Below are 71,020 nucleotides of genomic sequence, written 5' to 3' on the forward strand. Positions count from 1 at the left end.
GCAGCACTGAATTCGGTGAAGGACTGATTAATGGCCACCCAGGGCCATCTGATACAAGAGAAAGAAAGACTTGCATTTATAGAGCGCATTGCACAACCTCAAGATGTCCCAACGCACTTTACAGCCGAAGAAGATATTTTTGGGGTGTAGTCGCTGTTGTGCCACAGAAAACGCAGCAGCCAATTTGTGCACAGCAAGCTCCCACAAACAGCAATAATGTCCAGATCATCTCTTATTTTTAGTGCAAACTATCGCCCCCATCTCCAATCTCCCTTTCCTCTCCCAAGTCCTTGAACGTGTTGTCGCCTCCCGAATCCGTGCGCATCTTTCCCGCAACTCCGCGTTTGTCTTGTCTCCAATGGACGGCCCCTCCGACGGTGCGGCGCTCCCTCAGCCCTGCCCCTCCGACAGTGCGGCGCTCCCTCAGCCCTGCCCCTCCGACAGCGCGGCGCTCCCTCAGCCCTGCCCCTCCGACAGTGCGGCGCTCCCTCAGCCCTGCCCCTCCGACAGCGCGGCGCTCCCTCAGCCCTGCCCCTCCGACAGTGCGGCGCTCCCTCAGCCCTGCCCCTCCGACAGTGCGGCGCTCCCTCAGCCCTGCCCCTCCGACAGTGCGGCGCTCCCTCAGCCCTGCCCCTCCGACAGTGCGGCGCTCCCTCAGCCCTGCCCCGAAGTATCAGCCTGGGTTATGTGCTGAATCCCTGGAGTGGGGCTTGAACCCACGACCTTGGAGGCGAGAGTGCTGCCCACTGAGCCACTGCTGAGTGCTGAGTGCGCCTGGTTGCCTGCGGTCGGCGTCACCAGCGGTCTGGAGCAGATTCAGACGATGCCAGCAGTCCCCTGTCCCAGACAGATTTCTCACCCCCCTCCCTCTTTATTCACAGACCTCCCAAGCACCGGAGCCTCGCTCAGCGTTGCAGCCGGGAAAAAGGCCGAGCCTGTGGTCCTGGAAGATGCTGACGCCGACTTGGAAAAACGTCTGAAAAATCTTCGTAAAGACTGAGGGAGGCGAATCTTTTTCTCTTCTTTTTTTGTTTTGTGCTTTTTAAATTTTTAAAGTAGTGGGGAAATAATACAAGACCGTACGGAGAGATGGTGATTTAGTTATCTGTTTCCTTTTTTGTTGTTTAATGGAATGATTGGCGAATTATACGGCTGGCTCGGGAGTGAGAATGCGTGGAAATTCCTCTGTCCAATGGGCACAGCGCACCATGGCAGGAGGCACTAACCTAAAAAGGAGCAAAGCTGAGCGAGAGAGAGAATCTCCTGTTGCCGGCAGAGAGAATCAGGAGCTTGTTAGCGGGCAGGTTTTATCCTGCCTCGTAGCTTTGCCTTCCTGCCCTGTATTAATACCCACCACATTGAGAGAGCGAGAGCACGGTTTCTGGACAGCAAAATGTTGCTGTAAGGAAGGCGTTGAAAGCCCACTTGCGATGCTGGGTAAATCGGGAAGGCAGTGATGCTTTTTTTTTTAATCCTGCGTGGTGCGGAGAAGTTGCCCTCCCGCGAGGCACTGGATGAATGCCCAAAGCGGGGGAACCGGTATTCCTCTGATGCCCTTTGGAGATTGTGTCCCTGCAGAATTATTGCCCCACTCTCTAACCCTGCTTCACCCACTTGGTCTTGACTGCCCTGTGCGCTGACGCCACAGGGGATTGATTGGTGTTAAATAGAAGAGCGACTGACTGGCCACACACAAGGAAGAGCAAGAACCGATCCCGGGCTGTGTGTTAGATCCGGGGGTCCTGTGTTGCCTCGTCCGTGTTGCTCATTTATGCACGTCAAAAATGTTATTGTGAGGTGACTGAATTTGACAGCAGAATTAAAAAATCTCGTGCGCACTTCCTGTCTGCTTATTCCGTTGTAATGGAACTGCTGTGTAAACTTGTCACGGTGCAATCGCACCCTCCCTCCACAGCACCACCAGTGGTGGGATGGTATAATTACAACGTGACACGTTTACATAGAAAATTCACATTATAAAAGTGGATATCGGAATTAATGACAGTATGAGGATAAATTATATGACTTTAAATGTGGCCTGGTTATGTCTCCTGTATCCTGCTCTAATTATTACCCCCCACTCTAACCCCGCTTCACCCACTTGGTCTTGACTCCCCAGTGCGCTGACACCACAGGGGATTGATTGGTGTTAATTAGAAGAGTGACTGACCGGCCATACACAAGGAAGAGTAAGAACCGATCCCGCGCTGTGCAGTTAGATCCGAGCGTCTTGTGTTGCCTCGTCCCGAAATGCCGTGTTGTCATTTGTGCCAGGCATACACTTCCCGGCCCCCCCCCCGTGTTCGTTCGTGACTTGCTTCAAACACGACGCCATCCCGAGGGTGCTCGCAGCCAATCTGGGTTTCCCCGGCCCTCGGCAGCCGAACGTCTCTGGGATCGGCGGGGCCGGTGGTGGGGGCAGCAGCAGCGATTAGCCGGGACACTGTGCGATCGGAAGGTGTGCAGGAGAGAAGTGGGGCCGGCACCAGCCTTGCCGTATCGAAGGTTCGCGCTCACCGGTGGCCCTTCCCACGCCACCTGATCTCCCGCGCTATGTCCCAGCGACACTGCATCGCGCTGTGTCTCATTCGTTCTCGAGCCTCGGCCAGTTTACCGTGAAAACACAGACCGGGGGTTTGGGATGGGCAGGGTGTAAAATGTACTATTTTATAAGAACGTAAGAAATAGGAGCAGGAGTCGGCCATACGGCCCCTCGAGCCTGCTCCGCCATTCAATAAGATCATGGCTGATCCGATCATGGACTCAGCTCCACTTCCCCGCCCGCTCCCCATAATTCCTTATTCCCTTATCGTTTTAAGAAACTGTCTTTCATCTAACTCTTACTATCCTGACACTAAAATGAACCGGTTTGGCGGAGGGCTGCTTGTTGTACCCCGGACGCTTGGCAATGGACCCCACACTGTGCACCGTACTGTGTTTTTGGAGAGCTCGGATTGTAAAGTATTAATGGGCGGTCGAGGGAGAGCGGCAGAGTGCTGCTGGGATCTGCACAGCAGAGCGCTTGACCGCGCCAGCTTCTGTGTCGGCCCAGACTGGCGGCACTGCGCCAGTAACCAGCGTCTCGACAACACGCCAGGAGGTCGCCCGCGTGCGCGCCGATGGGCCGTGTACGTTTACAGAGCTCGCGGCAATGCACGGAAGCTCAGCGGCCTCCGGCATAACCCTGCATTTCTTTCTTGAAACTAAAAATGAAAGCTCGCAAAATGCCTTCTGCACAAGCGGCTGTGATGCTGCGCTGCCTGTGAGATTCTCCAACTCCGGCTCCAGAGAAAGGGCCTCCCAGACTCTGCGCTGCATCTAATCTGCCGTCCGCGGGAGCAGGGATTCAGGGCAAGGTGCAGCCAGCACTACATTATTTTTTTTGTGGACGCTTTGATGTTGGGGAAGGCTGTTATTTTTTGACTGTCTGTCTATGCACAATCATCCTTTCCTGTCACAATAAATTATACACCGTTTGGTTATTTTTTGAGATTTTACTGGAGTCCTGCGTCTCACTCTGGATGGTCCCTATTCCTCTGGGTCTTTTGCAGGAAGTGGGGGAGGGGGAGGGGCCCCAACACAGGCCGCCCAGGGAGGGGCAGCTGCTATTCTCCTGCACCACCCCCACCCCCCAACCACCGCCTCTCTCCCCTTCCCCACCCTACTCTGAAGATAGTGCTATAGTGAGAAGATGGGTAATGGGTTTGACTGATCATCATCATAGGCAGTCCCTCAGAGTCGAGGAAGACTTGCTTCCGCTCTTGGCATGTGTTCTTAGGTGGCTGTTCGAGACGAGAGCCACAGTCATAGGTGGGACAGAGAGTCGTTGAGGGAAAGGGTGGGTGGGGAGTCTGGCTTGCCGCACGCTCCTTCCGCTGCCTGCGCTTGGTTTCTGCATGCTCTCGGCGACGAGACTCGAGGTGCTCAGCGCCCTCCCGAATGCACTTCCTCCACTTAGGGCGGTCTTTGGCCAGGGACTCCCAGGTGTCGGTGGGGATGTCGCACTTTATCAGGGAGGCTTTGAGGGTGTCCTTGTAACATTTCCTCTGCCCACCTTTGGCTCGTTTGCCGTGGACGAGTTCCGAGTAGAGCGCTTGCTTTGGGAGTCTCGTGTCTGGCACGCGGACAATGTGGCCCTGCCCAGCGGAGCTGATCGAGTGTGGTCAGTGCTTCAATGCTGGGGATGTTGGCCTGGACAAGAACGCTAATGTTGGTGCGTCTGTCCTCCCAGGGGATTTGTAGGATCTTGCGGAGACATCATTGGTGGTATTTCTCCAGCAACTTGAGGTGTCTACTGTACATAGCGAAAAGATGGCTAACTGGCTGTGGGGATGTGGCAAGGTGGTGAGTCGGGGGGTGAGGGAGGTGGGGGGGTGTTGATCTTGGTCCTTCCCTGGCCCCAAGAATACCTGTTTGTGTTCTATCTCTTGAGCAATCCTTGGTGTGACAGGTTCTCATTCCAGAATTAAACAGCATTTTAATAATTTTATTATATTTAAAAAATATTTATCCAAGCAACGTTGGTTCAAAACACAAACTGAAGATTGGCACCAGGTCGTTGAGCCCTGGGGCCCGAGCTGGTACCGATTGGCTGTGACTTCATCAGAGGTTCACCGAAGGCTGCCGATTGGTCGGTCCCCACAGTAGATCTCCCTGTTGCTGATTGGCTGAATCTTCAGTGGCGACAGTGGGTCCGCTCGAGCGTGCTATTCGGCCAGGAGGAGGTCCCAAACGGTGGGGGGGTCGGATGGTAGGAGAGCAGCTCTCCTGACTCGGGTGCTTGCTGGCCTCTTGTGAGGTCGCCGGGACGTCCCGTTTTAGGGAAGGGAGGGAATTCTGGTGGGAAAACTTCCACATTCTGATTTTTTTTCTCCTTTCAGTATCGTCCTCACTGCTCCCCCGTTCAGCTTGGGAGTCTTGGGGCACAGGGATCTCGATGGAGGTCTGATACTCGAGGTGATTGTGACTGATTGAATCTTGCTCCCCCAGGGCACAGCGATGCCTCGTGTTAAAAGCCAGCTGCACCACACGGTGACACTTTATCTCCAGTGGTTTAGAGTTAGTGGCCTCCTAAATACCGCACTTAATGACTTGACGAGGAAGAAAGACTTGCATTTATATAGCGGCTACCGGACGTCTCTAGGCGCTTTACAGCCAATGAAGTACTTTTGGAGTGTAGTCACTGTTGTAATGTGGGAAACGCAGCAGCCAATTTGCGCACAGCAAGCTCCCACACACAGCAATGTGATAATGACCAGATAATCTGTTTTAGTGATGTTGATTGAGGGATAAATATTGGCCCCAGAACACCAGGGAGAGCTCCCCTGCTGTTTGAAATGGTGGCCTTGGGATCTTTTACATCCACCTGAGAGAGCAGACAAAAGAAGGCCCCTCCGACAGTGCGGCGCTCCCTCAGCACTGCACTGGAGTGTCAGCGTAGATTTGTTTTGTGCTCAAGTCCCTGGGACTTGAACCCATAACCTTCTGACTCCGAGACGAGAGTGCTGCCCACTGAGCCACGGCTGCGAGGGGAGGGGAGGTGAGGTGAGGTGAGGAGCAGAGAGCTGTGTGGATCAGGGGAGTCATTGAGTTCTACTGTGTGTCAATTGACGGGCATGCGAGCCTCAACTGCTGTCTCATTCGCTCCCAACTCCTACTTCGAAACGGAAATCCCAAATCATATGTTAACGTTCTCGTGATTCTTTGAAAGTGAATTGGATTTTATCACAAGTGAGCCTTCACTGAACATCAACCATGGCTGACATTTTGAGTTGGGACAGGGACAAAGAAACACTTGCCTTTTGATGGCGTTGTACAACATCTCCGGAACATGACACGTGATGGAGGTATGGTAACCTGGATTTATATGTAGTTAATGTAGTAAAATTTACCAAGCCTCTTAACAGAGGTAAAAATGGACACCAAATGGTAGAACATAAGAAATAGGAGCAGGAGTCGGCCATTCAGCCCCTCGAGCCTGCTCCGCCATTCAATAAGATCACGGCTGATCTTCGACCTCAACTCCACTTTCCTGCCCGATCTCCATATCCCTTGATTCCCTTAATATCCAAAAATCAATCGATCTCTGTCTTGAATATACTCAAAGACTGAGCCTCCACAGCTCTCTGGGGCAGAGAATTCCAAAGATTCACCCCCCTCTGAGTGAAGAAATTTCTCCTCATCTCAGTCCTAAATGGCCGAGCCCTTATCCTGAGACTGTGACCCCTGGTTCTAGACCCCCCAGCCCGGGGGAAACACCCTCCCTGCATCTACCCTGTCAAGCCCTGTAAGAATTGTGTATGTTTCAATGAGATCACCTCTCATTCTTCTAAACTCCAGATAATATAGGCCCAGTCTACTCAATCTCTCCTCATAGGACAATCCCCCCCATCCCAGGAATCAGTCTGGTGAGCCTTCGTTGCACTCCCTCAATGGCAAGTATATCCTTCCTTAGGTAAGGAGACCAGAACTGTGCACAATACTCCAGGTGTGGTCTCACCAGGGCCCAATATAATTGCAGTTGAAGATGAAGAAGTAACCAAAGGTAGTGTTGAAGGAGGAGGAATATTTTGGAGGGAAGGTGAATGTTCCAGAGTGTGGGGTTGAGATACCTCAAGGCTGTGCCACTAAAAGTCGGGTGGGAAATCTGTAGGGAGGTGGTATCAGAGGAGCGGAGGGTAGTAAGCATAGGGTTGGGGACGGGGAGATAATGGAGGTTGGTGCAGATGAGGGATAATGCAGTGGGTGCACCTAAAAGCAATGAATTCATCCTGCGATATGGGAACCTTTTAGAAAATTGCCCAAAAATTGGCTCCTTGCTGAACAGGAATTGGCTTCACCTCCTGCGGCAAAAAACTGGAGGGAAATTTCTGATAAATGCTGAAATCGCGGCGATAGGTTTCACTGCCGAGGTATGAGCTTGGCTTGGTCGGTAGCCCGACCGGCTCTGAATCAAGTACACAAGCTGGGCAGATGTGCCATTGAAGGAGGAGGACATCAGATCAAGTTTAGGAGATCCCCTGGCACTGATGGAAAAAGAGCAGGTTAAGAACATCGGAAATAGGAGCAGGAGTCGGTCACCTGGCCCCTCGAGCCTGCTCCGCCATGTAATAAGATCATGGCTGATCTGATCATGGACTCGGCTCCACATCCCTGCCCGCTCCCCATAACCCGTCACTCCCTTATCGCTCAAAAATCTGTCCATCTCCGCCTTAAATTATATTCAGTGACCCAGCCTCCACAGCTCTCTGGGGCAGAGAATTCCACAGATTTGCAACCCTCAGAAAGAAGAAATTCCTCCAATTCCGTCAATATTTCCAACTAACCCCATCACAAACCGATTAACTGGTCGATTATTTCAGTGCTTAACTGTTTGCCTAAATAACGACTCTACTTTTAAAGTAATTAATGGGAACATTTAAGGGATGTGACATGGCTATATATAAATGCAAGTCTTTCTATAATGAACAGTGGTAAAGGTTTAAAAAAAAAGACTTGCATTTATATAGCGCCTTTCACGACCACCGGCCATCGCAAAACAGTAAAAGGGAATATTATTTGAATGGGGAGAAATTACAACATGCTGCGGTGCAGAGGGACCTGGGGGTCCTTGTGCATGAAACTCAAAAAGTTAGTTTGCAGGTGCAGCAGGTAATCAGGAAGGCGAATGGAATGTTGGCCTTCATTGCGAGAGGGATGGAGCACAAAAGCAGGGAGGTCCTGCTGCAACTGTACAGGGTATTGGTGAGGCCGCACCTGGAGTACTGTGTGCAGTTTTGGTCACCTTACTTAAGGAAGGATATACTGGCTTTGGAGGGGGTACAGAGACGATTCACTAGGCTGATTCCGGAGATGAGGGGGTTACCTTATGATGATAGATTGAGCAGACTGGGTCTTTACTCCTTGGAGTTCAGAAGGATGAGTGGGGATCTTATAGAAACATTTAAAATAATGAAAGGGATAGACAAGATCGAGGCAGAGAGGTTGTGTCCACTGGTCGGGGGAGACTAGAACTAGGGGGCACAGCCTCAAAATACGGGGGAGCCAATTTAAAACCGAGTTGAGAAGGAATTTCTTCTCCCAGAGGGTTGTGAATCTGGAATTCTCTGCCCAAGGAAGCAGTTGAGGCTAGCTCATTGAATGTATTCAAGTCACAGATAGATAGATTTTTAACCAATAAGGGAATTGAGGGTTACGGGGAGCGGGCGGGTAAGTGGAGCTGAGTCCACGGCTAGATCAGCCATGATCTTGTTGAATGGCGGAGCAGGCTCGAGGGGCTAGATGGCCTACTCCTGTTCCTAATTCTTATGTTCTTATGTTCAAAGCTTTACAGCCAATGAAGTACTTTTGGAGTGTGGTCACTGTTGTAACGTGGGAAACACGGCAGCCAATTTGCGCACAGCAAGCTCCCACAAACAGCAATGTGATAATCTGCTGATTGAAGGATAAATAAATATTGGACCTCTGCTTGCACTTATCGTCAAGGGTCAACATCATGTGCCATGTTTTAGAAGGGCATCACATGATGGAACATTGCATGCCTGCACGGGTCTTTCGGATGAGATGTTAAACCGAGACCCCGTCTGCTCTCGCAGGTGGACGTAAAAGATCCCACGGCACTATTTTGAAGAAGAGCAGGGGAGTTATCCCTGGTGTCCTGGGGCCAATATTTATCCCTCAATCAACATAACAAAAAAAAACCCCAGATGATTTGGTCATTATCACATTGCTGTTTGTGGGAGCTTGCTGTGCACAAATTGGCTGCCGCGTTTCCTACATTATCACAGTGACTACACTCCAAAAGTACTTCATTGGCTGTAAAGCGCTTTGTGACGTGCGATGGTCGTGAAAGGCATTATATAAATGCAAATCTTTCTTTCTAGTGTCCCTCCGACGAAAGGCTACTATAAGTGACAAGTGAGGGGAGGGGGAGGGGGAAGATCGATCCTCCACGGCTGCGGGTTAAGCCACATAGCTCACGGTCCTTTTACACAACATGTGCTCACCACAACAAAACCAGAACGAGACATTCTCGGTGAGACCGTGCCGCCTACGTTTATGAAGATTTGTGAGTGAGCGGGAGATACGGGAAGGAAAGGAGCAATTCTGGGAGGAGGAGCGGACATCCCGGAGAAGCGGGTACCTGCAGACAGAGAGAGAGAGAGAGAGATGTTAATTGAGCAGTGCGCATCCCACTCGGAATTAAGAGGGGAAACCGAACGATGCAACAGGACAGGGACGAGTGTTCCAGCCCTGGTACCCAAGTTCAGAGAGAATTGGATATTGCACTGGGAAGGCTGCAGAGGAGATTTACCAGGATGTTGCCAGGACTGGAGAATTTTAGCTATGAGGAAAGATTGCATAGGCTGGGGGTTTTTTTTGGAACAGAGGAGGCTGAGGGAGACCTTATTGAGGTGTATAAAATTATGAGGGGCCTGGATCATCATCATAGGCAGTCCCTCGGAATCGGGGAAGACTTGCTTCCACTCTATAAATGAGTCCTTAGGTGGCAACAGTCCAATACGAGAGCCACAGTCCCTGTCACAGGTGGGACAGACAGTGGTTGAAGGAAAGGGTGGGTGGGACTGGTTTGCCGCACGCTCCTTCTGTTGCCTGCGCTTGGTTTCTGCACGCTCTCGGCGATGAGACGATGGGGCCTGGATAGAGAGGATAGAAAGGACCTATTTCCCTTAGCAGCTGGGTCAACAACCAGGGGGCATAGATTTAACATAATTGGGGGGAGGTTTAGAGGGGATTTGAGGGGAAATTTCTTCACCCAGAGGGTGGTGGGGGTCTGGAACTCACTGCCTGAAAGGGTGGTAGAGGCAGAAACCCTCACCACATTTAAAAAGTACTTGGATGTGCACTTGAAGTGCCGTAACCTACAGGGCTACGGACCGAGAGCTGGAAAGTGGGATTAGGCTGGAAAGTGGGATTAGGCTGGGTAGCTTTTTGTCGGCCGGCACGGACACGATGGGCCGAAATGGCCTCCTTCCGCGCTGTAAATTTCTGTGATTTTTTTTTTTCTATGAAATCCAGTCAAGGGGATCAAAGCGTTCTCTGTTGTCTGTCAGAGGCCTGTGTGAATTGGTTATTGTTTAGTGGGCACAGCCTACAGAACAAAATTGCCCTCAACGTGGCATAAAATGAAGGCTGGTTGGAAGCAGATTCAATAATAACTTTCAAAAGGGAATTGGTTATTACACGGGATATACGGCCCAGAAACAGGCCTTCGGCCCAACCAGTCCATGCCGGCGTTTATGCTCCACTCGAGCCTCCTCCCGTCTTTCCTCATCTAAATCTATCAGCATAGCCCTCTATTCCCTTCTCCCTCATATCCTTGTCCAGCCTCCCCTTAAATACATCGATACTATTCGCCTCAACCCCTCCCTGTGGCAGCGAGTTCCACATTCTCACCACTCTCTGGGTAAAGAAGTTTCTCCTGAATTCCCCATTGGATTTCTTGGTGACTATCTTATATTGATGGCCTCTAGTTATGCTCTTCCCCACAAGTGGAAACACTCTCTCTGTATCCACTCTATCAAAACCTTTCATCATTATAAACACCTCTATCAGGTCACCCCTCAGGATTTTTACCTGAAGGAGGGCGGGAGCGGAATTGCAGAGCGATGGGGAAAAGATCAGGGAAGTGGGACTAATTGGGCAGCTCTTGCATAAAGGCGGCACAGACACGATGGGCCGAACGGCCCCAGCCTGTGCGGTGTCACGCTGTGACAATTGGCCATGTCACTCGGCCAGGCCTGGGAAAGGTTGGTGTCAGAAATGGGAAAATGCCGTGATGATACACTAGAGGGCGCACCTCGCAGGTAGGAGTTGGGGAGATGGGAATTACCCAGAAGCACTGGCCCAGATACTACAGGTTAAATAAGAGGGAGAGACAAGAAAATTAATGGCAAAGTGAGAGAGTTTGGAGGCTAGAGGTGGCAGAAGGTTCGCTTATTAGATTTTTAAAAACATTCGATCCTGGGATTTGGGCGTCGCTGGCAAGGCCGGTATTTATTGCCCATCCCTAATTGCCCCTTGAGAAGGTGGTGGTGAGCCACCTTCTTGAACCGCTGCAGTCCGTGTGGTGAAGGTGCTCCCACAGTGCTGTTAGGGAGGGAGTTCCAGGATTGTGACCCAGCGACGATGAAGGAACGGCCGATACATTTCCAAATCTGACGGGATTGGACAGGTTAGATGCAGGAAGAATGTTCCCGATGTTGGGGAAGTCCAGAACCAGGGGTCGCAGTCTAAGGATAAGGGGCAAGCCATTTAGGACCGAGATGAGGAGAAACTTCTTCACTCTCAGAATTGTGAACCTGTGGAATTCTCTACCACAGAAAGTTGTTGAGGCCAGTTCGTTAGATATATTCAAAAGGGAGTTGGATGTGGCCCTTACGGCTAAAGGGATCAAGGGGTATGGAGAGAAAGCAGGAATGGGGTACGGAAGTTGCATGATCAGCCATGATCATATTGAATGGCGGTGCAGGTTCGAAGGGCTGAATGGCCTACTCCTGCACCTATTTTCTGTTTCTATGTCGGGATGGTGTGTGACTGGGAGGGGAACGTGGAGGTGGTGGTGTTCCCATGCGCCTGCTGCCCTTGTCCTTCTAGGCGGTAGAGGTCGCGGGTTTTGGGAGGTGCTGTCGAAGAAGCCTTGTCAAGATTTCTACTGTATCCTGACCCAGTGTGTGTGAGAGAGGGGTGGAAAGATTGGAGAGAAAGAATTTGTTGCTGTGGCTACCAGGAGTCAGGAAGAAATTGCTCCAATGATAACACGGAGGAGGGGAGAGGGGGGATCAGTGACTCAATGCAGCACCATTTGGCAGCAAAATTGGATTGAACCACAGTCGGATTATCCTGATGGAGACCAGCAAACTCCGCAAAGAAACAGGCTTGCCAACAATGTCCCCTTTAAATCTTATTTTGGGCGCGTGATCCCTTTAAGGGGCTCATTCAAAATACCGCACAGTCACGGTTTTTCCAGTTTCAAAAGCCGGTGAGCTGGCTCCGTGGGAGCTGCGGAATGCTGCGCAGCTGTGCAACTTAAAGAGGTTTTAGTCGCCAACCCTCCAGGTTTGCCCTGGAGTGTCCAGGAATCGAAGATTAATCTCTCAGACACTGTAACCCGGGAGAAACATCATACAGGCATTAATTCCTTCGAACACTTTTGTTTATTCATTCTGAAAATATTGAAGACGGGGAGGGGGGGTGCTGTTCTACTGGGTGAGGTGGTTGAAGGCAGGTCATGTGATGAAACCTCCAGGAATATGCCCACCCAGAGTTGGCAACGCTGTTCCCCCTATTGACCAAACCTCACAACTACACCCTGAAAGTTGACAAAATTGAGTGGGAAAGGTTAACCAATTCCTTGACAATTGGGGGCAGGAAATGAGCATCTATTTTAAAAAATTTATTCCTTCATGGAATGTGGCAAGGCCAGCATTTATTGCCCATTGAGAAGGTGGTAGTGAGCTGCCTTCTTGAACCGCTGCAGTCCATGTGGTGAAGGTGCTCCCACACAGCGCTGACTTTGTCATAGTGGTTTGGTGCAACTAAGTGTCTCACTGGGACATTTTGGAGGGCAGTTAAGAGTCAACCACTTTGCTGTGGGTCTGGAGTCACACATCGGCCAGACCAGGTAAGGGCAGTAGATTTCCTTCTCTGCAGGACATCAGTTGGGTTTTTGCAACAAGCCGCTAGTTACATGGTCACCAGATTTATTTAATTCACTGAATTTAAATTCCTCAGCTGTGATGGGATTTGAACCCTTTTCTCCGGATCATTAGACCTCTGGATTATGAGCCCACTAACATTATCACGGTGCTACCATACTCTGTTAGGGACATTGGAAGAGTAGGAGGCCATTCAGCCCCTCGAGCCCCTTCCGTCAAATGTTGGAAGGTTTTTTGATTTATAGACTGAGAGTGGAATCGGGACTTTGCCTGGTGTTGTGGCCCTGGTGAGTACAGGAGCAGGAGGAATCAGGACACAAAGGCTACATTTTCAGAGAGGAATTTTCCCAGATTTTTTTTCTCCCTAAATTGGCCTGGGTTTTTATCTGTTTTTTGCCTCTCCCAGGAGATCACATGGCTCCGGTTGGGGTGGAGTGTAGAATGTTTCAGTATAAGGGGTGTCGCAGTTGTGTGAGGCGGACTGGTTGGGCCGGGTGCTCTTTACCTGTCCGCCATTATTCGTGGGTTTATATGTAACCCACAGAGCTGCTGACCGAGGGCCGTGCGGCTCTTTGTCGGCCGGCGCGGACACGATGGGCCAAAATGGCCGCCTTCTGCGCGGTAAATTTCTATGATTCTATTTTATTCGTCCATCAACCTCAGTTGGGAGACCAGACAGTGCATGCCGTAGGCATGACATTTGTCATCTGTTCCCTGGGCTTGATGTGAGCACGATTGGGCATTTGGGAAAGTCTGCCTCCCAGACTGACTCCCTCTCCTGGCCGGCTGAGGGAGCACTGCGGCAGTTAGCCCGTGAAGGCAGTTCCTGCAGCCCAATGGATAACTACCACGAAAATAGTGACACCCAACTGATCAGATACCAGACGCTCACCAGTCAGCAGTTGTTAAACTTTAAATCCTAACGTTTTCATGCAGCTCTTGTAAGCCTGAGTGGCATCTTTACAGCTTTCTTCTCCTTTATCTGCAATGCTGGAAATGATATAAAACAAAATCGCCAAAGTTAAAGGCAGATTGACCATTGTGGGAAACACATTAAAGCCCCAAACTCCCTCGGTACTTTAAAAAAAATTTGTTCCTGGGATGTGGGCGTCGCTGGCAAGACCGGCGTTTTTTGCCCATCCCTAATTGCCTCTTGAGAAGGTGGTGGTGAGCCGCCTTCTTGAACCGCTGCAGTCCGTGTGGTGAAGGTGCTCCCACAGTGCTGTTAGGGAGGAAGTTCCAGGATTGTGACCCAGCGACGATGAAGGAACGGCCGATATATTTCCGAGTCGGGATGGTGTGTGACTGGGAGGGGAACGTGGAGGTGGTGGTGTTCCCATGGACATGCTGCCCTTGTCCTTCTAGGTGGTAGAGGTCGTGGGTTTGGGAGGTGCTGCACTGCTGTGGCTCAGTGGGCAGCACTCTCGCCTCTGAGTCAGAAGATTGTGGGTTCAAGTCCCACTCCAGGAACTTAAGCACAAAAATCTAGGCTGACAACTCCCAGTGCAGTGCTGAGGGAGCGCTGCACTGTTGGAGGTGCCATCTTTCAGATGAGACATTAAACCGAGGCTTTGTCAGCTCTTTCAGGTGGATGTAAAAGATCCCACGGCACTATTTCAAAGAAGAGCGGGGAGTTCTCCCCGGTGTCCTGGGGCCAATATTTATCCCTCAGTCAACGTCACTGAAACAGATTATCTGGGTCATTGTCACATTGCTGTTTGTGGGAGCTTGCTGTGCGCAAATAGGTTGCCTCGTTTCCCACATTACAACAGTGACTACACTTCAAAAGTACTTCATTGGCTGTAAAGCGCTTTGAGACATCCAGTGGTTGTGAAAGGCGCTATATAAAGGCAAGTCTTTTTTTTTCTCCCAGAGACTCTCCTCTGGAGCAACAGCAGGAACTGAACCTAATCCAGCCACACCCAAGTGACAAGTGCTGATTCTTTCATTTTAGGCTACTGGCCAGTGACCCCTTTAACAAGCAATAAAACCTGTCCATTAACCAAATTAAATGAACCTTAGTAAATGTGGTTTGGGGCAGTGTTGCCAAAGACATCAACCACTAGCCACAACTATTTGGGGTTAAAACTTTAAATCAAATGTTCCCTCTTGTAAGGGAACCAAACCCCACAAATGAACTAATAAACAGGGAAGCTTAACAAATCTAATTCAATTAAAATTTTGTTGCCGGGGGTGATGATGCACTCCAGTCCCTCCGGTGCCCACCTCTCGCGGAAGGCCGCGAGCGTACCGGTGGACACCGCGTGCTCCATCTCCAGGGACACCCCTGGCTCGGATGTAACCGCGGAAGAGAGGCAGGCAGTCGGGCTGAACGACCCCCTCGACCGCCCGCTGCCTGGACCGGCTGATGGCCCCCCTTGGCCAGGCCCAGGAGCAGTCCCGCGAGGAGGCCCTCCGACCTGCCCGCTCCCCTCCGCACAGGGTGCCCAAAGATTAGGAGAGTGGGACTGAAGCGCAACCAGAAATTGAGGAGCAGCCCCTTCAAATAATGGAACAGGGGCTGCAACCTCGCACACTCAACATACACACGGAACACGGACTCCTCCAGACCGCAGAAAACGCAGGCAACTAATTGCATTTCTAATTAGTAAATAGAACGTGGCGATAGGCACTGTCGCTGAACATCTCTGGTGGCGGAATCTAGAACAAGGGGCACAATCTTAAAATTAGAGCCAGGCCGTTCAGGGGTGATGTCAGGAAACACTTCTTCACACAAAGGGCAGTGGGAATCTGGAACTCTACCCCCCCAGAAGGCTGTTGAGGCCGGGGGTCCTTTAAAAATTTCAAGACGGAAATTGAGAGATTTTTGTTGGGTAAGGGTATCGAGGGATTAAGAACATAAGGAATAGGAGCAGGAGTCGGCCATTCGGCCCCTCGAACCTGCTCCGCCATTCAATGAGATCATGGCTGATCTGATCTTGGCCTCAACTCCACTTCTCTGCCCTCTCCCCATAACTCTTGACGGCACTATAGTTCAAAAATCTGTCTATATATTCAGTGACCCAGCCTCCACAGCTCTCTGGGGCAGAGAATTCCACAGATTCATGACTCCCTGAGAGAAGAAATTCCTCCTCATCTCCGTTTTAAATGGGCGACCCCCTTATTCTGAAACTATGCCCCCTAGTTCTAGATTCCCCCAGGAGGGGAAACATCCTCTCTGCATCTATCCTGTCCAGCCCCCTCAGAATCTGATACATTTCAATAAGATCACCTCTCATCCTTCTAAACTTCAATGAGTACAGGCCCAACCTGCTCAACCTTTCCTCATAAGACAAACCCTAATTGAGCAACGGTGGGAAACTGGATTTGAGGTGCAGATCAGCCTCAATCCGATTGAATGGCGGGAGCAGGCTCGAGGGGCTAAATGGCCAACTCCTGCTCCTACCTTTTGTAAAATGGTAAAATGATGAACAGCAGAGTGTGTGAATATGTTGTGAGTGCTTTACTTACTTGGTTACATGGGGTATACGGCCCAGAAACAGGCCATTCGGCCCAACCAGTCCATGCCAACGTTTATGCTCCACTCGAGCCTCCTCCCGTCTTTCCTCATCTAAATCTATCAGCATAACCCTCTATTCCCTTCTCCCTCATATCCTTGTCCAGCCTCCCCTTAAATGTATCGATACTATTCGCCTCAACCCCTCCCTGTGGCAGCGAGTTCCACACTCTCACCGCTCTCTGGGTAAAGAAGTTTCTCCTGAATTCCCCATTGGATTTCTCGGTGACTATCTTATATTGATGGCTTCTAGTTATGCTCTTCCCCACAAGTGGAAACACTCTCTCTGTATCCACTCTATCAAAACCTTTCATCATTATAAACACCTCTATCAGGTCACCCCTCAGGATTTTTACCTGAAGGAGGGCGGGAGCGGAATTGCAGAGCGATGGGGAAAAGATCAGGGGAGTGGGACTAATTGGGCAGCTCTTGCATAAAGGCGGCACAGACACGATGGGCCGAACGGCCCCAGCCTGTGCGGTGTCACGCTGTGACAATTGGCCATGTCACTCGGCCAGGCCTGGGAAAGGTTGGTGTCAGGAATGGGAAAATGCCGCGATGATACACTAGAGGGCGCACCTCGCAGGTAGGAGTTGGGGAGATGGGAATTACCCAGAAGCACTGGCCCAAATACTACAGGTTAAATAAGAGGGAGAGACAAGAAAATTAATGGCAAAGTGAGAGAGTTTGGAGGCTAGAGGTGGCAGAAGGTTCGCTTATTAGATTTTTTAAAACATTTGATCCTGGGATGTGGGCATCGCTGGCAAGGCCGGCATTTATTGGCCATCCCTAATTGCCCCTTGAGAAGGTGGTGGTGAGCCGCCTTCTTGAACCGCTGCAGTCCGTGTGGTGAAGATGCTCCCACAGTGCTGTTAGGGAGGGAGTTCCAGGATTGTGACCCAGCGACGATGAAGGAACGGCCGATACATTTCCAAGTCTGATGGGATTAGACAGGTTAGATGCAGGAAGAATGTTCCCGATGTTGGGGAAGTCCAGAACCAGGGGTCACAGTCTAAGGATAAGGGGTCGGCCATTTAGGACCGAGATGAGGAGAAACTTCTTCACTCAGAGGGTGGTGAACCTGTGGAATTCTCTGCCCCAGAGGGCTGTGGAGGTTCAGTCTTTGAATATGTTCAAGGCTGAGACAGACAGATTCTTGAACTACAGGGGAGACAAGGGATATGGGGAGCGGGCGGGAAAGTGGAGTTGAGGTCGAAGATCAGCCATGATCTTATTGAATGGCGGAGCAGGCTCAAGGGGCCGAATGGCCGACTCCTGCTCCTATTTCTTATGTTCTTATGTTGTCCCCTTAAGTGCATCTATACTATTCATTAGTCACTGAAAGGTGATAGATGTTTGTTAAGTGCATATACACAGGTGAAGTGCATCTCCCTGTACTATGCGAGTGTGTGCGTATGAAGTGTTTTCAACGAAAATTGGTGTATGTGGTTAAAATGGGTCACATTTAATGAGTCAGCAATTGCTATTGGACAACTCGAGTGCAGAGGGAGCTTTACTCTGCACCTAAACCTTGCTAGACCAGGGACCTCAAACACAATGTACTCCGTTCCCCAGCATTAATGTTCCTCATCTTGATAAGACACAGAATTCAGACAACAACAACCTGTATTTATATAGCGCCTTTAACGCAGTGAAACGTCCCAAGATGCATTCACAGGAGTATTAGGAGACAAAAAATTTAACACCAAGCCGCATAAGGAGAAATTAGCGCAGGTGACCAAAAGCTTGGTCAAAGAGGTCGGTTTTAAGGAGCGTCTTGAAGGAGGAGAGAGAGAGAGGTAGAGAGGCGGAGAGGTTTAGGGAGTGAGTTCCAGAACTTGGGGCCCAGGCAACAGAAGGCACAGCCACCGATGGTGGAGCGATTATAATCAGGGATGCTCAAGAGGGCAGAATTAGAGGAGCGCAGAGATCTCGGGGGGGCTGGAGGGCAGAGATAGGGAGAGACGAGGGCCATGGAGGGATTTGAAAACAAGGATGAGAATTTTGAAATCGAGACGTTGCTTAACTGGGAGCCAGTGTAGGTGAGCGAGCACAGGGGGTGATGGGTGAGCGCCTTGGTGCGAGTTAGGACACGGGGCAGCGAGCACAGGGGATGATGGGTGAGCGCCTTGGTGCGAGTTAGGACACGGGGCAGCGAGCACAGGGGATGATGGGTGAGCGGGACTCGGTGCAAGTTAGGACACGGGGCAGCGAGCACAGGGAATGATGGGTGAGCGCCTTGGTGCAAGTTAGGACACGGGGCAGCGAGCACAGGGGATGATGGGTGAGCGGGACTCGGTGCGAGTTAGGACACGGGGCAGCGAGCACAGGGGATGATGGGTGAGCAGGACTCGGTGCGAGTTAGGACAGGGGGCAGCGAGCACAGGGGGTGATGGGTGAGCGCCTTGGTGCGAGTTAGGACACGGGGCACAGGGGGTAATGGGTGGGCGGGACTCGGTGCGAGTCAGGACATGGGGCACAGGGGGTGATGGGTGGGCGGGACTCGGTGCGAGTCAGGACACGGGGCACAGGGGGTGATGGGTGGGCGGGACTCGGTGCGAGTTAGGACACGGGGCACAGGGGGTGATGGGTGGGCGGGACTCGGTGCGAGTTAGGACAGGGGGCAGCGAGGACAGGGGGTGATGGGTGAGCGGGACTCGGTGCGAGTTAGGACAGGGGGCAGCGAGGACAGGGGGCAGCGAGCACAGGGGATGATGGGTGAGCGGGACTCGGTGCGAGTTAGGACACGGGGCACAGGGGGTGATGGGTGGGCGGGACTCGGTGCGAGTTAGGACAGGGGGCAGCGAGGACAGGGGGTGATGGGTGAGCGGGACTCGGTGCGAGTTAGGACACGGGGCACAGGGGGTGATGGGTGGGCGGGACTCGGTGCGAGTTGGGCCCAACATGAGAAGCAGTGCTGTTCCCAGTCTCAGAATGGAGACACCGTCTCGAATCATGTACCGACAGGGAACATGTCCAGAAACCTGGGTGTCCCCTGGGTTTATCTGGGTGGATAGCATGCAGAAACCCGGCACTAATGATCAGTCAGATTTCATTACACGCGGACAATGGAAATCACACCGTCAGCCAGCCGTGAAATGCCCGGAAATTCTTCCCTGGTTCCATGAGCTGACAAGCGCTGAGTCAGCCTGTCTAAATCAACCATCGTCCTTGGCACCGCCCTCCACCCTTGCCCCGGGGGTCGGTCTCGACACATCAACAGCCAAAGTCACCGTCAGCTCGAATTAGGGAACAGAGCTCGAGGTTAAAACAACACCAGGCACTCAGAAGACACTCACGCCAACAGCGCCGGTCGTGGAGGTTTTCTTGACGCTAGTTAAACCTGAGTGGAGCAGCTCTGCTTCGACGTTGGAATCTTTTTTTTTCCTTGGTGTAGTCTCTCAATTTTAAACCCTGCCGCCTCCCTCTTTCAAAATCTCCAGATTCGAGGTGCCACGCTGGTATCCATTCACCAACTCGCCTCAAATGCCTGCTTCTCCATCAGCTTGGATAGTGAGTGTCCGCAGACTATTTGACTGTGGGAGGCACCGCCGCCATTGAAAATAAACCCCAATGCACGCACCAGTTTTGGCAGGAGGCAGTGGGGAATCCCAGTTAATTCTACCCCCCCCCCCCCACCTCCACTCCGGGGGTCTGGGATCCGTTATCTCAATCCTCCCGACCGTCGGAGAACTCGGTATAGTTTGGGAATCAATCCTGGGACCTTCCGGTCGGTATGGCCTGCCCGATTGGGGAGGTAAAATATCTGCAACGTGGTTGGTCGCACTCTTGCCTCCGATTCAGGGGGCTGTGGGTTCAGGTCCGACTTCAGGACCTCGCCTGATGCCGGGCCGAGGGAACGCTGCATTGTTCGGATGAGATGTCAGGCTGAAGGTCCTGCCTGTTTTCTTAGGTGGGCGGAACAGACCCCATTATGCTAGTTGAAGCTCAGGAGGGGTGTCCTGGCCAACATTCTACCCTCAACCAGCATCGCCAAAAACATATTTAACTGTCCCTGCATCTCACTGCTGTGTGTGTGGGAGCTTGCTGTGCGCGAATTGGCTGCTGCGTTTCCCCACGGAACAACAGTGACTACTGCATTTCAAATATAATCGGCTATCGACTCTTTTTTGACATCTTGAGGACGTGAAAGAAAGACTTGCATTTATATAGCGCCTTTCACGACCACCGGACGTCTCAAAGCGCTTTACAGCCAATGAAGTATTTTTTGGAGTGCAGTCACTGTTGTAATGTGGGAAACGCAGCAGCCAATTTGTGCACAGCAAGCTCCCACACACAGCAATGTGATGATGACCCAGATAATCTGTTTCTTTTGTTATGTTGATTGAGGGATAAATATTGGCCCAGGACACTGGGGAGAACGCCCTGCTCTTCTTCAAAATAGTGTATGGGATCTTTTATATCCACCTGAGAGAGCAGACGGGTCCTCGGTTTAACGTCTCATCCGAAAGACAGCACCTCCGGTAGAGCAGCACTCCCTCAGTACTGCCCCTCCGACAGTGCAGCGCTCCCTCAGTATTGCCCCACCGACAGTGCGGTGCTCCCTCAGTACTGCCCCTCCGACAGTGCGGCGCTCCATCAGTATTGCCCCTCCGACAGTGCAGCACTCCCTCAGTACTGCCCCTCCGACAGTGCAGCACTCCCTCAGTACTGCCCCTCCGACAGTGCAGCGCTCCCTCAGTACTGCACTGGAATGTCAGCCTAGATTTAGGTGCTCAAGTCCCACTGAGCCACAGCTGACACTATATCAATGCAAGCTCCTCTCTCTCTGCACAATGCTCTGCTGCTGTTTCCAACAGGACCTCCACCTACCAATGTGTTTAAACTCTTCACCTCCTTAACTTAATGGTAAGCCCCTGTCAGACAACATTATCTGCAGCAAACGGTCTCCTCCCTCTACCGGAGGGGTTAATTAGGGAGGTTGCTGACAAAGTATCTCGCTAATGGCCACGGGGGTGATTAGTCCGGAAAGGCGCTGAGCATCTCGCGTCTTGACGCCGAGAGCGTGCAGAAACCAAGCGCAGGCAGCGGAAGGAGCGTGCGGCAAACCAGTCCCACCCTCCCCTTCCCTCAATCACTGTCTGTCCCACCTGAGACAGGGACTGTGGCCCTTGTATTGGACGGTTCAGCCACCAAAGAACTCACTTTGGGAGTGGAAGCAAGTCTTCCTCGATTTCGAGGGACTGTCTATGATGATGATTAGTCCCTCATTGACTCATTAACACAGCCGTTTGGATCATTTAAAGGAATTCCGTTCTTTACTACGCAAGATAAGTACGGATAAGGGAGGCCATTCAGCCCATCTAGTTCATACTTCTACAGAATGCAATTGCACTTCACCCATCTCCGTTCCCCTGCTCCCTCCCCTATTTAGCTCATGCTTGAATGACCAATATTTTCCCATAACTGTTGAAACATGACTCCATTTTATAAAACACTGGTTTGCCCACAACTTGAGTATTGTGTCCAATTCTGGGCACCACACTTTAGGAAGGATGTGAAGGCCTTAGAGAGGGTACAGAAAAGATTTAGGAGAATGGTTCCAGGGATGAGGGACTTCAGTTACGTGGATAGACTGGAGAAGCTGGGGTTGTTCTCCTTGGAGCAGAGAAGGTTGAGAGGAGATTTGATCGAGGTGTTCAAAATCATGAGGGGTCTGGACAGAGTAGAGAGAGAGAAACTGTTCCCATTGGTGGAAGGGTCGGGAACCAGAGGACACAGATTTAAGGCGATTGGCAGAAGAACCAAAGACGACATGAGGGAAAACATTTTTACGCAGCGAGTGGTTAGGATCTGGAATGCGCTGCCTGAGAGGGTGGTGGAGGCAGACTCAATCGTGGCTTTCAAAAGGGAGTTGGATAAGTACCTGAAGGAGAAAATACTGCAAGGCTACGGAGAAAGGGCTGGGGGAGTGCGACTGGCTGAGGTGCTCTTGCAGAGAGCCGGCACGGGCTCGACGGGCCGAATGGCCTCCTTCTGTGCTGTAACCGTTCTGTGGTTCTCGGTGTTAATGAGGTTGTGCTGTCTGACATCAGTCCTGCACTTCATAAGAACATAAGAGATAGGAGCAGGAGTCGGCCATTCGGCCTCTCGAGCCTGCTCCGCCATTCAATAAGATCATGGCTGATCTGACCTTGGGCTCAGCTCCACTTCCCCGCCCGCTCCCCATAACCCTCGACTCCCTTATCGTTCAAAAATCTGTCTATCTCCACCTTAAATATATTCAATGACCCAGCCTCCACAGCTCTCTGGGGCAGAGAATTCCACAGATTCACGACCCTCTGAGAGAAGAAATTCCTCCTCATCTCCGTTTTAAATGGGCGACCCCTTATTCTGAAACTATGCCCCCTAGTTCTAGATTCCCCCACGAGGGGAAACATCCTCTCTGCATCCACCCTGTCGAGCCCCCTCAGAATCTGATACATTTCAATAAGATCACCTCTCATTCTTCTAAACTCCAATGAGTACAGGACCAACCTGCTCAACCTTTCCTCATAAGACAACCCCTTCACCTCAGGAATCAACCGAGTGAACCTTCTCTTGTTGCTGGTTTATCTCCTTCTGTTGCCCATTGTAATGTAGTTTGCATTCTCTACAATCACTTAATATCATACCTACCTCCACAAGGTCCTCTCACATTCCTGCTCCTTTATGGCTGTATTGTCCAACGCCCTCACTCAACGCTTAGCCTGTTTTAGTGACTTGGACTTGCATTTAGAGACGTGCACTTCAACCTATATCTAATAAATGTATCGAATTAAAATGGGGATTTACGAGGATGTTGCCTGGACTGGAGAATTTTAGTTTTGAGGAAAGATTGGATGGGCTGGGGTTGTTTTCTTTGGAACTGAGGAGGCTGAGGGGAGACCTTATTGAGGTGCATAAAATTATGAGGGTCCTGGATAGAGTGGATAGGAAGGACCTGTTTCCCTTAGCGGAGGGGTCAACAACCAGGGGGCACAGATTTAAAGTAATTGGGGGGAGGTTTAGAGGGGATTTGAGGGGAAATGTCTTCACCCAGAGGGTGGTGGGGGTCTGGAACTCACTGCCTGAAAGGGTGGTAGAGGCAGAAACCCTCACCACATTTAAAAAGTTCTTTAAAAAGTAACCTACAGGGCTACGGACCAAGAGCTGGAAAGTGGGATTAGGCTGGGTAGCTCTTGGTCGGCTGGCACGAACACGATGGGCCGAATGGCCTCCTTCTGCGCCGTAAATTTCTCTGATTCTCTGATTCTATGATCCAGTTGTCGCGGACTGAGTGGAGCGGAGGTTGACCATGGTACGTCTTGAGGCCTGTTCCAGTTCCTCATCCAATACACCAACAGCAACTTGCATTTATATAGCGCCTTCAATGTAGTGAAACATCCCAAGGCTTCACGGGAGTATTGTCAGACAAAAAATTGACACCGAGCAACAAAAGGAGGTATAAAGGACAGGCGACCAAAAGCTTGGTCAAAGAGGTGGGTTTTAAGGGGCGTTGTAACGGAGGAGAGAGAGGCGGAGAGGTTTAGGGAGGGAGTTCCAGAGCTTGGGGCCCAGGCAGCTGAAGGCACGGCCACCAACAAGCCCCACCATTACCAGACCTCGTGCGTCTTCCTCACAGACCTCGAGGCCTGTCCGCCTTGTTTCACTGCAGGAACCTTGGGTGACGTGTGAGCGGGGGGGGGGGGCCATGTTGGTTTGCGTTGACTTTCACCGTGGGAGGGTGGGAGGGGGGGGGAACTGCTTCCCAAGTCGCTGCGAGGTAGCTCAAGTCGAGGAGCATTACCGGTGCTGGAAGAGGCTCCCTCCTCCTGTGCTGGGGAGGGGTGGGAATTGACAAGAACCCTAATTGGAATAACGGGACCGCCGAGACGGAATTCCTCGCCGATTCCCGAAAACGGTGACTGCGGAGGCGATTACAGGCAAGCTGACAGGTCGGCGACGCACGATCTTTTGGGGGCAATGTATTTAACTGTGCAGCGATTCTGCAACGTATCTGGTTCGAAACCTCAGAATCCCTAACGCTCTGAGTGGTTTTTTTTAAAAAAAAAAAGAAACCCTATACAATTACCGTCAAGTTTCAGAAATACCAGCTGTCTTGTCACATCAAAACTCAGACAGGAATTCGTCTTAACGCTAATCAACCTGCTCACCATTTCACCATGGCACTTTTCAGCTCCGCACAGGCGGTCTCAGAAGGAATCGCCGTGACCTTGTCTTTCTCCGCTGCGCGCAGGCTCTCCTGATCTTTACTGTCTGACATGGCGACGCTCCTCCGAATGGTCGACTCTCCCTCTCTCCGCCCCTCTCTCTCTCTCTCTCTCTCTCTCTCTCTCTCCACTCCCCTCGGAGCTGAGGAGTGGAAGATAATTTTTTTGTCAAATGACGGCAGCCAAGGGCGGAGGTCAACAGCCGGGGCAGGAGAGATAACGTGACAGGCTCGGGCACGGCTAATGCGAAGCTTATGTAACATCGCTGCAGCCGGCCATCGGTGAGGGACGTGACGCTTGACCTATTTAACCGTCTGCGGACTGGGCGACACTGAAACTCTTTTAAATGATAACTTTAAGCCAAGTGTCCCCTGTGGTAAAAGGGGGACAACCACAACTCAAACCCGCAAGGTAACAAATTAGCGTTAAAGGGAACCTTAGCCAAATCAAATTAAAACAGAAAGCAAGCGCAGGCAGCGGAAGGAGCGTGCGGCAAACCAGCCCCACCCTCCCTTTCCCTCAACCACTGTCTGTCCCACCTGTGACAGGGACTGTGGCTCTCGTATTGGACTGTTCAGCCACCTAAGGACTCATGTTTAGAGTGGAAGCAAGTCTTCCTCGATTCCGAGGGACTGCCTACGATGATGATAATGCACTCCAGTCCCTCCGGCGCCCACCTCTCGCGGAAGGCCGCGAGCGTACCGGTGGACACCGCGTGCTCCATCTCCAGGGGACACCCCATGGCTCGGACGTAACCGCGGGAGAGAGGCAGGCAGTCGGGCCGAGCGGCCAATATTTCCTGGCCAATATTTATCCCTCAACCAACATAACAGAAACAGATTATCCGGGTCATTATCACATTGCTGTTTGTGGGAGCTTGCTGTGCGCAAATGGGCTGCCGCGTTTCCCACGTTACAACAGTGACCGCACTCCAAAAGTACTTCATTGGCTGTAAAGCGCTTTGGGACATCCTGAGGTCATGAAAGGCGCTATATAAATTAAGTCCTTTTCTATTCGTGGACAGCAAGCCAGTCAGTTTAAATTTCCCCTCCCCCACACCGACACTACCTCGAGTTGAGGTACAGTAGCAGCTGGACGTGTCAATCTCTGGGACCTCACAGAAGAAATGGTTCTGCGTGTGAGCAGCGGGATGGTGAGTGGGAATAGGGCTATCTGAGGGCAGGGAGGGGCGTGTGTGCGGAGGGTGGGGGGCAAGACAAACTGCACCCACACATACTTTACAGCAGGGGTCAGTGGAGAGTAATCGGGAGCAGGAACCCTGACTGGTTGTACCTTGCTTCACGGACACAAACCAACGGCATGTGTTTCTATTGCATGGAATGTTCAGCACAGGAACAGGCCACTGGGCCCCAGCGCTCCGTGCCGGGGTTTATGCCCCACCGCTCCGTGCCGGGGTTTATGCCCCACCGCTCCGTGCCGGGGTTTATGTTCCACACCAGCCCCCTCCCACCCCTCTCCATCTCACCCCATCACCATATCCTTCTGTTCCTTTCTCCCTCATGTGTTTATCTGGCTTCCCCTTAAATGCATCGATACTGTTGTGTATGCAACACTGTGCCACCAGAGGGCGTACCTGTTGGAGTCCCAAGTCATCCCAGCATCCCTTGGGAGCACTGTATATAAGCAGGTCTCCCATGCTGTACCAGCACTCTGGAGTCTGAATAACAAGACTAAGGTCACACTTACGTCTACAGTACTCAGTCATATTGCTTTATTCAACTCATAACAGAGATTATTCGCCTCAACCCCTCCCTGTGGCAGCGAGTTCCACATTCTCACCACTCGCTGGGTAAAGAAATTTCTCTTGAATTCCCCATTGGGTTTATTGGTGACTATCTTATATTGATGCCCCCCCTAGTTCTGGCCTCACCCCACAAATGGAAACATCTTCTCTACGTCTACCCTATCCAACCCTTTCATAAGCTTAAAGTCCCCCATCAGCTCATCTCTCGGCCTTCCCTGCGAGAAAGGAGCTCCCGCCGGTTCAGTCTTTCCTGATGGTTATAACCACTCAATTCTGGTATCACAAAACGGTTACGGCACAGGAGGAGGCCATTCGGCCCATCGAGCCCGTGCTGGCTCTCTGCAAGAGCACCTCAGCCAGTCCCCCTCCCCCGCCCTTTCCCCGTAGCCCTGCTAATCTTTTTCCTTCAGGTACTTATCCAACTCCCTTTTGAAAGCCACGATTGAGTCTGCCTCCACCACCCTCTCAGGCAGCGCATTCCAGATCCTAACCACTCGCTGCGTAAAAAATGTTTCCCTCATGTCGTCTTTGGTTCTTCTGCCAATCGCCTTAAATCTGTGTCCTCTGGTTCCCGACCCTTCCACCAATGGGAACAGTTTCTCTCTATCCACTCTGTCCAGACCCCTCATGATTTTGAACACCTCGATCAAATCTCCTCTCAACCTTCTCTGCTCCAAGGAGAACAACCCCAGCTTCTCCAGTCTATCCACGTCACTGAAGTCCCGCATCCCTGGAACCATTCTCGTAAATCCCCTCTGCGCCCTCTCTAAGGCCTTCACATCCTTCCTAAAGTGTGGTGCCCAGAATTGGACACAGTGCTCCAGATGGGGCCGAACCCGTGTTTTATACAGGTTCTTAGAAACATAGAAAATAGGTGCAGGCGTAGGCCATTCGGCCCTTCTAGCCTGCACCACCATTCAATGAGTTCATGGCTGAACATGCAACTTCAGTACCCCCTTCCTGCTTTCTCGCCATACCCCTTGATCCCCCGAGTAGTAAGGACTTCATCCAACTCCTTTTTGAATATATTTAGTGAATTGGCCTCAAAACTTTCTGCGGTAGAGAATTCCACAGGTTCACCACTCTCTGGGTGAAAAGTTTCTCCTCATCTCGCTCCTAAATGGCTTACCCATTATCCTTAGACTGTGTCCCCTGGTTCTGGACTTCCCCAACATTAGGAACATTCTTCCTGCATCTAACCTGTCTAACCCCGTCAGAATTTTAAACGTTTCTATAAGGTCCCCTCTCATTCTTCTGAACTCCAGTGAATACAAGCCCAGTTGATCCAGTCTTTCTTGATAGGTCAGTCCCGCCATCCCGGGAATCAGTCTGGTGAACCCTCGCTGCACTCCCTCAATAGCAAGAATATCCTTCCTCAGGTTAGGAGACCAAAACTGTACACAATACTCCAGGTGTGGCCTCACCAAGGCCCTGTACAACTGTAGCAACACCTCCCTACCCCTGTAATCAAATCCCCTCGCTATGAAGGCCAACATGCCATTTGCTTTCTTAACCGCCTGCTGTACCTGCATGCCAACCTTCAATGACTGATGTACCATGACACCCAGGTCTCGTTGCAGCTCCCCTTTTCCTAATCTGTCACCATTCAGATAATAGTCTGTCTCTCTGTTTTTACCACCAAAGTGGATAACCTCACATTTATCCACATTATACTTCATCTGCCATGCATTTGCCTACTCACCTAACCTATCCAAGTCGCTCTGCAGCCTCATAGCATCCTCCTCTCAACTCACACTGCCACCCGCAAATTTGGAGATACTATATTTAATCCCCTCGTCTAAATCATTAATGTACAGTGTAAACAGCTGGGGCCCCAGCACAGAACCTTGCGGTACCCCACTAGTCACTGCCTGCCATTCTGAAAAGTACCCATTTACTCCTACTCTTTGCTTCCTGTCTGACAGCCAGTTCTCAATCCATGTCAGCACACTACCCCCAATCCCATGTGCTCTAACTTTGCACATTAATCTCTTGTGTGGGACCTTGTCGAAAGCCTTCTGAAAGTCCAAATATACCACATCAACTGGTTCTCCCTTGTCCACTCTACTGGAAACATCCTCAAAAAATTCCAGAAGATTTGTCAAGCATGATTTCCCTTTCACAAATCCATGCTGACTTGGACCTATCATGTCACCTCTTTCCAAATGCACTGCTATGATTCAATATGATCATGGCTGATCATGCAGCTTCAGTACCCCACTCCTGCCTTCTCTCCATACCCCCTGATCCCCTTAGCTGTAAGGGCCACATCAAACTCCCTCTTGAATATATCCAAAGAACTGGCCTCAACAATTGGTTCATCATAATTTCCACACTTTTGTACTCCCATAGGCTTTTTTTAAACTGTTTTTTCAACCTGCACCATACATCGAATGAAGCTCTTCCCAGGCATCAAACCCAATGACCTTTTGGTCCATCGTTAGCAACTGAGGAGTTTCAGAACCGGGAGCTTCTAAACAGGTTACTGTGGTCAGGTGTCGCCAAGCTCAAGGTGCTGTCACAGGCAACCATTACATTGGAAATGGTTTTAAAACTACTCGTTTAGAATGAGCTCCAATACTAGTGATGAAGCATCTATGATGGTACATAGGATTTTATTTCTGGTCTTACAGGAGGAAAGAAAGACTTGTATTTATATAGCGCCTTTCACTACCACCTCAAAGCGCTTTACAGCCAATGAAGTACTTTGGAAGTGTGCTCCCAATGTGAGGCTATTGATGTGTGGAGGTTCAAAATGTATGTTTGCCAGGACAGTTGGCATGGTAACCAGTTTTCCATCGATTGAAGCAGATATGTATTTGGCACATACCATTTCACTCAGAAGGGGATTTTACTCAGAATACTTCAATTTCTATAAAATTATAGTCAAGTTCTTGCAAACAGGAGTCTTGCCCTGGCTACTAACTGGACATGCAATATGTTTTCAATGAGAAACACACTGCTGTTTCAGAGGGAAGGAAGGGAGACAGACAGACAGACAGACAGACAGACAGCGAGCGGGACAGACTGAGAGAGAGAGAGAGAGAGAGAGCGCGAGAGAGACAGACACAGAGAGAGCGAGAGAGAGATAGAGAGAGAGAGAGAGAGAGAGACACAGAGAGAGAGAGACAGAGAGAGAGATACATAGAGAGAGACAGAGCCCTTCATAACGTGGCAGTGGTTTCTAGTCAGTGAACAAATTAATTCATTACAAGGAGAACTCTCCCAGCAGTGGTATAGTTCTAGTTGTTGCTTTTCCAGAGAGCCACAACTTGAACTAACAGGGGTCGAGTCAACTTCTCTAATACTCCATTCTACAGCCCAAATTAAATCGATTGGAAGAGGCCACTGGAAAGCAGGGCTCACAGACCCCAATCTGTTCTCAGCAAGGGTTCCCTGTGTGGAAATGTGATTCTACGGGACACGACCAAAGTCAGGTGAAATACATTGGCCCAGTTTTAGAGATACTTGGTTCATAATTTAAAAAAAATGCAACAGCCAGAATATTTGTCATATCAAATAGTTATTTAATAGACCACAAATTCAGTCCATCACTTGATAGATATTAAACCAATATGTTGCCTCTTAAGTCAGACATACTAGTCTCCTTAAATCAGTAAAGGTTCAACTTTGGAACTAGTCAAATGGCAGAATTTTGTGTTTGCAAGGTGTGCTTGTCGAACAGGTACTCCGCCAGGCCATTCTCCGGGGCTCCCAACCTCTTCAGGTTGGTGATGTGATCACCAAGCGTCTTGATCATCTTCACTTGTTCATCCAAGTAGTGGGTCTCCAGGAAGTCACACAACTGGGCCAAAGGAGGAAGAACAGCCAGAGAGGTAAGGCCAGAAGGGGCAAGTCCTTGGGTACATCTTACTGTTCCACAATGGGAACATGGTGCAGTGAAACTTTATTATCCAGAACTCCCTTATCCAGAACCACCCCTCATCCAGAACCATTCCCGGCCACCGGGTGGCACATGCGCAGAACTCCGACATGAACAAACTCCTCGTTGCTGACTCCCGCAATCGCTGGCCTGACCCCGCGATCCACTGTCTCCCCCCTGCCCACCCCCATTCCCACAACCTCCCAGCCCCAAGCCAGCCAGCCCCGATATCCCCTTGCTCAGTACCTGCACCATCCAATTTAACGTGACCACTCCTCGTACGGAAAAATCCCTTATCTGCCACGGGCCGGGTCCCGAGGGTTCCGGATAAGGGGAGGTTCAACCTGTACAACAGGTGCTCTCAGGAAGTGGGACAACAGATTTCACAGCGATGGCTTAAAAATATCACAACCATCTCCTGGTTCATCTTGCGGGGCAGGACGATGCCCCCAAGTGGTCATTGTGCAGCAGGACAGAAAGCTCAATTGCACAGAGCAGGTTAATGGAAATAACTCCACTCCTCCCTCCCAACAGAGAACCAAGAACTTACGTGAGGGTCGGTGTTCCCAGAGGAGAGTTTGTGCAGATCCAGCAGACTCTGGTTAACATCCTTCTCCATCTGCAGAGCTCTCTGCATCGCCTCCAGACCATCGCTCCACGCACCCTGCTCCGGTTTTTGGAAAGGAAATTTTGGTCGTAAATGTTGTTTGATAAGCACTTCAGTTTACTGTTGCATTTCCCCCACTGCCTGGTGTGTACAATCCCAGTGCTGGTGTGCACAGAATTAAACTCATGCAAGTCCAAAGTCCCGCTCACCCATCACCCCCTGTGCTCACTGCCCCGTGTCCTAACTCGCACCGAGTCCCGCTCACCCATCACCCCCTGTGCTCACTGCCCCGTGTCCTAACTCGCACCAAGTCCCGCTCACCCATCACCCCCTGTGCTCGCTGCCCTGTGTCCCAACTCACACCAAGTCCCGCTCACCCATCACCCCCTGTGCTCACTGCCCCGTGTCCTAACTCGCACCAAGTCCCGCTCACCCATCACCCCCTGTGCCCGCTGCCCCGTGTCCTAACTCGCACCGAGTCCCACTCACCCATCACCCCCTGTGCCCGCTGCCCCGTGTCCTAACTCGCACCGAGTCCCGCTCACCCATCACCCCCTGTGCCCGCTGCCCCGTGTCCTAACTTGCACCAAGTCCCACTCACCCATCACCCCTTGTGCTCGCTGCCCCGTGTCCTAACTCGCACCAAGTCCCGCTCACCCATCACCCCCTGTGCTCGCTGCCATGTGTCCCAACTCACACCAAGTCCCGCTCACCCATCACCCCCTGTGCTCACTGCCCCGTGTCCTTACTCGCACCAAGTCCCGCTCACCCATCACTCCCTGTGCCCGCTGCCCCGTGTCCTAACTCGCACAAAGTCCCACTCACCCATCACCCCCTGTTCACGCTGTCCCGTGTCCTAACTCGCACCGAGTCCCACTCACCCATCACCCCCTGTGCCCGCTGCCCCGTGTCCTAACTTGCACCGAGTCCCGCTCACCCATCACCCTGTGCTCACTGCCCCGTGTCCTAACTCGCACCAAGTCCCGCTCACCCATCACTCCCTGTGCCCGCTGCCCCGTGTCCTAACTCGCACCGAGTCCCACTCACCCATCACCCCCTGTGCCCGCTGCCCCGTGTCCTAACTCGCACCGAGTCCCGCTCACCCATCACCCCCTGTGCCCGCTGCCCCGTGTCCTAACTTGCACAGAGTCCCACTCACCCATCACCCCTTGTGCTCGCTGACCTACATTGGCTCCCGGTCTGGCAACAGCTCAATTTCAAAATTTTCATCCTGGTTTTCAAATCCCTCCATGGCCTCATCCCTAGCTCTGTAGCCTCCTCCAGCCCCACAACCCTCCGAGATATCTGCACTCCTCTAATTCTGTCCTCTTGTACATCCCCAAGTTTAAAATCGCTCCACCATTGGCCCAATTACCTTAAGCTGTGGAGATCCCAAGCTCTGGAATTCCCTCCCTGAACCACGCTCCTCAATCCCACTCCATGGACTTGAGCGCATGAACCTAAGCCGACACTTCCAGTGCAGTGCTGAGGGAGAGCCGCACTGTCGGAGGGGCAGTACTGAGGGAGCGCCGCACTGTCGGAGGGGCAGTACTGAGGGAGCGCCGCACTGTCGGAGGGGCAGTACTGAGGGAGCGCCGCACTGTCGGAGGGGCAGTGCTGAGGGAGCGCCGCACTGTCGGAGGGGCAGTGCTGAGGGAGCGCCGCACTGTCGGAGGGGCAGTGCTGAGGGAGCGCCGCACTGTCGGAGGGGCAGTGCTGAGGGAGCGCCGCACTGTCGGAGGGGCAGTGCTGAGGGAGCGCCGCACTGTCGGAGGGGCAGTGCTGAGGGAGCGCCGCACTGTCGGAGGGGCAGTGCTGAGGGAGCGCCGCACTGTCGGAGGGGCAGTGCTGAGGGAGCGCCGCACTGTCGGAGGAGCTGCTTTTCATTTGAGACATTAAACCAAGGCCCCGTCTGCTCTCAGGTGGATCCAAAAGATCCCACGGCACTAATCGAAGAAGAGCAGGGGGAGTTATCCTGGGGTGTCCTGGGGCCAATATTTATCCCTCAATCAACAGAACAGAAAGTTTCTGATCAATATCACATTGCTGTGTGTGGGAGCTTGCTGTGCGCAAATTGGCTGCCGCGTTTCCCACATTACAACAGTGACTACACTCAAAAAAAAGTACTTCATTGGTTGTAAAGCGCTTTGAGACATCCGCTGGTCGTGAAAGGCGCTATATAAATGCAAGTCTTTCTTTCGCTACCTCTTTGTCCAAGCTTTTGACCATCTGTCCCAATATCTCCTCATGTGAGATCTATATCTGAACAGGCCTTCTTCTCGGTTGCCGGTGCAAACTCTAGTATACAAGTGAGTACTTTCCTTGCACACTAGCTTTGCACACACAGTCTCCAACTACCAGTGCCTGTAACACAGGCCGTATCCACTGCAAGAGCTGGAGCCAAATCGTTCTCCCAAATTATCCCAGGGCGAGAGAGAATAAGCAGACACTCACTTCTCCAACCTTGATGTCCATCAGGGCCACATGCCCACCGCGCTGATTCTGGAATTGCATCAGTCTCTCGGCGTGCTCATGATCCGCACGCGACAGTTTCTTGAAGAAGTCGGAGAAATGACGGAGAGCTATGTCGTCTCGGTCGAAGTAGAAGGACTGCAGGGAGAAAGTCACAATTGGAAATGGGAGTCAAAGCAGATCTACAGTCAATCCAGTTGGTCGTGGGCCCCGAATACCAGATTAGCTCAGTGAGTAAAATGGACATATCCTCGTAACCCATCTAAAAAAGACAGACTTGCATTTATATAGCGCCTTTCATGCACACCGGACGTCTCACAAAGCGCTTTACAGTCAATGAAGTACTTTTGGAGTGTAGTCACTGTTGTAATGTGGGAAACGCAGCAGGCAATTTGCGCACAGCAAGCTCCCACACACAGCAATGTCATAATGGCCCAGATAATCTGTTTTTATTTTGTTATGTTGATTGAGGGATAGATATTGGCCCCAGGACACCGGGGGGAACTCCTCTGTTTTTCTTCGAAATAGTGCCATGGGATCTTTTACGTCCACCTGAGAGAGCAGACGGGGCCTCGGTTTAACATCGGATCTGAAAGACGGCACCCCCGACAGTGCGGCGCTCCCTCAGTACTGTCCCTCCGACAGTGCGGCGCTCCCTCAGTACTGCCCCTCCGACAGTGCGGCGCTCCCTCAGCACTGCCCCTCCGACAGTGCGGCGCTCCCTCAGTCCTACCCCTTTGACAGTGCGGCGCTCCCTCAGCACTGCCCCTCCGACAGTGCGGTGCTCCCTCAGTACTGCCCCTCCGACAGTGCGGCGCTCCCTCAGTACTGCCCCTCTGACAGTGCGGCGCTCCCTCAGCACTGCCCCTCCGACAGTGCAGTGCGGCGCTCCCTCAGCTCTGTCCCTCCGACAGTGTGGCGCTCCCTCAGCACTGCCCCTCCGACAGTGCGGCACTCCCTCAGTACTGCACCTCCGACAGTGCGGCGCTCCCTCAGCACTGCCCCTCCGACAGTGCGGCGCTCCCTCAGCACTGCCCCTCCGACAGTGCGGCGCTCCCTCAGCACTGCCCCTCCGACAGTGCGGCGCTCCCTCAGCACTGCACCTCCGACAGTGCGGCGCTCCCTCAGCACTGCCCCTCCGACAGTGCGGCGCTCCCTCAGCACTGCCCCTCCGACAGTGCGGCGCTCCCTCAGCACTGCCCCTCCGACAGTGCGGCGCTCCCTCAGCACTGCACTGGAGTGGCAGCTTAGATTTTTTTTTGTGCTCAAAGTCCCTGGAGTGGGACTTGAACCCACAACCTTCTGACTCAGAGGCGCGTGTGCTGCCCACTGAGCCCTGGCAGAAACATGTTGGGGAAACAAGCTGACCACAGGCCAGACTTTGTCCTGGTCAGTCTTATGATCCTCTTTGTTGGGAGCGGTGGAGGAGCAGGATTGGTCAATGGCTGTTGATAGATTGGTTTGCTCAATCCCAAATTGTTGAATTTGTACAAAGCAAGATATCTCCAGGTACAGACTGGAGAATAGGCTGCATCAGTTATTAACTCAGCTTTATTTGCTCAGGTGACTGGTGCACATTGAAGTGGTCACAAGTTGAACTAGATTTAGTTTAATTTGCAAGTGACACTTTTTTTCCCCCTCAATCCTTGCCCAGTATAAAACTACAATACAGTCCTCTAGATTCTGGATTCCCTCTGCTTCATTGGTACAGGAGGTTGGATTTAACAGCGAACAAACACGATAATCTTCAGAACCATTTCAGACACTACTTACTAACCACTTCAGCCCAGTCAGTCAAGTGTTCTCCATTATCCCTGCAATGTAATAATCATCCCCACACCCTTTACGATATTTTATTTCGCAAATCAAATTAAAGTACTCAGTTTTAATAACTTCTGCGATCAACTTCAAGGAAATTAAAACAAGGCTTTTATTTGAAGTCCCAATCCCTGTGAATGGAGATGGATGTGCAAGGATTAGGAGAAGGCCCAGCATCTTGTATCATTGTCGCCTGCAACCCAAGGTAGCAGCAACTTCGAGAAAACTGGTTATTGGCTCCAATAATTTAAGCATCAGCTGTGGCTCAGTGGGCAGCACTCTCGTCTGAGTCAGAAGGTTGTGGGTTCAAGTCCCACTCCAGGGACTTTGAGCACAAAAAAGCCTCCAGGCTGACACTCCTAGTGCAGTACTGAGGGAGTGCCGCACTGTCGGAGGAGCAGTACTGAGGGAGCGCCGCACTGTCGGAGGGGCAGTACTGAGGGAGTGCTGCACTGTCGGAGGGGCGATACTGAGGGAGTGCCGCACTGTCGGAGGGGCAGTACTGAGGGAGCGCCGCACTGTCGGAGGGGCAGTACTGAGGGAGTGCCGCACTGTCGGAGGGGCGATACTGAGGGAGTGCCGCACTGTCGGAGGAGCAGTACTGAGGGAGCGCTGCACTGTCGGAGGGGCAGTACTGAGGGAGCGCCACACTGTCGGAGGTGCAGTACTGAGGGAGCGCCGCACTGTCAGAGGGGCAGTACTGAGGGAGCGCCACACTGTCGGAGGTGCCGTCTTTCGGATGACGTTAAACCGAGGCCCCGTCTGCTCTCTCAGGTGGATGTAAAAGATCCCGTGACCACTATTTTGAAGAAGAGCAGGGGAGTTATCCCCGGTGTCCTGGGGCCAATATTTATCCCTCAAACATAACAAAAACAGATGATCTGGTCATTATCACATTGCTGTGTGTGGGAGCTTGCTGTGCACAAATTGGCTGCCGCGTTTCCCACATTACAACAGTGACTACACTCCAAAAAGTACTTCATTGGCTGTAAAGCGCTTTGGGACGTCTGGCGGTCCTGTAAGGCGCTATATAATTCCTAGTCTTTATTTCTTTCTATAATAGCTTTCAAATCAGAAGTCACTGCATTGCAAAAAATCTGAAACTCACCATGGAGAGGTAAACATAGGAGGACGAGAGCTCCATGTTGATCTGCTGGTTGACAGCATCCTCACAGTCCTTGTGGTAGTTCTGACACACTTGGGAGGCCATCCTGATTATTATACTCTGCAGCAAAACCCTGTCTCACCAGCTCCTGTATTTATATTGCTGGGACCGCTGCCCCCACCTCTAATACAGGAGGTAGTGGACCAAATGGTGAGTGGCAGTTCCCAATAACCAATCAGATCCTTGTCCTCACTCAGAGCACCAATCAAAAACTAAGGAGGATTGGTGATGATACCTAGAGCCAATCAAAATGTTGACGGGTGACCACCATTGGATGATGTCATTACCACTAGTTGAGTTTTCTCCAACTATGGCAGAAAGGGTTAAAATATCCACAAACACCAGGTTTGCAACTTACTGGTTATTCTTAATTCTGGAAGGTTCAGTCAGTTGGTTATTTGCAGTTCATAGAATCGTAGAATAGTTACAGCATGGAAGGCCATTCGGCCCATCGAGCCCGTGCCGAATCTCAGCCAGTCCCACTCCCCCGCCCTTTCCCCGTAGCCCTTTGTTTTTCCTTCAGATACTTACCCAACTCCCTTTTTGAGAGATAAAATTGAGTCTGCCTCCACCACCCTCTCAGTCCGTGCGTTCCAGACCCTAACCACTCGCTGCGTGAAAATGTTTTCTCACATTGCCTTTGGTTGGCTGTGGGGCTGATAGTGCCTTTAATGTAGTAAAGCATGCCACAGCACTTCGCAGGAGCATAATCAAACAAAAATTGACACCCAACCACAGAGATATTAGGCTAGATGAGCAAAAGAGGTCGGTTTTAAGGAGCGTCTTAAAGGAGGAAAGAGCTTTGGAGAGGCGGAAAGGTTTAGGGAGGGAGTTCCAGAGCTTGGGGCCCAGGCAGTTAAAGTGACCACTCCAGCTCCGAATGTTCTTATATCTTGCTTACAATAGTGATTAAATAGATCTGGAGTTTGAAATAAAGCTGGTGACCATGAAACTACCGGATTGTCGTTAAACCCCCCTGGTATTTAGGGAAGGAAATCTGCCGTCCAGGCCTGGTCTGACCGATATGTGACTCCAGACCCACACCAATGTAATATCTCTGTGGTTGGGTGTCAATTTTTGTTTGATTAACTGTCCCTCTGAAATGGCCAAGTGAGACACTCAGTTATCAAGGCAGCTCACCACCACCTTCTCAAGGGGCAATTAGGGATGGGCAATAAATACTGCCAGCAAAGCCCACATCCCAGGAACGAATAAAAAAAGAAGTGTTCACATTTCAAAAGTACTTCATTGGCTGGAAAGCGTTTTGGGTCATCCTGAAAGGCGCTACAGAAATGCAAGTTATTTCTTGTGTTTATTTCCCTTCCTTAGTTTTCCACATTAAATGGCATTTGCCACTCCTCGGCCCAACCTATCCAGCTTTTGCCACATTTGGTTTTTATATTCCCCATTATTAGAATCCCACACAGCAAAAACACTTCAAAGGATGGGTAACCTTGTGCAACCTTGCATGTCTGACAGCTGTTGTGGCATCTCTTCCTCCAGCACGTGTGATGGGCTGAATCGTTTTAACTAGAATGTTGCGATGCGCTGTGATAGGTCCAGTCTATCGGTCAGAGGGTCAGTAGGTGAGCTGGAGGAGAGGTGAAGGGATGGGCAGAGAGAGAGAGGAGAGGAGAGAGAGAGAGAGAGAGAGAGTGGAAAGAGAGAGAGGAGAGAGAGAGAGAGAGAGTGGAAAGAGAGAGAGGAGAGAGAGAGAGAGAGAGAGAGAGTAGAAAGAGAGATGAGAGCGGAGAGAGAGAGGAGAGAGAGAAAGAGGAGAGAGCAGAGAGAGAAAGAGGAGAGAGAGGAGAGAGAGAGAAAGAGGAGAAAGGAGGGGGAGAGAGGGAGAGAGAGAGAAAGAGAGAGAGGAGAGAGAGAGTGGAGAGAGAGAGGAGAGAGGAGAGAAAGAGGGGAGAGAGGGAGAGAGAGAGAAAGAGAGAGAGAGAGGAGAGAGAGAGAGGGGAGAGAGAGAGAAAGAGAGAGAGAGAGGGGAGAGAGGGAGAGAGAGAGAGAGAGAGGAGAGAGAGGGAGAGAGAGGAGAGAGCGAGGGGAGAGAGGGAGAGAGAGAGAGAGAGAGGAGAGAGAGAGAGGAGAGAGGAGAGAGAGAGAGAGAGAAGAGAGCGAGAGAGAGAGAAAGGAGAGAGGGAGAGAGAGAGAGAAGAATAGTGTTGGATGTGCACTCGGTCTGTTCACCACAGGGACAAGCCGATACAGCCTGTATTTGATAACCCCCAATTTCAATGACTGACCTCTTGCTCATTGGCTGTGCAGAGGGGAAAGAGACAAGGAGAGTGGTGATTCTTCTGTGGGAACAGGATGCCCAAGAAATGACATTTTCCTAAATTCTGTTCAGGGCAGGAAGAGTGTTGGGACCCCAGAATTGGATCAGAAAAACATGAAACAAAAGGAAGGAGAGACTAGGGCAGGGTAACTATAGGAGGAACCACAAGAGATTTAGTCTTAGTTGTTGAGTCAGTAGAGTTTAGCACATACTCAATGCCAGAGTTTTCACATCAGGTGTATCTCACACCCGTCTTAGGGCTCCATGGAATTCTCGGGCTGCTTTGATGCACTCAAACTGGTCATTGTAGGACAGAGTTTGAAGAGAGGAGGCCCTTCAAACACTTTGTTGTGTATGTTAACTGGGTTTTACCTGCCACCGGAGGGCGCAACTGTCGGAGTCCCAATGGTCACTGGCAGACACGTGCAGGCCGTGTATCTAATGTTGGCAGCCATGTTGAATCCTCACTTTGAGAATAAATAAACTGGAGTAAGGTCACACTTAGCCTCGCGGAGTTATTCGATACTTAACAATTGGCGACGAATTAAAAATATGAACTTTCAGGCAACCATGTCTGTTAGAATTTTGGAGAGATTCGGGGAAGGGAAAGACTGGGAAGATTTCACTGATCGCCTCGACCAGTACTTCGTAGCCATTAAGCGCAGGGCGGTTCTCCTTACTCTTTGTGGGTGAAAAATTTATGGCTTTATCAAGAATCTACTCTCACCGACTTGACCAACGGATAAGATGAATTGTGTACGCTGGTTTGGAACAACTTTAAACTAAGGAAAGCATCATCATGGCGAGGTATCATTTCTGTACGCACAATCACTCCGAGGGTCAGGACGAGGTGGAATTTGTCGGTGACCTGAGACGTCTCGCTGGGCCGTGCATCTTCGGAGCTGCGTTGGAGGGATGCCATGCTGCGGCACTTTTTCGTGCTTGGCATTGGCCACGAGGTCATCCTTCGAAAGCCGCTGGCTGCTGAACCTCTAGACCTGAGCAGGGCCATCACGATCGCCCAGGCATGCATGTCCACGGGCAAAAACTCGAAACACTGTGCATAAAACAATATCGTCGGCAGGCAGAGCTGCACATGGCAGGGCCTACTCGTCCGCGTTCGTACGGCCTGTAACTCATACCAGTCATTGGCAGCGCGGCAGGAAAGGTATCGTACGATGGAGCTGAGCATGATTTATCGCTGCGGATCGTTCCAGGCAATGGCCCAACGCTGTTCGGCAGGAGTTGGCTTGAGAAAATTAAATGGAACTGGAACGATATTAAAGCCTTATCGTCAGTGGATAACACTTCGTGTGCTCAAGTGCTGAGCAAGTTTCGAAGCAGGCATTGGCAACTTCACGGGAGCCGAGGTGCAGATCCGCCTAGGCCCGGATGCAAGACCTGTCTATCATAAGGCTTGGGTGGTTCCATACATGATGAGGGAGAAGGTCGAGATCGAACTGGACGGACTTCAATGGGAAGGAAGATTATCACCAGTCGAGTTCAGCGAACGGGCCAATCCAATTGTCCCAGTGTTGAAAAGTAATGGCGACTACAAGGTAACGATCAACCGAGTCTCGATACAGGATCAGTACCCGTTACCCAAGGTTGACGACCTGTTTGCAACACTAGCGGGGGCAAAGTCGTTCACCAAATTGGACCTGACCTCTGCTTACCTGACACAGGAGCTGGTCAAATCTTCGAAAAAACTGAGATGCATCAACACGCACAAAGGGCTGTTTATATACCACAGATGCCCTTTCGGAATTCGCTCGGTGGCAGTCATATTTCAAAGAAATAAAGAGAGTTTGCTGAAGTCCGTCCCAAGAACCGCCGTGTTCCAAGATGACATCCTGATCACCGCTCGCGACGCCACTGAACACCTGCACAACCTGGAAGAGGTTCTATGTCGTCTGGGCAGAGTGGGGCTCAGGCTAAAACGCTCCGAGTGCGTTTTCATGGCACCAGAAGTCGAATTCCTGAAGAGAAAGATTGCAGCAGACGGCATCAGGCCTACGGACTCAAAGACAGAGGCCGTCAAGAATGCACCCAGACCCCAGAGTGTGATGGAGCTGAGTTTGTTCCTGGGTCTTCTCTAGGTAACTTTCTACCTAGTTTGAGCACATTGCTAGAGCCCTTGCAAATGTTGCTGAGAAAGGGTAACAACTGGGTTTGGGGCAAATCTCAAGGCAGAGCCTTTGAGAAGGCCAGGAACCTGCTATGCTCCAATAAATTACTGGTACACTATGACCCATGTAAGCGGTTAGTGCTGGCCTGTGACGCCTCATCCTATATGGTCGGTTGTGTGCTCCAGCAAGCCAATGTATCAGGCAAACTCCAACCAGTTGCATACACATCCAGAAGTCTAAGGCTGAAAGAGCCTATAAAATGGTAGAGAAAGAGGCTTTAGCATGCGTATATGGGGTTAGGAAAATGCACCAATACCTGTTTGGGCTTCGGTTTGAGCTTGAAACTGACCACAAGCTGCTCATTTCATTGTTTTCTGAGAGCAAAGGTATAAACACCAATGGCTCATCCCACATCCAAAGATGGGCACTGACATTATCCGCTTCTGATTATGTCACCCGCCACAGACCAGGCACTGAAAACTGTGCTGATGCGCTTAGCCGGCTACCATTGCCCACAACCGGGGTGGAAATGCCGCAGCCCGCAGACTTGCTGCTGGTCATGAATGCCTTCGAGAGCGAGGGGTCACCCGTCACGGCTCGCCACATTAGGACCTGGACCAGCCAGGATCCTGTACTGTCAAGCGTAAAAAGGTGTGTCCTAAATGGAAATTGGCCTGCCATTCCCAGGGAAATGCAGGATGAAATTAAGCCTTATAGCCACCGCAAAGATGAATTGTCTATTCAGTCTGGTTGTCTGTTATGGGGTAATCGCGTTGTTATGCCAAAAAAAGACAGGGAAACTTTTGTGCGAGATTTACACAGTACCCACCCAGGCATTATCATGATGAAGGCCATTGCCAGGTCTCACGTTTGGTGGCCCGGCATTGACTCGGACTTGGAGTCATGTGTGCATCAGTGCAACACTTGCGTGCAATTGAGTAACACACCTGAGGAGGCTCCGCTGAGTCTGTGATCATGGCCATCCAAACCGTGGTCAAGGGTCCACATAGACTTTGCCGGCCTCTTTCTCGGCAAAATGTTTTTTAGTGGTAGTGGACGCTTACTCCAAATGGATTGAATGCGTAATCATGTCATCCAGCACGTCCACAGCCTCCATTGAAAGCCTCCGGGCCATGTTCACCACGCATGGCTTGCCCGACGTCCTTGTCAGTGACAATGGACCTGTAAAGTCCTGACCCTGCAGTACAGACTTACACGAGGCACATGCTGAAGTCAAGGTCACTCAGGACCTGCACCTTTATTTCACAGCTCTCGAATGCCACACTTGCCTGAGACCTGCCTTTATATACCTGTGTGGGACAGGTGTGCAGTGTCTCCTGCAAGTGCACCCCTGGTGGTAAGGTAAGCTGGTGGTTACAGGTCATGTCCAGTTACAGTCATGTATAGCATGGTAAGATACAGTTATATACAGTGGTGCGAGATAGATGACAGGACCGTGTTTCACCAGCTCGGAGTTCAACGAGTTTATGACCCGCAGTGGCATCAAGCATGTCAGGTCTGCTCCGTTTAAGCCCGCGTCTAGCGGTCAAGCGGGCAGTCCAAACAATCAAGCAGAGCATGAAACGTGTGACGGACGGCTCCCCGCAGACCCGCTTTTCTTGCATTCTGCTCAGTTACCGGACGCGACCCCACTCGCTCACCGGGGTTCCCCCGGCAGAATTGTTAATGAAGAGAGCCCTCAAAACCAGGCTCTCCCTAGTCCACCCAGATCTCAATGATCACGTGGAAACCCAGCGACACCGGCAGAACATGTACCACGATCGCGCGGCTGTTTCACGTGACATTGATGTTAACGACCCTGTGTTTGTCCTGAATTACAGTCATGGTCCCAAGTGGGTTGCTGGCACTGTTTTGGCCAAGGAAGGGAATAGGGTGTTTATAGTCAAACTGTTAAATGGCCAAACGTGCAGAAAGCATTTAGATCAGACCAAATTACTGACAACCAGGAACGACTTGAAGAGGACATCACCATCGACGATCCACCAACACACACCCAACCAGCAATCGACCTCGCTGTCAATCACGAGGATGAACCCACCGTTCCTGACAGTCCGGTCAGACCAGCCGCGGTCCGGCCAACTCACACACGCCAAGGTTTGAACTTAGACAATCAACCAGGGAGTGAAGGGCTCCGGATCGCCTCAACTTGTAAATAACTTGTACCGAAGACTTTGGGGGGGGGGGAGTGATGATATATATGTAACCATGTAATACTTGCCACCAGAGGGCGCGACTGTTGGAGTCCCAATGGTCACCTGCACACACGTGCAGGGTCCGTATAAAAGGTTGGCTGCCATGTTGTTTAGGCACTCTGGAGTTGTAATAAATAAGACTAAGGTCACACTAAGTTTAGCTCACAGTACTCAGCCTCGTGAAGTTCTTCTATACACAACTATATTAAACTTTTAGCATTGAAGAATCAAATTAAAATGTGGTTGCCGGAGATGATGCACTGCAGTCCCTCTGATGCCCACCTCTTGCGGAAGGCCGCGAGCGTACTAGAAACATAGAAACATAGAAAATAGGTGCCGGAGTAGGCCATTCGGCCCTTCTAGCCTGCTCCGCCATTCAATGAGTTCATGGCTGAACATTCAACTTCAGTACCCCATTCCTGCTTTCTCGCCATACCCCTTGATCCCCCTAGTAGTAAGGACCTCATCTAACTCCTTTTTGAATATATTTAGTGAATTGGCCTCAACAACTTTCTGTGGTAGAGAATTCCACAGGTTCACCACTCTCTGGGTGAAGAAGTTCCTCCGCATCTCGGTCCTAAATGGCTTACCCCTTATCCTTAGACTGTGACCTCTGGTTCTGGACTTCCCCAACATTGGGAACATTCTTCCTGCATCTAACCTGTCTAACCCTGTCAGAATTTTAAATGTTTCTATGAGGTCCCCTCTCATTCTTCTGAACTCCAGTGAATACAAGCCCAGTTGATCTAGTCTTTCTTGATAGGTCAGTCCCGCCATCCCGGGAATTAGTCTGGTGAACCTTCGCTGCACTCCCTCAATAGCAAGAATGTCCTTCCTCAGGTTAGGAGACCAAAACTGTACACAATACTCCAGGTGTGGCCTCACCAATGCTCTGTACAACTGTAGCAACACCTCCCTGCCCCTGTACTCAAATCCCCTCGCTATGAAGGCCAACATGCCATTTGCTTTCTTAACCGCCTGCTGTACCTGCATGCCAACCTTCAATGACTGATGTACCATGACACCCAGGTCTCTTTGTACCTCCCCTTTTCCTAATCTGTCACCATTCAGATAATACTCTGTCTCTCTGTTTTTACCACCAAAGTGGATAACCTCACATTTATCCACATTATACTTCATCTGCCATGCATTTGCCCACTCACCTAACCTATCCAAGTCGCTCTGCAGCCTCACAGCATCCTCCTCGCAGCTCACACTGCCACCCAACTTAGTGTCATCCGCAAATTTGGAGATACTACATTTAATCCCCTCATCTAAATCATTAATGTACAGTGTAAACAGCTGGGGCCCCAGCACAGAACCTTGCGGTACCCCACTAGTCACTGCCTGCCATTCTGAAAAGTACCCATTTACTCCTACTCTTTGCTTCCTGTCTGACAACCAGTTCTCAATCCATGTCAGTACACTACCCCCAATCCCATGTGCTCTAACTTTGCACATCAATCTCTCTGGTGGACACTGTGTGCTCCATCTCCAGGGACACCTTGGCTCGGATGCAAACTGCTTACATCCTTAAAGGTACACGAGCAATGCCGTGCAGCGATAGCTGGAGGAAATAGGGTGTTGGGGTGTATCCAGAGTACAAGGCGAATCATACTGTTTTGTCCTTGTACAAGCCCTTAGTCAGGCCGCACTTGGAATTGTGTCCAGTTTTGGTCTCTGTGGTGTCCTTACACCTTACTATAGAATCACACGAGGCATGTACTGCAGACAAAGTCACTACGTGACCTGAACCTTTATTCCCAGGACCAAGAAGTGATGACCCTGCGTGGGACCTCCCTTTATATACCTGGATGACCAGGTGAGGAGTGTCTCCCACAAGTTCACCCCCCTGTGGTCAAGGTGTGCATTACTCAGGTGTGTACAGTGTACAGTGTTGTTACATAAAGGTTACAGTTGTGTGAATGTTACAAACATGACATCACCCTCCCCCCAACGTCTTTGGGTCAAAGATTGAGTCTTTCAGGCGGTCGATGCTCTCTCGTGGAGCGCCGCAGTTGGGGCTCTGGTGGTTGGGCCTTGGCATGCGTCTCTGTCGCCTGAGGTGATTCCGGCCTGTCCGGGCTGGCCGCAGGGACTGTGTATGCTGCTGAATGTCCTTGTTGCTCGTTCACTGGCAGTGGTGTAGGTGACATCTCATGATCTTCCTCAGGTTCCTCAGTGTCCATGCTGAACCTTTTCTTTACTTGGTCCAGATGTTTGCGGCATATCTGCCCATTGTTAAGTCTGACCACTGTGACCTTATTCCCCTCTTTGCCAATTACAGTACCCTCAAGCCACTTGGGTCCCAAAGCATGATTGAGAATAAATACAGGGTCATCGATTTCTATGCATCTCCCCACTGAGTTGCGATCATGGCACTCGATTTGGGACTGGTGCTTGCCCTCAGCAATGTCTGACAGGGCTGGATGAATGAGGGACAGCCGTGTTTTAAGTATGCGTTTCATGAGTAGTTCCGTGGGCGGGACTCCCGTGAGCGAGTGCGGCCGGGACCTATAGGCCAGCAGGAGGCGCGATAGGCGGTACTGAAGGGAGGGTCCTTGAATCCGGGGCATGCCCTGTTTTATGATTTGAACCACACGTTCCACCTGGCCATTGGAAGCCGGCTTGAAGGCTGCTGCCCTGACATGTCTGATACCATTACCCGACATAAACTCCTGGAATTCATAGCTAGTGAAACACGGGCCATTATCGCTAACCAGGATGTCCGGCAAGCCGTGGGTCGCAAAGACCGTACGCAGACTCTCGACGGTGATGGATGTCATGCACGAGTTCAATATGATGCACTCGATCCATTTCGAGTACGCATCGACAAAAATCAGGAACATTTTTCCCATGAACGGGCCCGCGTAGTCTACATGAATACGTGACCATGGCCTGGTGGGCCAGGGCCAAGGGCTGAGTGGGGCCACCCTAAGGGCATTACCCAGCTGAGCACACGTCATGCTAACCCAATGTTCCAGGTCTGAGTCAATTCCCGGCCACCATACATGTGACCGGGCAATGGCCTTCATTAGCACAATGCCTGGGTGCTCGCTGTGGAGTTCCCTGATGAATGCTTCCCTTCCTTTCTGGGGCATGACTACCCGGCTGCCCCGTAGCAGGCAGTCGGCTTGGATGGAGAGCTGGATCCATCCAGCTGTGAAACGGTCTGACCTCCTCAGGGCACGCCCTCTGTGCGGGCGCCCAATCCCCGGTCAGGACACATTTCTTTATCAGGGATAGGAGGGGGGTCTCTGTTGGTCCAGATTTTGATCTGCCGGGCTGTGATGGGGGAGCCTGCGCTGTCGAAAGCCTCAACGGCCATGACCACCTCCGCGCTTTGCTCCGACGCCCCCTCGGTGGTGGCCAGTGGGGGCCTATATGGAATTAGGTCACAGATCAGCCATGATCTCATTGAATCTTATTGAGGAACAAACTCGAGGGGCTGAATGGCCTCCTCCTGTCCCTAACCAGGATTCCCTACACAAGCAGTGGTCCTAATCCCATGTGCCTGCTCTGTCGCTATACAACGGCATCTAATCTCGTTTAGCTGCGACTATTTCAGTTGATAACCAAAAATCAAGTTCCCCCTTATTAACAGGGGGCACTAAAACTGACAAATAAACCAATTAACATTTTACAGGAAACTTAAATCAAATTAAAATTTGGTTGCCGGGGGTGATGATGCACTCCAGTCCCTCCGGCGCCCACCTCTCGCGGAAGGCCGCGAGCGTACCGGTGGACACCGCGTGCTCCATCTCCAGGGACACCCTGGCTCGGATGTAACCGCGGAAGAGCTCGTTGAGGTACATCCCTGGAAAGAGGTTAGATTGTAACCGCAGTGATGTTTGAACTTAGCTCCCGCCAACTATGAAAGTAAACATGGCATCCCAAATGTGTCATAGAAACATAGACAATAGGTGCAGGAGCAGGCCATTCGGCCCTTCGAGCCTGCACCACCATTCAATATGATCATGGCTGATCATGCAACTTCAGTACCCCATTCCTGCTTTCTCTCCATACCCCTTGATCCCTTTAGCCATAAGGGCCACATCTAACTCCCCCTTTGAATATATCGAACGAACTGGCCTCAACAACTTTCTGCGGTAGAGAATTCCACAGGTTCACCACTCCCTGGGTGAAGAAGTTTCTCCTCATCTCGGTCCTAAATGGCCTACCCCTTATCCTCAGACTGCGACCCCTGGTTCTGGACTTCCCCAACATCGGGAACATTCTTCCTGCATCTAACCTGTCCAATCCCGTCAGAATTTTATATCGGAACTACCCCGGGTGTGCAAGGAACACGGCACATCGACCGGCTCTGCCTTTACAACATGTCCAGAGAGCTTACATTGTCCTTGTGGTATGGCGAGCCATTGTGTTGCCCAGTTTAGCCCCCAACAGTCAAGCCGCTATTTTAGTTGTGGTCAGTCTGACCGTGTCTGCTCGCTCAGTCCGGGAGAGAATATTTAATGGGCCCTTGTGCCTCAGTACTTTCAAAATGAAGTTAATTCATTCCCTTCAAGAGAAATATTTTTGAACAACATTAATAGAAGTTTAATGTGTGTCATCTTTAGGAGCACTCGAATCAGCACACACACACCTTGTGGGGTAAGGGCAGTCTTTTTGAACAAGTTGTGGCAATTAGAGATATACCAAGTGATTTATGGAAAATAATATACATCTTCTATTTGATCACAATTAACTGGTGATGCTATACTGGAAAGGAAGTGAGTTAAAGTTGGAAGATATGCAAAAATCATTTGCTTTAGTATAATTTCTCTCTGCTTTACCCAACACCATCAAACTCCAGTAGGACATCTGGCAGCTTGATGTCTATAGCTATACAGACTGGTGGTTTACTAAACCCAGTCATCAAGTATTGCCCTTGGGGGGGGGGGGAAGCAGGCCTGGGGAAGGAGCCTGCCCAAGAGGAAGTGTCTAAGGTGGTCAGTGATGCGTTCCGTGTACAGATCACAAAACTTTAGCAATCCCGCGAGTGACTTGCAGCATGTTCGACGTGAAGGAATCTGCAATAGTTCACCCCCCACCTATCCTTGCCCCGACTGACATGAGCGTGAAGCATGACATCAAGCAGATACTCCCTATTCTCCTTGATATGTCCTTACTACACAGTATAAATGCACACGAAGCCCATGCTTGAGAGAAGGTCAGACTGTGACCTGTCCTTTATTCCATAGCACTCAAGTGCAGGAAGTGGGTGGAGCTTCCCCTTTTATTCTGAAGGTCCAGTTTAGGAGTGTCTCCCACAAGCTCACCACCTAGTGGTCATTGTTCTCACGGTGTACAACTTAGGTCAGATTATACCTGGGTTACAATGCTGGTTGAATACATGACATCACCTCTCCCCCAAAGTCTTATTGGGATCACAGGTTGAGTCTCTCTGATGGTTTACGCTCCCTTGTAGAGGGCCTGAGTTGGGGCTCCGGTTGTTGGGCGCTGGCCTGAGTGTCTGCTGTTTGTGGTGCCTCAGGCCTGTCCGGACTGCCCACAGTGACTGGGCTCTCCTCCCTTTGGTTCCGGTGTTCAGTCACCTGTGGTGGAGTGAACTCTACATCGTGTTCTTCCTCTGCTTCTTCTATGGGGTTGCTGAACCTCCTTTTTGTTTGATCCACGTGTTTGCGGCAGATTTGTCCATTGGTAAGTTTAACTACCAGAATCCTATTTCCCTCTTTGGCAACCACAGCGCCTGCGAGCCATTTGGGCCCTGCAGCATAGTTGAGGACAAAAACAGGGTCATTTACATCAATACATCGCGCCCTCGCATTCCTGTCATGGTAGTCATATTGTGACTGGCGCCTGCTCTCGACAATTTCTTTCATGGTGGGGTGTATAAGGGATAGCCGGGTTTTGAGCATCCTTTTCATTAGCAGCTCTGCGGGTGGAACCCCTGTGAGCGAGTGTGGTCGGGATCTGTAGGCCAACAGGAGGCGTGATAAGTGCCTTTGTAGGGAACCCCCTTGGATTCCCTATATCCCCTGTTTGATTATCTGCACTGCTCGTTCTGCCTGGCTGTTTGAGGCCGGCTTGAACAGTGCCGTTCTGACATGGTTAATTCCATTGCCTGCCACGAAGTCCTGGAATTCAGTGCTTGTGAAGCACGGGCCATTGTCGCTGACCAAGATGTCCGGTAGACCGTGGGCGGCGAACATTGCCCGTAGACTTTCTACCGTGGCAGAGGATGTGCTTGAATTTAAAATGTCACACTCGATCCATTTGGAGTAGGCGTCTACTACAACCAAAAACATTTTTCCCATGAAAGGACCTGCGTAGTCCACATGGATGCGTGACCAAGGCTTGGCGGGCCATGGCCAGGGGCTAAGGGGGGCTTCCCTGGGTGCATGGCCCAGCTGGGCACACGTGTTGCACCTGCGAACACAAAGTTCCAGATCTGCGTCTATCCCTGGCCACCAAATGTGTGACCTGGCAATTGCCTTCATCGTGACAATGCCTGGGTGCCCATTGTGGAGTTCTCTGATGAACACCTCTCTGCCCATCTGGGGCATGACTACGCGGTTTCCCCACAGTAGGCAATCGGCCTGAATCGAGAGTTCATCCTTGCGCCTGTGAAATAGTTTAAATTTCTCAAGGCATGCCCTGTACGTGGCTGCCCAGTCCCCATTCAGGACACATTTCTTGACTAGAGACAATAGCGGGTCTCTATTTGTCCAGACTTTAATCTGACGGGCTGTCACGGGTGAGCCTTCGCTTCCGAAAGCTTCAACAGCCATGACCATCTCAGCAGCATGCTCAGCTGCCCCCTCAGTGGTGGCTAGTGGGAGCCTGCTGAGTGCATCGGCGCAGTTTTCGGTGCCCGGTCTGTGCCGAATTGTGTAGTCATAGGCGGCTAACGCGAGTGCCCACCTCTGTATGCGGGCCGATGCGTTTGCATTTCTGGCCTTGTTGTCGGCCAAAAGGAACGTTAGGGGTTTGTGATCTGTCTCCAGCTCAAATTTCGTGCCAAACAGGTACTGGTGCATTTTCTTTACCGCATATACACATGCGAGTGCCTCCTTTTCTACCATCCCGTAACCCCTTTCTGCCTGGGACAGACTTCTGGAGGCATAAGCTACCGGCTGTAACTGACCCTTGACATTGACATGCTGCAACACACACCCGACACCATAGGACGACGCATCGCACGTTAACACAAGTTTCTTACATGGGTCATATAGCGTTAACAGATTGTTGGAACATAACAAATTACGTGCTCTATTAAAAGCTCTTTCCTGGCTGTCCCCCCAGACCCAATCGCGACCTTTGCGTAGGAGCACCTGTAGCGGCTCTAGCAGCGTGCTCAATTTGGGAAGAAAGTTACCAAAATAGTTCAGGAGCCCCAGGAACGAACGCAGCTCCGTCGTGTTACGGGGTCTGGGTGCTCTCTGGATCGCTTCCGTCTTGGACGCAGTAGGGCTGATCCCGTCTGCTGCTACCCTCATCTCCAGGGATTCTACCTCTGGAGCTAGGAAGACGCACTTCACCTTTTTCAGTCGCAGACCTACCCGGTCCAGTCTGCGTAGCACCTCCTCCAGGTTGTGGAGTTGTTCTTCAGTATCGTAACCCGTAATGAGAATGTCGTCCTGAAAAACCACCGTCCCTGGAATCGACTTGAGGAGGCTTTCCATATTTCGTTGGAAGATCGCGGCGGCCGAGCGAATCCCAAACGGACATCTGTTGTACTCAAACAACCCCTTGTGTGTCGTGATGGTGGTCAGCTTCTTTGACTCACTCGCCAGCTCCTGGGTCATGTAAGCTGAGGTCAGGTCCAATTTTGAAAAAGGTTTGCCACCGGACAGCGTCGCAAAGAGGTCCTCCGCTCTCGGTAGCGGGTACTGGTCTTGGAGTGACACCCGATTGATGGTGGCCTTGTAATCACCACATATCCTGACCGATCCATCCGCCTTGAGCACCGGCACAATCGGGCTCGCCCAGTCACTGAATTCGACTGGCGAGATGATGCCTTCCCTCAGCAGGCGGTCCAATTCGCCTTCTATCTTTTCCCGCATCATGTACGGCACCGCTCTGGCCTTGTGGTGTACTGGCCTGGCATCCGGGTTTATGTGAATCACTACCTTGGCCTCCATTAAAGTGCCAATGCTGGGTTGAAATAATGAGTCAAATTTGTCCAGGATCTGTGAGCATGATACTCACTCCACAGAGGAAATTGCATTGACATCGCTCCATTTCCAGTTCATGACAGCAAGCTAACTCCTCCCCAGTAGTGCGGGACTGTCCCCTGGGACAATCCAGAATGGCAACCTGTTCTCCGAATCTTTGTGGATCACGACTACCGTGACGCTGTCTAGCACCGGAATGATCTGCTTTGTGTAAGTCCGTAGCTGTGCGTCAATCGGCGATAATTTTGGCCTCCTGACCTTGGATGCCCACAACTTTTTGAACTGTTTGATACCCATCAGGGACTGGCTGGCCCCCGTGTCTAGCTCCATTGATACTGGGATGCCATTGAGGAGCACTTTCATCATTATCGGTGGCGTCCTGGTGTATGAACTGTATACATGCTCCACATGAACTCGCTGAACTTCAGCTTCCAGCGATTTCCCCCAGCGTTCATTTCTGCAATTTCTGTCGGTATTTTGCTCACCTCTGCAAACTCCGGCTGAGTGTGCGCCTCCACGCCTCCAACATGAGCTGCTGTTTGAAACAAAAGGTCCCTTGCCAGTCGATCGTCCCTGACTACCCCTGTTATTGCTAGTGGCCATGCTCGCGTGGTTTAAATCCCAGTTTCTTGTCGCCATTGATACATCCTTACTATACAGTATAAATGCACACGAGGCCCATGCTTGAGAGAAGGTCAGTCTGTGACCTGTCCTTTATTCCATAGCACTCAAGTGCAGGAAGTGGGTGGAGCTTCCTCTTTTATATCTGAAGGTCCAGGTTAGGAGTGTCTCCCACAAGCTCACCACCTAGTGGTCAGTGTTCTCACGGTGTACAACTTAGGTCAGATTATACAGGGGTTACAATGCTGCTTGAATACATGACACTCCTGACTGAATAAAGTCAATACTGAAGTGATAAGCTCACAAAGGATGAAACTGAGTACTGTGTACAATGAGCAAGTGTGGCCTTAGCTCCTTTACTGAGACACCAGAGTGCAGGTATCTCGTGGGTGACCTGCTTATATACCGTGCTCCCAAGGGATGCTAGGATCCCTTGGAACTCCAACAGGTAGGCCCTCTGGTGGTAGTGTGATACAGGTTACAAGGGGTTAAACACATAACATGAAGGCACTAATTCAGCCCCCACCGCCCTTCCCTGCTTCATTGTTTTAAACCTCCGCGAAGTCATGACATGTGGTAGATGTAATGAAAAACAAGCTCCCACCCACTCCTCCCTCCCCAGCAGGAATTGTTACAGATTAGTTTCAGAAGTTGTGTATTTCAGAAAACTAGTACAGGTTGAAGCCCTCAGGATCCGGCCTGTTCCGGATCAGGGATGTTTCCAGACGAGGGGTGGTCACGTTAAATTGGATGGTACAGGTACTGAGCAAGGGGATATTAGCACTGGCTGGCTTAGAGCTGGGAGTGCAGCAGAGAGATCATTTCGAGAGGGGGGGGTGGGGGTGGGGGGGAAGGGAAGTTGGGGAATTGCGGGGTCAGGCCAGCGATTGCGGGAGTCGGCAGCGAGGAAGGACTTCAATTTGTTCATGGTGGAGTTCTGGGCATGTGCCATCCTGTGGCCAGGAATGGTTCTGGACGAGGGGTGGTTCAACCAGTACCAGCCACTCTAGTGACAATTCGAGATGTGAGCAAAGCCATCGTGGGAGGGGGATTTTATATTTTTAAGGCATGTAAAGATTGGGATGATAAATTACACAGCTGTGCATCAGGCAGTGTGATCAGCTACTAAATGAAACAATGACAAACTAGTTCAATGATGATTAACATTTATTTCTGTTATGTTCAGAATAAATCCACTGAACTATAATCGCAAGCTCAAACTGTTGTGACCTTGGTCTCTCTAGTCAGACTCCAGAGTGCGGAAGCAGCATGGTTTTACACCTTTTACACTTCCCCAGGTGACCCTTAGGTCTCCCACAGGTGTGCCCCCTAGTGGCAAGTCTTACATTTTGGCAAAGTTTACATACATAACAATTTCCATTGTGCACTGACAGATGAGAAAACTGGGAATTAAGCACAAGCAAAGCATTCACCACCAGAGGTTGTCACACTTCATTGCCACGAGGTCTCGAGCCGATGGTTCCAGAAGCCAAGTCAATCCAGGGTGTGCTTGTCGCACAGGTACTCCCAAGGCCATTCTCAGGGGCTCCCAGCCTCTTCAGATCGGTGATGTCCAAACTTGTTGAGCGCCTTCACTTGTTCATCCAAGTGGTGGGTCTCCAGGAAGTCACAACTGGGAGAAAAGTACAACTAGTTCAGAGAAGACAATATCAAGGTTCTTCTGAGCTTCACCTTCCATGGGGATGGTCCTTGGTACACTTCTGGTCAGGGTAACTGGTGCTTCAGATAGATTAGCTTTACTCCAGGAGTAACATATAAACCAATTTAAGAATTAAAAAGCAGAACCCCCTTCTGTTAAATCGTAATCCTTTGCAGCCCCAATTCAATCTGCTTTATGCACTGCCCCATCTCAATGTGATCCTGATGTTTAAAGTCTCTTGTAGAAGATCAGCACAAAGCAACTGGCTCTGGAGATATTTCTAGAGATTAAACAGATTTGAAGCTTCCACCATAGCCTTCAACTCCCCCCAGAAACATGGCAAATATCAGCTGTGGCTCACTGATACCACGGCCTGAGTCAGAAGGCCCTGGGTTGTCCCCGTCATGGTACGTACATGCAGTTTGTAGCCACCAGATGGCGTCATTGTTGGAGGCCATTAGCAGCACGCACATGGTGCTGCTCTGGTATAAAAGGCCAGCCGTTTTGAGAGTCAGGCACTTTGGGTCGTAATAAAGCAGAACAAAGGGCGTACCTTGTTCAGTTAAACAGTACTCAGTTTGTACCTTTATTGCATACATAACAGTCACATGTCAATTGAGCAAATAATCCAGGCCAATACTTCAGTGGTACTGAGGGAGGGAGTGCTGCACTGTCAGAGGTGTTTTTTTTGGATAAAATGTTATGAGGTCTTGTCCTCAAGTAGATGCAAGAGAACCCATGTTACTATTAAGAAAAAAAAAAGTGGTGGAGTATTTGCCCCAGTTTTCTCGCCAATATTTAGACTCAATCAACTTGGGGTTTCCCAGTTATTTCTGCATGCAGGATCTTGCAGTGCACAAATTGGCTGCCGGGTTTCCTGCATTGCAATAGTGACTACACAAGAATGTCATTGGATGTAAAGCACATGGGACACCGTCCAGAAAGCCTCTATAGATTTGCAAGTCTTACTTAAAAAAAAGAGAGACATTTCAGAACTTACATAAGGGTCGGTGCTCCCAGTGGCGAGCTTGTGCAGATCCAGCAGACTGGTTGTCAGCCTTCATCTGCAGAGCTCTCTGCGTCGCCTCCAGACCATCGCTCCACTCATCCTGCTCCGGTTTCTGGGGGTAGGGTAGAGAGAGGTGAAAAAAAAAGTGTGTCAACAGATAGAGTGGATGAAATGGATTAACAGGATTCAATTCATTATCCTGGAGCATTTCAGGAGAGAATAGGATCACATGTCAATGTCACTTCAATACCCTAATCCAGGCCACTCCAATATATTAACCAAGTAATATCTGGACTTTATTCACAAAGATAGATGTTTCAATGTAGGGTATCCTGAGAGAATTTTCAAAAATGAGGTTTATCTAGCACTAATTGCAGCCACACGTCCTAGCTTTTATATTCTATGCCTTGGGTTTTGTCTCGCTATCTGACTAGCCTGCTGTTATGTATGCATGCCAATGATGTAATGTACTGTAACACTAGACCTGAATGTACCTTCACCCTGTATATACCATACCTGTACACCAGAGGGTGCTGCTGCTGGAGACCTAAGGGTCACCTGCACACTGCAGGTAACCCAGTATAAAAGGGGAGCTCACCTCTTGGTGTCCTCACTCGAGGAGCGGCAATAAGGGAATTAAGGGTTACGGGGAGCGGGCAGGTAAGTGGAGCTGAGTCCACGGCCAGATCAGCCATGATCTTGTTGAGTGGCGGAGCAGGCTCGAGGGGCTAGATGGCCTACTCCTGTTCCTAATTCTTATGTTGTATGTTCTAAAGGGCTACAGTCTGTACAGTTGAAGTGCCATACCCCTGCCTCGTGGAGTCATTAACAGAGTGCCCACATACACAATATCTGCAAGCTAGCTTCTAGTCACATCTGCACTTGAACACCTCACCAATCCCATTGTTGATACTTCTAGCCTTACATCTGATATGGACCAACAATTTAAACTACAGCTACCATCATACTCACCCGCTTCCTTCAATTCCACCCCTACCCTCGATTCCACACCTACCCTCCCTCCAACTGTTGCTCCCGAGCTCACCATAGGCCCTAGCTCAGCATACACCAATATTTACAAGTCTAGATCATAACTGCACTAGTTGTCACCGTCCACAGGGGTCTATTTTATCCCAACTGCCTCCTGCTCCACCCAGTTCTACTGGCGTCACAAGGTTGTTCCAATTCCATGCACTTTAGCCAGAAATCTCCTGCCTTCTGAAAATCCAGGCATACAAATATTATTACTCCTCCTCGAGGCACAATTTCCATGACTCAGTAAATCTATTAGTTCAGGCCAAACTGGCTCACTTTTCACAAAACCCAAGACAATTCTTCAAAGTTCACTGAATCTGACCTGGACGTTCTATAGGACCAGCCCCCCGCCCCCCACCCCGCACCGATTCTGGAATTGCATCATTCTCTCAGCGTGCTCACATTCCTCGTGTGACTGCCTCTTGAACTCGGCAAAGTGACGCAGGGCAACATCATCCCGGTCACAGTAATGGGACTGCGGAGAGAGACAAGTTATGAGACTGATTCCCGGGATGGCGGGACTGACATATCAAGAAAGACTGGATCAACTAGGCTTGTATTCACTGGAGTTCAGAAGAATGAGAGGGGATCTCATAGAAACGTTTAAAATTCTGATGGGTTTAGACAGATGCAGGAAGAATGTTCCCAATGCTGGGGAAGTCCAGAACCAGGGGTCCCAGTCTCAGGATAAGCCATTTAGGACCGAGATGAGGAGAAACTTCTTCACCCAGAGAATTGTGAACCTGTGAAATTCTCTACCACAGAAAGTTGTTGAGGCCAATTCACTAAATATATTCAAAAAGGAGTTAGATGTAGTCCTTACTACTAGGGGGATCAAGGGGTATGGCGAGAAAGCAGGAATGGGGTACTGAAGTTGCATGTTCAGCCATGAACTCATTGAATGGCGGTGCAGGCTCGAAGGGCCGAATGGCCTACTCCTGCACTTATTTTCTATGTTTCTATGTAAGTAAACCTGTAAATACCATGTCTAACCACCAGAGGGCTTATCCACTGGAGTCCCAAGGGATCTCACAATCCCTTGTGAGCACCTGTATATAAAGGCGGCCTCACAGGCTGGAGAGGCACACATTTCTGTAATAAAGGACTGCGGTCACACCTTACTTTGAGCTTGCAGTATCTAGTCTGACTCTTTATTCAAGAAATAACAAGGATAATGGAAAGGGGAGAGGCATGTCAGACCCAGAGCACATTCATGGCCAACTCAAAAATGGTAGCATCAATAAAGAGCCCATTCTCTACCTCAATACCTTGCACTCAATTGAGGGGCATACAGTTCAAGAAAAAAAAGTGGCTGCAGCAAATCTTGAATCAATTCTTTCTGAATACGTTGAAAGTCCCTCCATGTGAACAGCTAAACAGAATATGGGAAACATGTGGGGAGCAAGAACGCCTTTAGCATTTGAAGTTTAATTTCAGACTTCAACCAACGCTTGGTCAATTCATCAGTGATCCTTCCTTTTGGCCTCCAATTAAAGTCAAAATCACTGAAGGGAGAGAAAAATCTTTAAAATCAAAAGTTTTAACACCTTGAAGGAGTGTTCAGTGAAAGGACCCAGCCTCACGAGACATCAACACAACAGGAATCACTCAGAGGGGAGAAACTGGCCAGAACTAGTCAGTCAACATTTCACCAATTAGTCACCCAATTCTAACTCAATGGTTTCCATCTGTCATGTATATACATTCTGTTTGTAGCCACCAGACGGCACCATTGTTGGAGACCACTGAGCAGCACACATGGTGCTGCTCTGGTATAAAAGGCCAGCCATTTTGAGAGTCAGGCACTTTGGGCCTAAATAAAGCAGAGCCAAGGTTGTATCTTGCTTAGTTAAACAGTACTCAGCTTGAACCTTTATTGCATACATAACAACCATCCAAGTTTCAGAAGTTGACCAGAGTTATACATCTTCAAGCGGAATCCTCAATTATAAACTTTAGAATACTGGAGTTAGTGTCAGATACAACCACTTCAGAATGGGACAGTTATTATAGAGCAGGGAGCAGTCTGTTAATGAGGTCATCTACAAGATCAGTGTGACAAATATTCACTGGATTAAGGTTGGGGAGGGCTATAGAGATACACTCTAAAGCCAATGTACTGACCTAGGGAAATTCTACCTCCTTAGAACACAATGATGCCACAGCCTTAATTTTGAAATAGGATCCTAAAAACACAAGACTCACCATGGAGAGGTAAACATAGGAGGACGAGAGCTCCATGTTGATCTGCTGGTTGACAGCATCCTCACAGTCCTTGTGATATGTCCTTACTATAGAGTATAAATGCACACGAGGCCCATACTTGAGAGAAGGTCACTCTGTGACCAGTTACCTTTATTACCAAGACCTCAAGTGATGAAGGTGGGTGGAGCTTTCCCTTTTATACCTGAAAGTCCAGGTTAGGAGTGTCTCCCACAAGTGCACCCCCTCGTGTTCAATGTTCTCAAGGTGTACAACTTAGGTCAGCTTATACATGGGTTACAATGATAGTTGAATACATGACATCACCTCCCCCCCCCCCAAAGTCTTATTGGGATCACAGGTTAAGTCTCTCTGGTGGTTTACGCTCCCTTGTAGAGCGCCTGAGTTGGGGCTCCGGTTGTTGGGCGCTGGCCTGAGTGTCTGCTGTTTGTGGTGCATCAGGCCTGTCCGGACTGCCCACAGTGACTGGGCTCTCCTCCACTTGGTTCCGGTGTTCGGTCACCTGTGGTGGAGTAAACTCTACATCGTGTTCTTCCTCTGCTTCTTCTATGGGGTTGCTGAACCTCCTTTTAGTTTCATCCACGTGTTTGCGGCAGATTTGTCCATTGGTAAGTTTGACTACCAAAACCCTATTCCCCTCTTTGGCAATCACAGTGCCTGTGAGCCATTTGGGCCCTGCAGCGTAATTAAGGACAAAAACAGGGTCATTGACATCAATACATCGCGCCTTCGCATTCCTGTCATGGTAGTCACATTGTGACTGATGCCTGCTCTCAACAATTTCTTTCATAGTAGGGTGTATAAGGGATAACCTGGTTTTGAGCATCCTTTTCATTAGCAGCTCTGCGGGTGGAACCCCTGTGAGCGAGTGTGGTCGGGATCTATTGGCCAACAGGAGGCGTGATAAGCGGCTTTGTAGGGAACCCCCTTGGAATCTGAGCATCCCCTGTTTGATTATCTGCACTGCTTGTTCCGCCTGGCCGTTTGAGGCCGGTTTGAACGGTGCCGTTCTGACATGGTTAATTCCATTGCCTGCCATGAAGTCCTGGAACTCAATGCTTGTGAAGCACGGGCCATTGTCGCTGACCAAGACATCCGGTAGACCATGGGCGGCGAACATTGTCCGTAGACTTTCTACCGTGGCAGAGGATGTGATTGAATTTAAAATGGCACACTCGATCCATTTGGAGTAGGCGTCTACTACAACCAAAAACATTTTTCCCATGAAAGGACCAGCGTAGTCCACACGGATGCGTGACCAAGGCTTGGCGGACCAGGACCAGGGGCTAAGGGGGGCTTCCCTGGTTGCGTTGCCCAGCTGAGCACACATGTTGCACCTGCGAACACAAAGTTCCAGGTCTGCATCTATCCCTGGCCACCAAACGTGTGACCTGGCAATTGCCTTCATCATGACAATGCCCGGGTGCTCATTGTGAGGTTCTCTGATAAACACCTCTCTGCCCATCTGGGGCATGACTACTCAGTTTCCCCACAGTAGGCAATCGGCCTGAATCGAGAGTTCATCCTTGCGCCTATGAAACGATTTAAACTCCTCAGGGCATGCCCCGTACGTGGCTGCCCAGTCCCCATTCAGGACACATTTATGACTAAAGACAGTAGCGGGTCTCTATTTGTCCAGACTTTAATCTGACGGGCTGTCACAGGTGAGCCTTCGCTTTTGAAAGCTTCAACAGCCATGACCATCTCAGCATCATGCTCAGCTGCCCCCTCAGTGATGGCTAGTGGGAGCCTGCTGAGTGCATCGGCGCAGTGTTCAGTGCCCGGTCTGTGCCGAATTGTGTAGTCATAGGCGGCTAATGTAAGTGCCCACCTCTGTATGCGGGCCGATGCATTCGCATTTATGGCCTTGTTGTCGGCCAAAAGGGACGTTAGGGGTTTGTGATCTGTCTTCAGCTCAAATTTCCTGCCAAACAGGTACTGGTGCATTTTTTTTACTGCATATACACATGCTAGCGCTTCCTTTTCTACCATCCCGTAGCCCCTTTCTGCCTGGGACAGACTTCTGGAGGCATAAGCTACCGGCTGTAACTGACCCTTGGCATTGACATGCTGCAACACACACCCGACACCATAGGACGACGCATCGCACGTTAAAACAAGTTTCTTACATGGGTCATATAGCGTTAACAGATTGTTGGAGCATAACAAATTACGTGCTATATCAAAAGCCCTTTCCTGGCTGTCCTCCCCAGACCCAATCGCGACCTTTGCGTAGGAGCACGTGTAGCGGCTCTAACAGCGTGCTCAATTTGGGAAGAAAGTTACCAAAATAGTTCAGGAGCCCAGGAACGAACGCAGCTCCGTCGTGTTACGGGGTCTGGGTGCTCTCTGGATCGCTTCCGTTTTGGACACAGTAGGTCTGCTGCTACCCTCCTCCCCAGGAATTCTACCTCTGGAGCTAAAAAGACGCACTTCGCCTTTTTCAGTCGCAGCCCTACTCGGTCCAGTCTGCGTAGCACCTCCTCCAGGTTGTGGAGGTGTTCTTCAGTATCACAACCCGTAATGAGGATGTCATCTTGAAAAACCACCATCCCTGGAATCGACTTGAGGAGGCTTTCCATATTTCGTTTGAAGATCGCGGCGGCCGAACAAATCCTGAACGGACATCTGTTGTACTCAAACAACCCCTTGTGTGTCGTGATGGTGGTCAGCTTCTTCGACTCACTCGCCAGCTCCTGGGTCATGTAAGCTGAGGTCAGGTCCAATTTTGAAAAAAGTTTGCCACAGGATAGCGTCGCAGAGAGGTCCTGCGCTCTCGGTAGCGGGTACTGGTCTTGGAGTGACACCCGATTGATGGTGGCCTTGTAATCGCTACATATCCTGACCGACCCATCCGCCTTGAGCACCGGCACGATCGGGCTCGCCCAGTCACTGAATTCGACTGGCGAGATGATGCCTTCCCTCAGCAGGCGGTCCAATTCGCCTTCTATCTTTTCCTGCATCATGTACGGCACTGCTCTGGCCTTGTGGTGTACTGGCCTGGCGTCCGGGTTTATGTGAATCACTACCTTGGCCCCCATGAAAGTGCCGATGCCGGGTTGAAATAATGAGTCAAATTTGTCCAGGCATGATACTCGCTCCACAGAAGAAATTGCATTGACATCGCCCCATTTCCAGTTCAAGAAAGCAAGCCAACTCCTCCCCAGTAGTGCGGGACCACCCCCCCGGGAAAATCCAGAGTGGCAGTCTGTTCTCCGAATCTTTGTGGGTCACGACTACCGTGGCGCTGCCTAGCACCAGAATGATCTTCTTTGTATATGTCCGTAGCTGTGCGTCAATCGGCAATCATTTTGGCCTCTTGGCCTTGGATACCCACAACTTTTCGAACTGTTTGATACTCATCAGGGACTGGCTGGCCCCCGCTCAATTAATACTGGGATGCCATTGAGGAGCACTTTCATCATTATTGGTGGCGTCCTGGTGTATGAACTGTATATGTACACCACATGAACTCGCTGAACTTCAGCTTCCAGCAATTTCCCTCGGTATTCATTTGGCCTCGTAGGGCTTACATCGGGCCGGTCCTCCTCGTACATCAACCTGACTGCAGGCTTCCTGCACATACGCGCCAAGTGACCGCTGACGTTGCAGTTTCTGCAGATATATTGCCGATACCTGCAAGCTCTGGCTGGGTGTTTGCCTCCACACCTCCAGCATGAGCTAGAGGCCCCATTGTTGGAAACAAAAGGTCCATTACCAGTCGATCGTCTCTGAAACTGTCCTTAAGCGCGCCCTTAACAGGTGTTGAAGGCCCTATTACTGGCCTCATTGTCCATTGCGATGGCATGAATCACCATTCAGCTAGCCATTGTCTCTGTTGAATTCCCCCTCTGGGTTCGACTGCATGCTGGGGCATGTCCAATTGCCCTTGTCTGCCTAGACAACTGTGTGCCGCGTTAACAATGTTGACTCCCTGGTCGTTTGCCGCATTTGAGCCAAGATTTTTTGTCATACATCATTCTGGTCTCTTCCTCCCCTGAGATAAGGGTCTGGGCTATCAGAGCCGCCGCTTTCAAGGTCAAGTCTTTGGTCTCAATCAGTTTCCTGAAAACCCTAGCGTGCCCGAAGCCCTCAATAAAAAAGTCTTGCAACATCTCCGCTCTGCATGCATCTGGGAACTTACATAGGCTTGCCAGTCGCCGGAGATCTGCCACGAAGTCTGGAACGCTTTGCCCTTCTTGCCGCCGGTGTGTGTAAAACCGGTTTCTCGCCATGTGCATGCTGCTCGCCAGTTAAAGGTGTTCCCCGATCAACTTACTGAGCTCTTCGAACATCTTGTCCGCCAACTTCTCTGGCGCTAGAAGGTCCTTCATCAGGGAGTACGTCCTGGATCCACAAACCGTCAGGAGATGAGCCCTGCGTTTATCGGCCGAATCCTGTCTCAACCATTCCTTAGTGTCAAAACTTTGCTGTAGTCTCTCAATAAAGTCATCCCAATCATCACCAACACAGTACCTCTCGTCTGTGCTGCTAGTGGCCATGCTCACGTGGTTTAAATCCCAGTTTCTCGTCGCCAATGATATGTCCTTACTATACAGTATAAATGCACACAAGGCCCATACTTGAGAGAAGGTCACTCTGTGACCAGTTACCTTTATTACCAAGACCCCAAATGATGAAGGTGGGTGGAGCTTCATCTTTTATACCTCAAAGTCCAGGTTAGGAGTGTCTCCCACAAGTGCACCCCTTGTGGTCAATGTTCTCATGGTGTACAATTTAGGTCAGCTTATACATGGGTTACAATGATAGTTGAATACATGACGCCTTGGGAGGCCATCTTCACTATCTATATTACACTATTACTACTCACTATCACCTGCACAGTTCAAGAACTGACCCTTTCTCACACAAGCTCCTGTATTTATACCACTGGGGCAGCCTGCATTCAAACAGGGTGTGGCAGCACCAATGATGATTGACAATCCCTGAGAGCCAATCAGGAATCTTCCCTGAATCCAGGCACCAATTAACAAAAGAGAGGGGGTGTGGGGGAAGGGGGGAGGTGGGAGTCCCAGAGCCAATCAGAGCTGTGGAAAACAATTATTTTTATAAAACAATAAATCAAATGCCCCCTTTTTAAAGGGGCACTAAAACAACAAATTAAACAAATTTAACTTTTATCATTAGTGGATCAAATTAAAATTTGGTTGCCGGGGTTTGCTGATGCACTGCAGTCCATCCGGTGCCACGCTTTGGACAACAGGCAGGTTTGGGAGATCAGTCGTGGTGATGTTATTACCTTTGGGTACCTTGACCTTCCTGGTCAATGAAATGATAATCATTTGCTATTTTCACAAAGCTTTGCTGTTTGATGAATTTTCCTACAATCGTTCCTCCATCGTCGCTGGGCCACAATCCTGGAACTCCCTCCCTAACCGCACTGTGGGAGCACCTTCACCTCACACGGACTGCAGCGGTTCAAGAAGATCCCATGGCACTGTTTCGAAGAAGAGCAGGGGAGTTCTCCCCGGTGTTCCGGGACCAATATTTATCCCTCAATCAACATCACTTAAAAACATTATCTGGTCATTATCACAATGCTGTGTGTGGGAGCTTGCTGTGCGCAAATTGGATGCAGCGTTTTCCACATTACAACAACGACTGCTCTCCAAAAGTATTTCATTGGCTGTAAAGCCGCTTTGAGATATCCGGTGGTCGTGGAAGGTTGAAGGATAAATATTGGCCCTATCGCGAGGTTTAATATCGGAAACCAGCTCAGCTGCTGCCAGAGTGTGTGACAGAAGCACACAAAGCTGGTCAGGGCCTGTTGACCTGAGATAACGTCCAGTTTCAGTGGGGGGGGGACTGTAGTGAGTGACATGTGGGCAGGTCCTCACTCGTGTTCTCATTCATTGGAGGTGAAGTACTGAGAGAATTTTAGGGGTGTGAGCTCTCTAGAGTTTGGGCCAAGGTAGCTGAATACAAGTAACTGCTTCCACTGGTGATGAATATTCTCTCTGCTCGTTGCATAAGAACATAAGAAATAGGAGCAGGGGTAGGCCATTCGGCCCCTCGAGCCTGCTCCACCATTCAATACGATCATGGCTGATCTGATCATGGACTCAGCTCCACTTCCCTGCCCGCTCCCCATAACCCCTTATCCCCTTATCGTTTAAGAAACTGTCTATTTCTGTCTTAAATTTATTCAATTTATTAAACGACAGCAAAGAATAACTAAGAAAGCAATAAAGAAAGGAAAGATAGATTATGAAAGTAAACTTGCGCAAAACATAAAAACAGATAGTAAAAGCTTTTACCGATATACAAAACGGAAAAGAGTGACTAAAGTAAATGTTGGTCCCTTAGAAGATGAGAAGGGGGATTTAATAATGGGAAATGTGGAAATGGCTGAGACCATAAACAATTATTTTGCTTCAGTCTTCACGGTGGAAGACACAAAAACCATGCCAAAAATTGCTGGTCACGGGAATGTGGGAAGGGAGGACCTTGAGACAATCACTATCACTAGGGGGGTAGTGCTGGACAGGCTAATGGGACTCAAGGTAGACAAGTCCCCTGGTCCTGATGAAATGCATCCCAGGGTATTAAAAGAGATGGCGGAAGTTATAGAAGATGCATTCGTTATAATCTACCAAAATTCTCTGGACTCTGGGGAGGTACCAGCGGATTGGAAAGCAGCTAATGTAACGCCTCTGTTTAAAAAAGGGGGCAGACAAAAGGCAGGTAACTATAGGCCGGTTAGTTTAACATCTGTAGTGGGGAAAATGCTTCAAGCTATCATTAAGGAAGAAATAGCGGGACATCTAGATAGGAATAGTGCAATCAAGCAGACGCAACATGGATTCATGAAGGGGAAATCATGTTTAACTAATTTACTGGAATTCTTTGAGGATATAACGAGCATGGTGGATAGAGGTGTACCGATGGATGTGGTGTAATAGATTTCCAAAAGGCATTCGATAAGGTGCCACACAAAAGGTTACTGCAGAAGATAAAGGTACGCGGAGTCAGAGGAAATGTATTAGCATGGATAGAGAATTGGCTGGCTAACAGAAAGCAGAGAGTTGGGATAAATGGATCCTTTTCGGGTTGGAAATCGGTGGTTAGTGGTGTGCCACAGGGATCGGTGCTGGGACTACAACTGTTTACAATATACATAGATGACCTGGAAGAGGAGACAGAGTGTAGTGTAACAAAATTTGCAGATGATACAAAGATTAGTGGGAAAGCGGGTTGTGTAGAGGACACAGAGAGGCTGCAAAGAGATTTAGATAGTTTAAGCGAATGGGCTAAGGTTTGGCAGATGGAATACAATGTCGAAAGTGTGAGGTCATCCACCTTGGGGAAAAAAAACAGTGAAAGGGAATATTATTTGAATGGGGAGAAATTACAACATGCTGAGGTGCAGAGGGACCTGGGGGTCCTTGTGCATGAATCTCAAAAAGTTAGTTTGCAGGTGCAGCAGGTAATCAGGAAGGCGAATGGAATGTTGGCCTTCATTGCGAGAGGGATGGAGTACAAAAGCAGGGAGGTCCTGCTGCAACTGTACAGGGTATTGGTGAGGCCGCACCTGGAGTACTGCGTGCAGTTTTGGTCACCTTACTTAAGGAAGGCTATACTAGCTTTGGAGTGGGTACAGAGACGATTCACTAGGCTGATTCCGGAGATGAGGGGGTTACCTTTTGATGATAGATTGAGTAGACTGGGGCTTTACTCGTTGGAGTTCAGAAGGATGAGGGGTGATCTTATAGAAACATTTAAAATCATGAAAGGGATAGACAAGATAGAGACAGAGAGGTTGTTTCCACTGGTCGGGGAGACTCGAACTAGGGGGCACAGCCTCAAAATACGGGAGAGCCAATTTAAAACTGAATTGAGAAGGAATTTCTTCTCCCAGAGGGTTGTGAATCTGTGGAATTCTCTGCCCAAGGAAGCAGTTGAGGCTAGCTCATTGAATGTATTCAAATCACAGATAGATAGATTTTTAACCAATAAGGGAATTAAGGGTTATGGGGAGCGGGCGGGTAAGTGGAGCTGAGTCCACGGCCAGATCAGCCATGATCTTGTTGAATGGTGGAGCAGGCTCGAGGGGCTAGATGGCCTACTCCTGTTCCTAATTCTTATGTTCTTATGTTCTTATGTCCCAGCTTCCACAGCTCTCTGAGGCAGCAAATTCCATAGATTTACAACCCACTGAGAGAAGAAATTTCTCCTCATCTCTGTTTTAAATGGGCGGCCCCTTATTCTAAGATCATGCCCTCTAGTTCTAGTCTCCCCCATCAGTGGAAACATCCTCTCTGCATCCACTTTGTCAAGCGCCCTCATAATCTTATACGTTTCGATAAGATCACCTCTCATTCTTCTGAATTCCAATGAGTAGAGGCCCGACCTACTCAACCTTTCCTCATAAGTCAACCCCCTCATCCCCGGAATCAACCGAGTGAACCTTCTCTGAACTATATCAAAAGCAAGACTCCCTTTAGTCTCTCAGTACAAAAAAATATTAGTTGCTGTAACTTTGTTAAAATGCAAGGAGAGTTTCTCAGTGAATCAGCGCTGCATGATTTCATTCCCAGGATCAATCCAATTTCAAGAATGGTATCTACCCTGGGAAGAAGAGTTTCGGTATTTATTTACAGTAAGCTTCTACCAACCCCACAGAGTTGTTCCTGTGGGATACGCTGCAGGTCGCTCACTGAAACAAAACTCATCGTCACTGCTCTGGGGGTTGTGGGCAAAGTAGCACAGAATGACTGTAGACGCCAGCAATGTCTGAGCTCATTGGGCGAGCTCACTGAACCCATGGGACTAAAGGCAATGGTGATTGGGAAATGCAGCTGAAATGTCGTATTTACTCACTTGTCACTGGCCTCTTGGGGCAGAAAGTGTGGATTCCTTTGGGGAGAGGATTGAACTAGGTTCTGAACATTTTCCCTGTCTTTGTGTGTCTCTCTTGATTGAATAACATGTACCTCGCCTCCCACACGAATAAGAAGCTGTACAAGGCATTAAAGAGAGAGGTACTCATGTGGAACTGTACTCGAATAAAATGTAATCTTTCTAGGAGTAAATGTAGTTCAATAAAAGCAGTTAACTTAAAACGCCAAGCAAGTTCAATAGCTATTTCTTGCCCGCACACCCTTCAACACTTTATGTTCCAGCAGTTAATAAAGCCAATGCAGCTCCTCCATAAACGTATCCATTTGTGCATTTCATACCATATTGCAATCACCGTCTCCACAGCCTACTGCTTCTCCACGTGTCTCCTTCACCCCAGGAATGGATTCAAACATTGACACTGTAACTGTATTTATCCAATGTTTATAAGTTAATTAGTTGGGAACTGCAGTGAGTGCAATTAAATTTCCGTCTTCAGTCATTCCTCGTTAATGTCTTTGCATCTCTCAAAGTTCCCAGTCACCTCATTCGATCATTGCTGTTGTATGCAAATGGCAAAGGAAGCTTCTCCTCACCTGGGGTCTTCTGTGTCGATCGGCATCCCCACTCCCCACATGGAGTGACCCTGAATTCAGAGATCCTGTAGACAGGATCAATCAAAGCTTCTCTCAGACCCAGTAACCACAGGCCTGACTCGAAGTCTCTGGTGCCCACCTGCTTGGCCATTGAATGTGACCATGTGATATCCATCAGTTTGCTCGAAGCCCTTTGTGACCGCAGGACAGTCACTGCCTCGTGGATCCTGCGACCAATACAGGTGTAGATACCCAGGTACATGTTCGGTTCCGGTGGGTCAACTGGGCTCATTGGTGGCATCTCCCCCGAAAGGGCAGTGCTTGTGGCGTGATTGGTGGCTCCGGATCGGAATCGCTGCCGCCCCCCCCCCCTCCCCCCACTGGCCCATCGGAAGCAGAGTTTTGATCCAAGGGAGCATCGCTCATCGCCTAATCCAGGACTGAACCACTTCGGCACTGAAACCAGACATCACGGCTTTGGGTCTCTGAGTAACACCAACGTGAAAAGGAAAGGACCTGAGGGGGAGATGAGGAGAATGTGTTTACGCAGCGAGTTGTTGTGATCTGGAACGCGCTGCCTGAAAGGGCGGTGGGAACAGATTCAACAATTTGAAAAGGGGAATTGTATATATAAGTGAAAAAATTGCAGGGCTATGGGGAAGGAGCTGAGGAGTGGGACTAATTGAATCGCCCTTTCAAAGAGCCGGAACAAGCACAACAGAAACATAGAAACATAGAAATTTACAGCGCAGAAGGAGGCCATTCCGGCCCATTGTGTCCGCGCCGGCCGACAAAGAGCCACACGGCCCTCGGTCAGCAGCCCTGAAGGTTACATATAAACCTATGAACAATGAACAATGACGGAAAGGCAAAGAGCACCCGGCCCAACCAGTCCGCCCCACACAACTGCAACACCTCTTATACCGAAACATTCTACACTCCACCCCATTTAGATGAGGAAAGACGGGAGGAGGCTCGAGTGGAGCATAAACGCCGGCATGGACTGGTTGGGCTGAATGGCCTGTTTTCCACAGCTCTGTTTGGCTCTGGGCCTTCCCCCTCCACCCATACCCCCTCCCCTTTGTTAATTGGTGCCTGGATTCAGGGAAGATTCCTGATTGGCTCTCAGGGATTGTCAATCATCATTGGTGATGTCAGTCCCTGTTTGAACGCAGGCTGTCCCAGTGGTATAAATACAGGAGCTTGTGTGAGAAAGGGTCAGTTCTAGAACTGCGCAGGTGATAGTGGGTAGTAATGGTGTAATGTAGATAGTGAAGACGCTGTAAAGGCACGATGGGGAAGAGTCACAGTTTAAGGCTCTTCCGCCACGGTAAACCCAGGGGATGGAATCAGACCCCCCTCGGGCTGTACTTGTTAATCTGCTTGTATACATAGAGCACCATAAACTGAAAAACACCTGTGTTGTGCCATGTATAATGAAAGCCTCTGCACTGTTTAGTAACTTGTAAAGAAATGTAAATGTATTCTCATCCGTTCCGTGTACTGCTTTCATCTGCATAGTGCTACATGTAACGTGATTCGTGACTGGTATTGAAATGTATCCTGGAATCTAATGTAAACCTGTTCTCATCTGCTCCATGTAATACCCTCATTTGCACAGTACTACATGTAACGTGATTTACGGATTGTACTAAACTGTACCTTGAAATGAAATGTACGCTCGTGCATTGTATGGAACTGCTGTCAGCATCCAAATGAATTGTATGGAATTGCTGACCGCAAGGTACTTAGCTATTTTCCAATGTATTGTGAACATTTTATATGAATAGAGTATATTTTGGGGGGGGGGGGGAAAGTGTAATATAGATCGTGAAGATGGTCTCCCAAGTGCGTCAGAACTACCACAAGGACTGTGAGGCTGCTGTCAACCAGCAGATCAACATGGAGCTCTCGTCCTCCTGTATTTACCTCTCCATGGTGAATCTTGTATTCCTTGTTGCTGCATCCTGACAAGTTGGAAATTCTCCAGTTCCATGAACTGGCTTTAAGCTGTATTTCTCTGGGCTTCCTTCCCTGGGGGAAGCAGAGTCTTTGGGTAGTGAGTATTATATATGCAGATTATAGATATACTCTCTGAGTAGTCACTGTATAGTTGTATAAGATGGAGACTTGTTACCTGACTTGTCACCTGATGTACTAAGGTTTACACTGTGTATATACTATGCTGGCACCACTAGAGGGTGCAACTGGTGGAGACCGGGGTTTCCTGCCCCACTGGCAGAGGCTGTCCACCAGAGGGCACTGCGGTGGGAGACCTGAGGGTCACCTGCATAGGTGTGCAGGGCCCACTATAAAAGTCTGCCCACCATGCTTGTGCCTCACTCTGGAGCTACGAATAAAGGACCAAGGTCACTACAGTTTGAGTACAACACATTGCCTCGTGGAGTCATTCGTAAGTGTATTACAGACATAACAATGAGGACTTCGGGTGTGTAATCCAGGTGGATCTTGTTGAGTTCACGGACTGCTCCCTGTAGCAGCTGCCCCTCTATTGAGAGGTTTAATATCTGAAACCCGTTGAGCTGCTGCCTGAGTGTGTGACAGAGGCCAGACCTGGTCAAGGGGCCTGTTGACCTGAGACAACTTTCAGTTTCAGTGGAGCAGGTGAAATGTAGGCAGGTCTTCGCACGTTCTCTTTATTGGGGGCGAAGTATGATAGGAATTGTTCTGAACTTCCCCATCATCATCATCATCGTCATAGGCAGTCCCTCGAAATCGAGGAAGACTTGCTTCCACTCCTAAAGTGAGTTCTTTGGTGGCTGAACAGTCCAATACGAGAGCCACAGACCCTGTCACAGGTGGGATAGATATTCGTCGGGGGAAGGGGTGGGTGGCACTGATTTACCGCCCGCTCCTTCCGCTGCCTGCACCTGACCTCTTCACGCTCTCGGCGATGAGATTCGAGGAGCTCAACGCTCTCCCGGATGCACTTTCTCCACTTAGGGCGCTCTTCGGCCAGGGTCTCCCAGGTGTCTTCTCCCTGTGGCTGAGGAGCTCCTCCCGGAGTCACAGTGCGGATTTCATCCCCTATGGGGCACAATGGATATGATCTTTGCAGTGCGACAACTGCAGGAAAAATGCAGGGAGCAGCACCAGCCCTTATACATGGCCTTTTTCGATCTTACAAAGGTCTTAGACACTGTCAACCGTGAAGGCTTATGGAGCATCCTCCTCCGTTTTGGATGCCCCCGAAAGTTTGTTACCATCCTCCGCCTGCTCCACGACGACATGCAGGCCGTGATCCTTACCAACGGACCCATTACAGACCCAATCCACGTCCGGACTGGGGTCAAACAGGGCTGCGTCATCGCTCCAACCCTCTTCTCAATCTTCCTCGCCGCCTGAATCTACAACACTGTGCCTAGATCTCTATTCCATTGGTTAGATCTCCCAAACACTAAATTGTAGAGTGTAAAACTACTGCAACGGAAGACTTTCCTTCTTCCTCCAAGAATGTTTGGTTGAATGGAAAGTAAGATGTGCTACTTGCTCAGGTGTTGAGTTTGACATGGGATGTAATCCCAAATTTTAGCTTGTTTTTTTGTTTCACTGGTTGGAATCTAGGGAGGGGAAGCTATCCATGTTCAAAAATTAGTGAAGTAAGTTAAGTCAAGAAATTGAGAACTAACTGGAGGGAGGGAACCAGAAGTATCTTATGTCGCTGAGATCTCGGTCAGGCGTGATGTTTCAATAATTCTCTCCGCAGACCGGGATGATGTTGCCCTGCGTCACTTTGCCGAGTTCTTCAAGAAGCAGTCACACGAGAGAGAGAGAGAGAATGTGCGAGTGTGAGAGAGAGAGTGTGTGTGAGAGAGAATGTGCGAGTGTGAGAGAGAGAGAGAGAGTGTGTGTGAGAGAGAATGTGCGAGTGTGAGAGAGAGAGAGAGAGTGTGTGTGTGAGAGAGAATGTGCGAGTGTGAGAGAGAGAGAGTGTGTGTGTGAGAGAGAATGTGCGAGTGTGAGAGAGAGAGAGAGAGTGTGTGAGAGAGAATGTGCGAGTGTGAGAGAGAGAGAGAGAGAGTGTGTGTGAGAGAGAATGTGCAAATACAAATGAGCACAGTGTTTGGAAAGCGATTTTTCCAAATTATTTGGAGCTGTCTTTTCACTTGTTAGCC

General features: G+C 50.1%; 3 protein-coding genes, 1 long non-coding RNA gene and 1 pseudogene across 6 annotated transcripts in view; 2 read left to right on the plus strand and 3 right to left on the minus strand.

The window, feature by feature from the left end:
- chmp2a (charged multivesicular body protein 2A) overlaps positions 1-3,495 on the plus strand; it is a 19,126-nt gene extending 15,631 nt beyond the window's left edge. For both annotated transcript variants that reach the window (XM_070861818.1, XM_070861819.1), the window contains exon 6: positions 882-3,495. In XM_070861818.1, coding sequence (XP_070717919.1) covers positions 882-1,000 — 119 coding nt within the window. In that variant the 3' untranslated portion in view covers positions 1,001-3,495. The remainder of the gene's footprint in view (positions 1-881) is intronic.
- A 5,533-nt stretch (positions 3,496-9,028) lies between these two features.
- Positions 9,029-24,552, minus strand: LOC139230050 (uncharacterized). The gene is made up of 3 exons (XR_011587887.1): positions 24,351-24,552; positions 13,570-13,667; positions 9,029-9,142 (listed from the first exon to the last, which is right to left on the minus strand). It is a non-coding gene; the product is annotated as an uncharacterized lncRNA (long non-coding RNA).
- Positions 24,553-29,812: 5,260 nt separating this feature from the next.
- Positions 29,813-36,162, minus strand: LOC139230302 (ferritin, heavy subunit-like). The gene is made up of 4 exons (XM_070862128.1): positions 36,061-36,162; positions 33,117-33,272; positions 30,606-30,722; positions 29,813-29,977 (listed from the first exon to the last, which is right to left on the minus strand). Exons 1-4 carry the CDS (start codon positions 36,160-36,162, stop codon positions 29,813-29,815), a joined length of 540 nt encoding a protein of 179 aa, XP_070718229.1.
- A 16,834-nt stretch (positions 36,163-52,996) lies between these two features.
- Positions 52,997-67,146, minus strand: LOC139230303 (ferritin heavy chain A-like; annotated as a pseudogene).
- A 1,571-nt stretch (positions 67,147-68,717) lies between these two features.
- The window catches only part of LOC139230053 (ferritin heavy chain, oocyte isoform-like), a 9,726-nt gene continuing 7,423 nt past the window's right edge, over positions 68,718-71,020 (plus strand). The window contains exon 1 of one of the 2 annotated variants that reach the window (XM_070861825.1): positions 68,718-68,822. In XM_070861825.1, coding sequence (XP_070717926.1) covers positions 68,721-68,822 — 102 coding nt within the window. In that variant the 5' untranslated portion in view covers positions 68,718-68,720. The remainder of the gene's footprint in view (positions 68,823-71,020) is intronic. The other variant, XM_070861824.1, reaches the window with a different exon arrangement.

The sequence above is a fragment of the Pristiophorus japonicus genome, chromosome 19 (genome assembly GCF_044704955.1).
Source record: "Pristiophorus japonicus isolate sPriJap1 chromosome 19, sPriJap1.hap1, whole genome shotgun sequence".
NCBI classification, from domain to species: Eukaryota; Metazoa; Chordata; class Chondrichthyes; family Pristiophoridae; genus Pristiophorus; species Pristiophorus japonicus.

What these genes read in the sequence shown, in the direction of transcription:
- LOC139230302 (XM_070862128.1), bottom strand. Translation starts at nt 36,162, where the DNA reads ATGGCCTCCCAAGTGTGTCAGAACTACCACAAGGACTGTGAGGATGCT. An exon ending in TGGACATCAAGGTTGGAGAA is followed by an intron (nt 30,723 to 33,116) that starts GTGAGTGTCTGC and finishes CAAAAACCGGAG; the next exon opens with CAGGGTGCGTGGAGCGATGG. An exon ending in CTGGGAACACCGACCCTCAC is followed by an intron (nt 29,978 to 30,605) that starts GTAAGTTCTTGG and finishes CCTTTGGCCCAG; the next exon opens with TTGTGTGACTTCCTGGAGAC.